This window comes from Lepidochelys olivacea (genome assembly GCF_965140295.1).
Source record: "Lepidochelys olivacea isolate rLepOli2 genome assembly, chromosome: 2".
In the NCBI taxonomy this organism is placed as follows: Eukaryota; Metazoa; Chordata; order Testudines; family Cheloniidae; genus Lepidochelys; species Lepidochelys olivacea.
The window spans coordinates 217,892,833-217,964,921 of record NC_140412.1 but is presented as its reverse complement, the minus strand read 5'-3'; the positions used below and the strand labels follow the sequence as shown (position 1 = coordinate 217,964,921).

The window sequence follows — 72,089 nt, the reverse complement described above, 5'->3', positions numbered from 1 at the left end:
TAGGTTAGTTTATGCCAATTGTAACTGTCCAAGATCAGGACATGGGCAGTCATTCCTTGTGGTTTGAGCAGGAGCCAGGAATAGGAGCTCAGGGTCAGAACCACATGCCAGAGTCAGAAGTCAGGAATCAGAGCCAAAGGCCAGATGCCAGAGCTAAAGATCAGAGTTGTGTACCTGGGGTGAGGAAAGGCAGGCACAGGTGCTATCAGAGCTGTAGGCAGCCTAATACAGGCCAGCTGCATTTGTTAGGTTCCCCATAGACTGGCTCTACTGTAGGCCCTGACTCAGGCCAAGCTCTCTCTTATTGGCTTACATGCACATCCTATTGTTTAACCTACCTCCCTGACCGTCCCCCCTCACTGCCACACCCCCAGTAAAAGATTAGGAGAAATTAACTAATTTGTCAGGTATCCCTGTATCAATGGTCTATTCAAATTAAAGAAAGTTAAAAGAAATTTCACTTAGAAAAAGGAAACAAGGATGTATTCTTTGGCTTGCTTGGTCTATCGCACTTCAGAGTCAGTCAGGAACTGCATGTAAGGGAACCAGGATGTTGTCTGGCTCAGGTATTACCATGCTAGTAGGTGCTGTCCTCTGGTCAACTGGCTGGTCTGCAGTGCCCTTGTCTCCACTTTCCTTAGGACCAGCCCAGGGAAACAGGAGTATAAATCAACTAGTTGCTGTGTTGACCCAAGAAGGGCTCACTCCTCATTTACCTCGTCTTTTAAGGCAGCAGAGTTGTTAACACCCCCACAAAACCTCCCTGGAGATTTTCTAAGCAAACTGGTAGACCACAGGTTCACACCCCAATTGCATTGGCAAATCCTGGTTGAGTGTGGTCAGTCTCAGTCAACCCACTTTTGGCTCCTCCATCCAATGGAACATTTTCCCACCAAATTAGTTTTTAACCACAAGTCCATTTGTTTCTGTCAAAGAGCGGAATAACAGGAGATGACTGCAAAACTATTTCAGCCACCTCATGTAGGTTCATGGTCAGGGCTTACAGATGACTTCTCAGGGTCCATTGATTTGTACAGAATAATCACTGTCCCTTACTAATTCACATGTCTCAGGCTCACACATGCCCAAGGTCTCTTAAGGCTCCTTGACCAAGTCAGAAATTGCAGAGCTGTCACGTTGTGTCTTGCTCAGACACTGTGTAAGAGACCATTTTGCTGCAACAAAGACCAAAGACAAAGCTTTTAAGCTCCCATTAATATAAATGTATTGAAAATATTAAACTGGGCAGATTAAATTTTACACTTAACATCTACATTACTATAGGCCTAAATGCCTGACAGTTAGAATCTAGCCCACCATCATAATAATGGGCTCCTGGTTCTTTGGTATGCAGATGTTGAATTTGCAAGAGGATGTCAATTTAGCTTGTGAGGTTTTTTTTATCCCTATTATAATACTTAGCCTAGTGACTTTTTTCCCCCCTCACTTTTTTCAGCATCCTGGTTAGAGCTTGGCAAATATTCACCATAATCATAAGAAATCCCAAAAAGGATGTGGCCTCCTTGCAAATCAAGCACCACCCAGATTGATCTCTTGAAGTTGTCTGATTTGTCAGTGATGGACATAAGCTGAATATACAATCTTATATCCCCAAAACTTTAGATGACTAGAGTAAAAAATGTCAACCCAGTGTTCTTCCAGCTTCTTCAGAACCCCCATATCGTTTCCATATCATAGAACTGGTAAAACTGCAGTTCAGATCTTCAGCTTCATAGCAAGCTGGATGTTGTGACATCACCACAGAGGCCACTGAAGGGCTCAGATCATGGAAGAAGCTGCTGCTATATGATCATCCACCTCTTTCAAGCATCCTCCAGCACGGTCTGTGACACTACCCAAAGATTGGACAGCTGCCATCTGCTCAATATCCTGTCCAGACAGGTTAATACTGAACTGGTTGTAATCTGGAGCTGGAGGCTGTTTGATGGTAATGTTCAGGGACTTCGTTTTATCCAGATTATAACCAGGACAATGCCCCTTGTGTCTTTCCCGACAGATTGGCCATCAGCCGCAGTGATTCACCAAACAGAGCCAACAAGACAACGTTATTAGTGTATTTGAGCTCTCAAAGCAGAATGGTGTTTAGTTCAATGCCACTGGCAGCTGCCTCCAACATTATCCAACAACCAATTAATACTGATCTTGAACAACAATGAGCAGTTACTGCAACTAAACAAAAACGTTAACAAAAAGTCATAAATTCACTTGATGGTCCAAACCCCTTTCCATGTCTAGAGAACATTTGTTGGCAAAAAAAGTTGTTTGAAAGAGAGTGTTCTGAATAGTCATGAAAATGTATTTAAACCTGAATTTTGTGTGACCATCTAGCACTGATGAATTTCTAACTCATCCAATCAGAAAGCAGAAGCAGAAACAGTAGCATCTCCCTCAGGTGACCAGTCACACAACACAAATGAATTGCAAATAGCCTGTACATAAAACAATTGCTATGGTGATCAGTTTTCCAACAATCCATGTACTGAAACAGATTTGCTAAAACTATGGATAATAGCTTTGTTCAACTGTTTTCAATTCATAGATACTAAGGTCAGAAGGGACCATTATGATCATCTAGTCGGACCTCCTGCACAACGCAGGCCACAGAATCTCACCCACCCACTCCTGCGAAAAACCTCTCACCTATGTCTGAGCTATTGAAGTCCTCAAATCATGGTTTAAAGACTTCAAGGAGCAGAGAATCCTCCAGCAAGTGACCCGTGACCCATGCTACAGAGGAAGGCGAAAAAACTCCAGGGCCTCTTCCAATCTGCCCTGGAGGAAAATTCCTTCCTGTCCCCAAATATGGCGATCAGCTAAACCCTGAGCATATGGGCAAGATTCACCAGCCAGATATGACAGAAAATTCTTTCCTGGGTAACTCAGATCCCACCCCATCTAATAACCCATCACAGGCCATTGGGCCTATTTACCATGAATATTTAATTACTAAAACCATGTTATCCCATCATACCATCTCCTCCATAAACTTATCAAGTTTAATCTTAAAGCCAGATAGGTCTTTTGCCCCCACTGCTTCCCTTGAAAGGCTATTCCAGAACTTCACTCCTCTGATGGTTAGAAACCCTCGTCTAATTTCAAGTCTAAACTTCCCGATGGCCAGTTTATATCCATTTGTCCTTGTGTCCACATTAGTACTGAGCTTAAATAATTCCTCTCCCTCTCCAGTATTTATCCCTCTGATATATTTATAGAGAGCAATCATATCTCCCCTCAACCTCCTTTTAGTTAGGCTGAACAAGCCAAGCTCCTTGAGACTTTTTTCATAAGACAAGTTTTCTATTCCTCGGATCATCCTAGTAGCCCTTCTCTGTACCTGTTCCAGTTTGAATTCATACTTCTGAAACATGGGAGACCAGAACTGCACACAGTATTCCAGATGAGATCTCACCAGTGCCTTGTATAATGGTACTAAAACCTCCTTATCCCTACTGGAAATACCTCTCCTGATGCATCCCAAGACCGCATTAGCTTTTTTTACAGCCAAATCACATTGGCAGCTCATCATCCGATAATCAACCAATATTCCAAGGTCCTTCTCCTCCTCCGTTACTTCTAATTGATGCGTCCCCAGCTTATAACTAAAATTCTTGTTATTAATCTCTAAATGCATGACCTTACACTTCTCACTATTAAATTTCATCCTATTACTATTACTCCAGTTTACAAGGTCATCCAGATCCTCCTGTAGGATATCCCTGTCCTTCTCTAAATTGGCAATATCTCCCAGCTTTGTATCATCCACAAACTTTATTAGCACACTCCCACTTTTTGTGCAGAGGTCAGTAATAAAAAGATTAAATAAGATTGGTCCCAAAACCAGTCCTTGAGGAACTCCACTGGTAACCTCCCTCCAGCCTGACAGTTCACCTTTCAGTAGGACCCGTTGTAGTCTCCCCTTTAACCAGTTCCTTATCCACCTTTCAATTTTCATATTGATCCCCATCTTATCCAATTTAACTAATACTTCCCCATGTGGCACGGTATCAAACACCTTACTGAAATCGAGGTAAATTAGATCCACTGCGTTTCCTTTGTCTAAAAAATCTGTTACTTTCTCAAAGAAGGAGATCAGGTTGGTTTGGCACGATTTACCTTTTGTAAAACAATGTTGTATTTTGTCCCATTTACCATTGACCTCAATGTCCTTAACTACCTTCTCCTTCAAAACTTTTTCCAAGACCTTGCATACTACAGATGTCAAACTAACAGGCCTGTAGTTACCCGGATCACTTTTTTTCCCTTTCTTAAAAATAGGAACTATGTTGGCAATTCTCCAGTCATACAGTACAACCCCTGAGTTTACAGATTCATTAAAAATTCTTGCTAATGGGCTTGCAATTTCGTGTGCCAATTCCTTTAATATTCTTGGATGAAGATTATCTGGGCCCCCCGATTTAGTCCCATTAAGCTGTTCAAGTTTCGCTTCTACCTCAGATATGGTAATATCTACCTCCATATCCTCATTCCCATTTGTCACGCTACCATTCTCCCTAATATCCTCTTTAGTCTTATTAAAGACTGAGGCAAAGTATTTGTTTAGATATTGGGCCATGCCTAGAGTATCCTTAATCTCCACTCCATCCTCAGTGTTTAGCGGTCCCACTTCTTCTTTCTTTGTTTTCTTCTTATTTACATGGCTATAGAACCTTTTACTATTGGTTTTAATTCCCTTTGCAAGGTCCAGCTGGACTTGACTTTTAGCCTGTCTCACTTTATCCCTACATGTTCTGACCTCAAAAAGGTAGCCTTCCTTGCTGATCTCTCCCATCTTCCACTCCCTGTATGCTTTCTGCTTTTTCTTAATCACCTCTCTGAGATGCTTGCTCATCCAGCTTGGTCTACAACTCCTGCCTATGAATTTTTTCCCTTTTCTTGGGATGCAAGCTTCCAATAGCTTCTGCAGCTTTGACTTGAGGTAATCCCAGGCCTCCTCTGCCTTTAGATCCATAAATTCTTCAGTCCAATCCACTTCCCTAACTAATTTCCTTAATTTTTGAAAGTCAGCCCTTTTGAAATCAAAAACCCTAGTTGCAGATGTATTTTTGTTAATCCTTCCATTCAGTTTGAACTGAATTAGCTCATGATCACTTGAACCAAGATTGTCCCCTACAACCATTTCTTCTATGAGGTCCTCACTACTCACCAAAACCAAATCTAAAACGGCATCCCCTCTAGTCAGTTCAGCAGTTGTTCTAGGAATAAGCACACTTCTGGCAAAGCATGAAAATAAATCAAGTCATAACTTTTTGCAGCAACCCTTTTAACATGTTAATTACTTATTTACCTTAGGGGGTCTCTTGTGTTACAAGGAAATACAGTTTTGACTTAGTTTTAATGCAGAATACCCATTTTTAAAAAGATACCTCATCCATACGAATACAGAAGATATTTAAAATTACAGTTGGATAGGATAATTATTTCATATAATAGCTAGACAAATGTCAAAGATCTTCCTACAAAGTAACTAAATAACTTCTCAAAATCACAATACGGAAAAAGGAGAACCTAAACAAAATATTTCAAATAGTACACATTACGTGGCTGGCTGTCTTATATATCCCCCTGCCCTAACTTTTCTTTATATCCTCTATCCCTGTTTCTTTTTCTTCCTACCAGAAATCTCACTTGCCTTCTTCTTTGTGCCTTTGCATGCACTCCTGCATTAAAAGACAAAGCAGTATCTTTGAAAACCAGAATTACTGGCTCCACTTAGAATGGAAAAAAAAGGGGCTTTTAAACCTTAAGCTAGATTTGTCTACATGGAGCACCAGTATGCATTAGAGGAGTATGATATCTAAAGCACACCAACATGTCACATACTAAGGGCCCATGTAGACCCTGCTGGTGCAGACTAAAAGTTCCCTTTCAGTTTGCACTTGCAGGGTCTACATGGGCCAGTTAGTATGTGACACATTGGTGTGCTTTAGAAATCACATCCCTGTAGCATGGATTGCTGTTCAGTGTAGACAAGCCAATCTAAACTGTTTTACACCTTTTAGAATAGCGTTCGCTTGTTGTGTTGTATCCTAGACTTCCCTGCAATTTTGCTACTCTAGATAGACCTACTGTCATGACGTTTTGATTTTATTAACTTAACAACTTCTGGAGAGTACCCTGTATTCAGTAGCATACACTTCTATATCCTTGATGCTAGTCTGGACCATGGGACACCTGGAGTGGTTCTCTAACTCTATCTCCATTCTCATAGCTTCGCCTTTTATTTGCATTACTCTATCCATTCTGTTAGAGAGCTTATTCCTTCACTCTCCCACTTCCCTGGTCCTTCTCGCATGAACAGAGAGCAACAATACCCGAAGTCCGAAGGTGCAAACAATTTGATGTTTATTGGGGTGAACTTCCAGCAAGCTTAAATCCAAGTTCCTTTTTCCTTATTTTCGAATCCCAACTTACTTCCTGTTTGCCCCTAATTTATATAGTAATATTCTTAGCTATACCTTAACCAATCATTCTACTGAAATTTAACTAACCAATCCTAACATATTGTAACATGTTTAGCTAACCAATTATATCCCACCACCTTAATTAGTTTACACCCAGCAAAATTAATTATACAGCAGACAGAAACAATCACAGAACCAGACAGAGACCATGCCAATAAACAATAGCAAAGTGGGAACTATAATGACAAAACAATACAGAAGTGAGGATTTCACAACTACATCTATAAAGACATAAGGGTTTCCCAGCTGTGTCTATTGATAAGTGAGTTCTTACCAGACAGAAAACTATCAACCTAAATTCCTTTTTACATCTTCTAGGCTCTTCCCTTTCTCTGGAGGTGATAGATCGGATCACCTTCCTAACAGCCCCATATTGACTAGTTTGGAATGTGAGGATGTGACCATACTCTTCCCAGCTTATGGCTGCCTCTGCTGCTTAGCCAAAGGCATTGGACTAAGAACAGGGCCTCAGACTGTCACAGTGAGAGAAGGCCCTTACACAGATTCTTTCTTGTATACCTCTATTACTAGCTAAATAATAAACATATACCTACATTCTTAGAGTATAGGCCTTTACAGACAGGCCTGAATATCTATACCCTAACACATTCTACTTATAAAATAGGTCAGGGATGGCCAAGCCATGGCTTGCGAGCCACATGCGGCTCTTTTACAGTTAAAGTCCAGCTCAAAGAGTCCCCCATGTTCCCGCCCATTCTCCACCTATCAGACTGGGGGGGGAAGCTTGGGACCTCTGCCTTGCAGCAAGGTGGTGGTATAGGGGCTTCAGCCACACAGGTTATGCCTGCCAGCAGGAGTGGGGCTGAAGCCCCGAACCCCGGCAGGTGCCACTCACAAGGTTGAAACCCCGAGCCCCAGCAGGTGTGCCTCGCCTCTTGAACTTCTGAAGATTGTTATATGTGGCTCAGAGGGTCAGAGTAAGCTTGGCCATCCCTGGCAGGGCTGGCTCCAGGCACCAGCTTTCCAAGCAGGTGCTTGGGGCAGCATTTAGAATGGGGCAGCAGTCTGTGTCCCGCAGTGGCAATTCGGCGGCAGCTCCGCCGCTCTTCTCGCCGTGGAGGCTGTTGCGGCGGCAGCAATTCAGCGGTGACTGCTTGGGGTGGCAAAATTGGTACAGCTGCCCCTAACCCCTGGTATAGGTGACTGAAGAAGAAAGAGATAAAAGTCATTGCTACAGCAGCAACATTTCCGGGTAAGTAAGGGGATACACTAGGCATAAGGTAACTCTACATATTTGTGTTTAAAAGCCAGTTTTACTTGAGGGAAGCAGCAAGGCCCAGTTCTGTGAAACAAATGAATTTTGGAAATTAGCCCCATTTCTTCTGTGTCCTACCTTGCTGCCTGAAAAATCTAACATTGTCCATTTTATTTACAACTTTACTTACTTGGTACTCACTTTAGTGTGTCCATTTGCTGCAATGGTCATGAATTGAGAGGAAAGTCTAATGCTGTGAGTGAAAGAATACACTTGCTTCTGTATTTTGAGTTTAAACTGTTTGCTGTTGATTCTCTCTCTTAGTCCCCCACAAATTTGTTAGATAAACATAAATTATCTGTGAAACTGCCAATTTCTGTATGCCTAAATTGCTCCAATTAAAAGAAAGTATCCACTTTGATAGAACCAAGTAGATCTAACAAACCGCCCTTTATTCTCATGCATCTGCTGCACTGTCATATGACTCTCCACACAGAATCCATCACAACCTGAACTTGAGAGCTGGCAATCCATCAGCATTTAAAGATGGAATAACCAATCTAAGAAGGGAAGGTTGGGGGGAGACATAAATCACGCAAACTCCTACACCTGTGATCTAAACGCTGCTCGGGAAGCAGGGCTATACCCAAGGGGGGCAGAACATAATTAGTCTCAGTGCTCAATTAGTCTGGGAGTCTGGTGAAACAAAATCTGCTATTTTTTCTAAATTATACTTTTACAATATTATATATTCTCCAAGGAACAGAATGGAGACAAAAACTCATTTACTGGGCCATCAGGAATGAGCGGCTCAAAAATATGCCCTGTGTCTTCACTTACAAGCTAGCTCAGTCTAACACACAAGGATTTGAAAACATCTTGGGTAACAGATGATAATAAATAGAAGATATCAGTTCATACAAGGAAGGAAGCTCTTTGAGTTAGGCTAAGGCACGCATTTCTTGAGACAAAATAAAATTATTATTTTAAGACCTTTAATAGTAAAAATATAATAAACTAATACCTATATCACTTTTTCATCCACAGACCTCAAAGCACTTTACAAAGGAGTATTATCATCTCCATTTTACAGATAGAAAAACTGGGGTGTGGAGAGTTCAAATGAAATTTTGCCATTTGAAATCCTGCTCAGGCCATTAGTGACCCACAGTTAATAACTGATGATTGATTATTGGCCTAACTGGGGTGAATTATTGGTCTCAGTCCAGTTCCTAGCTGACCAATATCTGCATGAAAAAAACCATAGTCATTGCTCTTCTGGGTTTCAATCCTGCAAACACTTACACATGCACTTAACTTTTTGCACATGAGTAGTGCCATTGACTAAAAGACTTATTTTTTAGCTTCTCATTCATTGACTTCAATGGGACTAGTCATGTGTGTGAAGTTAAGGAAGTGCATAAGTGTTTGCAGGATCCGAATACTGGCTGGCAATCTCAGCAGGAAGACCAAATATGGAATGAACATGAAGACTGAACTATGGTCTCATCCATTGATGTATATCCTCTGGGTCAGAAATAAGAAACCCTGGCAGGGTGCATGTGGGGGAAGCATGCGCTGCCACTGCATATGCGGTACCTGCTCTGTGGTTAACTCCAGAACTTACTTTCCAGGGCTGTCAATCACAAGACCCAAATTTGCCTTTCTTTTCAAGAAAGAATGTTTTCAAAATATAAATAAACTTACCATTAGGATGGCTACATTATAAAAATTGAGCATTCAGACTCTTTGGATTTAAACACATTCACACACCACACTGCTTTTATTTCTAAGGCAAATGAAATCAGTATTTGACATTGCAAGAACTCAGACTGTAATAAATACCTATTTGATCAAAGTCAGATTGACCAATAAATGGAATCCTCCCACTCAGCTATGAATAGTAATTGCAGTCTGTCCTGCCAATGCCTGAATAGTTTGCATTACTGTTAACATTAGTTATAGGAAAATAGACCCTATAGTTTCAATTCCCACACTCTATATCTGTATAGATGTAATAGTACTAGATAAAGTGCAGGCAAATGGTACTCAGGAGTAAGTAGCATAGTTCCTGAACTTTGCTGGCTCAATTGTTGAGCGTGGCCAATGTCTTCCTCTGGTAATTCTTTATATCAGCTCTTAACAGTTTCTATAGCCTTTTTGGTTTAGTCTGAGACTTTGTAGATCAGATGGCACCTCGCTAAATACAAAAGAGTGGAACAGCCACACCTTTATTTTCTCCATCCTCGGGGTACCCATCTGTGGGAAGGGAGGTGCTGGTAGTGTGTGCGCCTTTTGCGGGAGTTTCTGTTGCCGATGGAAGCTTTTCTGGGAGCTCTACCAAAAGAAGATGCCTAAGATGATGTGACAAGTCAGTGTTCCAGCTGCTCTAGCCAGGCCCCCTTTTTGCCCAGTGCCACCCACTTTTGGCGTAGGAGAGGTTGTGGGAACCTTGCGTTGCAGCAATCCTTGCTGCTGGCAGACTCTAGAATTAATCTATGCCCTAGTTAAATCGAGTCCTCGCCCTACCGTCCCACCCCCCCCCCCCAATTTAGCATGTCTGGTGAAGACACGCTAAGTTGATGGGATAGCGCTCTCCTATTTACATTTGTACTCCACCTCCCTGAGGCCATGTCTACACTTACCAGGGATCGACGCTGCTGTGATGGATGCAGTGGGGGTCGATTTAGTGAGTCTAGTGAAGACCTGCTAAATCGACCACTGAGCACTCTCCGTGTTGACTCCAGTACTCCACTGGAACGAGAGGAGTAAGGTAAGTCGACAGGAGCTGCTCTCCCATTGATGCAGCACAGTGTAGACACCATAGTAAGTCAACCAAAGCTACGTCGACTTCAGCTACGTTATTCACATAGCTGGAGTAGTGTAACTTAGGTCGATTTACCCTAGTAGTGTAAACAAGGCCTGAGAGGCAGAAGCTATGTCGAGAGGTGACTGTCTCCCACTGACATAGCGCAGTATAGACACTGCTGTAAATCTCAACCTAAGTTACGGCAACTTCAGTTACGTAACTTACATAACTGAACTAGCATAACTTAGATCAACTTACAGCGTTAGTGTAGACCAGACCTAAGTCTCCGTTTTAGGCATCGCTGTGATCCACAGAACTTCACTAAGCTGCAGCCCTCCTCCTTCATTTTTGGCAGGCTTCCCCATCCCAGCAGGGTTCTGTTCTACCCCCACACCATGCATCCCTGCAACTCTGGCTTGGCTCAGTTCTCTTCTGATTGAGCTCAGAGCAGGGTTTTATCATGCTCAGAATGTAGCCACCTGACTGGTCCCAGCCTCACTCCAATTCTTAGCTTGCTTCTGCTAGTCCATCCTGAACATCCATTCTTGAAGGGGCCATGCCTTGGAACAGGGTTGGCCGGCCCCAGACCCTAATGCCTTTAAAAGGAACAGATCATCTTGTTACAATAATTATTAAAAACTAGTAAAGCTTGTGCTGTCGCATAAGGTGTCATTCATGAGGTCATGTGTAAAAAAAGCTGAAAATGGCTGAGAATTTAAAAATCAAACAGTGACAACAAAATTGGAATCCCAGTGATTATTGAATCTAGTGATATTCTAAACAAAAAGAACCCTCAATCATGCTTGCAGCTGTTTCCATAACTTCACAGACTCAGATATTTTAGGCTACAGAGTGATCATAGAATATCAGGGTTGGAAGGGACCCCTGAAGGTCATCTAGTCCAACCCCCAAAGTGATGTTTGGGGTTATTGTACAGGCTAGTTGTGTGGGTGGTTGTGTTGATTTGTTTCGGGGGCAGGGACTGTGCTGGGAGATTTGTGTTGATTTATGCAGATGGCAGTTGGGCACATAGATGTGGCAGATGGGCCAAGTAATCCACCATATATAGAGTCTCTCTCATACAACCAATGAAACTGTTAATGCAAGTTAGCTGCAAATTAAGGGTAGCAATTGGTTAAGTTACCTCAGATATCACAATGGTCTAGGACTCTTCACATGACATAGATATATGGCACATTGTAGCTGCAAAGTTATAATCTGTAAAGTAAAAATGACTGAGAATTTTAAAATTGCATGGTTACTGACAGCAAAACCCAGTGATGACTGAACCTGGTGATATTCTGAACAAAAAAGCTCTCTCAATCAGGTTTGTAGCTGCTTCCATCGCTTTACAATCTGACTCAGCCATTTTAGGCTTCAGAGTGACACACAGAATGACATTCCTGGAATCTTATTGTATAGATTAATATAAAATACACTAAATAATATTTCTGTGGACTTTCTTAGAAATAAAACACTATTTCTTTTTGTCTGCTGATATTTAAGTTGCTTCTTTCTCAACAGATGCAGAAAATTTAAATATACTTCTTCAGGATGCTGGATACCCCTGATGATACTAATATAGAAGTACAGAGATAATGTATTTGAAAAAGACATTTTAGAAATGCAGGGCCGGGGTGAGGGAATGTTAGCTTTGTTAACAGAAGAGTGGCAATATTGGTAGGAGAAGAAACGTGATTTTGTAGTTTCTATTAAAGAATACAAACAATCGGTGAAATTCTAGCCCCTTTCAAGTCTATGGGAGTTTTACCATTGATTTTGGTGGGGTCAGGATTTCACCCTCCACCCAAGAAAAGACATAATAAGTAACAGCTGAAGCACTGTATATACCACAAGTTTCAATTGACATGAATTTTGGCATTTTCACTTCACATTATTTGATGGTGCCCTAATTTTAGACCCTATCTATATAGGGTTGTTTTGCACCAGTGATATAACACCCTCCCCCCCTCCCCCCGTGTACTTGTGCTGCACTGATGTAAGATGGAGCTTGCATCAAAAAGACTTACTTTAGTAAGCTATATTGATGTAGGTACATTGGTGCAAATTTCCCTAGGCTAGACAAGCCCTTAGTTTGAATTTCAGGTTCATCTGAACTGCAAAACTCAAAGTTAAGTGAGCTTTGTCAATCAATGATGCAACAGAAATGGTTTCTGAACAAAACTCATTAAGTTTTGTCAATTGTATAGCAAAACTCTTGTCGGAAATTTACCACATCTCATCTTTCTCCTGTTTCTGGATCCTGGAGATCGTATAAAGATTCAGTGACTTTCAGTCACTGTTCATTTGGCTTCAGGTTTCATTATAATCGCTCCTCACAGTTTTATTGTGTCCCTAGCTGCATACAAACATTTATCTATCATCGTTAACAAAAGGATAGAGTCCTATCATGTAAACAGGATCTCATTACTTGCTAACTTGGTATCAGCTATATTGAACTATCCTGTACCAACACCTTTATTAATTGCAGTAATTATGCCTGGTAGTGTGTTATGTTGTCTCTTCCCCGGATACCAACCAGTAATAAGTCTTCTGGTGGCATTTCCCTCAGGTCCTTGGTTATATCTTGCTGTTCTCCGCCTGTTAAAATGTTTTCTCACCCACTATTCAGCAGATGGTAGCTGCCAGCAAAATAGCATAATCAGCGTACAAATAAATATTTGATGCCAAATATTAACTTGGGAGATCATTACCAAAAATTGCAAATAGGAATGGGAACCAGCTAGTCACAGGATGTTCTGCTGAACCAACTAATAACAAAAATGAATACACATCATGAAGAGGATTTAAACAGTTATACCCAGTTGTTTCCCGGTCAGAGCCAGTTTATTCAATAAATTATTATGATAAAAAATGTTACAGGAACACCATGAATGCTTCAAAAATTGAATGTTCATCTGAAAAATGTGTACCTACTCTTTCTACAGGTAACCCTTAATATTATTTTAACTACACGATTAGGAAAACCACCAAATATTTTCTCTTTTGTTGCAGCCTGTTTACTTTGTGCATTTCATGGCACTCACTGAAACTGCCGATATGCAGTGTTGTTGACAGTCAGTTGCTTTTCCTGTCTCATGCATTCCCATGATGACATCGCCCTCCTACGCTGCTTTATGACTAGTATTGTGTATCATTCGTACTGTCAACAGAGGCTGCAGCCAGGGATGGTTCCCATTGTGCTAGGCATCGTAGTCACACTATGCTCATGTGCATGCTCTTCCCCATGCCTTGCAGGAGGGGGATTACCAGTAGCAGAGCAAAACAAAAAACTAGATCTGAACAGGCAGCAGCAAGCATATGCACAGAGAAGAGGCCCTTAATTTCAGGTGAAGTTACACAGGAATCAATCTAGCACTTGAAGCAGGCAAGAAAGAGCATTTTAAAAAAAATCCACTTATTTACAGGCTGCACATAGGGGAATAGGGATTGTAGCAGATTCAGGTAGATTGTGACATGGTGCCCAGACTGAATAATGACAGAAAGGGGAAGTTGTGTGAGCCGGGAGCTTTGAGCTTCCCACTTCCCCCTTATAGAGTCATATACTGGAGCCAGGCTTCCCCACTTCCCCCTTATGGAGTCAAGCTTCTGCCTGGCATAAAGCACTTCTCCTTTTATTCACCTTAAATAACAACTCGCCCACTTCACTGGGGGCAATTTCCCTGGAGCATGATAACTTGAATGGACACGTATAGGACGCTAAACCAGAGAACTGAAACTCATTTCTCATTTTATTGGTGACCAAGGCTTAAATGTGGATGAGTTATTTAGAAGTCAAATACTTGTTCCTCAGGTACCACTCAGGTACCCTTTCTTTCATTTAGTTATTTACTTCTATTTATATGCTTTCATCCTGGCTTCCAGGCACATATGCCAACAATTAAAAATAAAGGAGGGAGCTGCTCCTCACTCCCCCTGCCCCCATGACAACTATCCTCAGTAAAATCAAGCCCAGACAATAACACGTCCCTCCCCACACACAGCCTTAGTATACTCTTCCTTCTCCCAAAACCAGGATAAAGAAATGAGACCTCAAAACATTCACACAAGATCAGCAAATTTGTGAGGCTGGGGGAAGAAGATTAGCTTCCAAATTTGAGCGTGCCTCACAGAGAACACCTTACTGCAGTTCTCTTTTTTTATAATAGAGGGGCTTCTGCTCAAGCATATACCCTGATCTCAGCTGTGGTGTATCGCTAAGGTTAAGATTCTGTCACGGGTATATTTAGTAAAAGTCAAGGATAGGTCGTGGGCAATAGATAAAAATTCATGGAAGCCCACAATCTGTCCTGGACTTTTACTAAAAATACCTTGGGGGAAGGGAGAAAAAGAGTACAGCTGGGGGCTTGCAGCTGCTCCAGCAGCAGTGGCTGACCACTTTTGTCCCAGCCCCAGGGAGGCTGTCCCAGCCTCAACTGCTGCTTCCGCGCTGGGGCCACTGTTCTGGCAGTCTTGGGGCTGACAACTGCTCCAGCCCTACCCCAGAAGGAGTCACAGAGGTTCTGTAAAGTCACGGAACCTGTGACCTCCGTGACAGAATTGTATCCTTATATATCATCCAGGAAGAGTGGCTAGTAAAATACCATAAATATCCTTAAAAGGGTTGCTTCAGGATATTATGTTTACAGCTGGTTGCCTTACCATTGGCAGGAGCTCTTTCTTGGAAAGAAAATGTCACACATTTCTGGCTAGTATATAAACACCCTTCTGTCTCCAGAAGTGCATTCTGAAATAAAAAAGGCTCCCTTGACAGCTCGGGGCACGGCCCAGAAGAAGCTTCCTCAAAATGTTTTTGATTCACTACAGGAGATACCTCTGAACTATTTTTTATCACAGGCATGAGATCGTAACTTTAATTTCCGTTGTTACTCAGGAAAGACTCTGTGGTGAGTGATTCAAAAGAATACACAGGCACTATAAAATACAGATGACTGAGAACAGTCTCATCTGAATGAATTAACAGGAACAGCAGCTGGACCATGGATACCTACAGCAGAAGACAAAAAGAAGGGATCACTAGAGGGTTAGAGTAACGGTTTTAGATGGAAGGATATCACTGAGCTAGACCTGTTATCTTGCAGGAATTGGATGAGTATGGGAAATAGATGAAAAGGGAGATAGATAGGGCCATTTTACAGGCTTTTGTGGAATTCTGAGATTGGACCATCCCTAGTTTCAAGCCATTGTCATGATTTTGCTTTTAAGATTCTGACCTTGCGTTTTCTATCTCTGTGTGTAGCTGGTAACCTACTGGATTTAATCCTGTTTTCAAAGGTTCAGGATATCTTCTTACTGACATGCTGCTCATAGACAGAATGTTTCCCCTGAGTTTGAGCTATAAATTCAAGTGGAGTTTTTGCAGCATTGTTCATTATGAGGAATATGCTACTTAACCACTTAACTGCTGTTAGGGCATGAAAGTGACATGGTATGTTTGCGGCAGAATGTCCAATAAAATCAAAGGTATGTCATGAGATGCCAGGAGTGATTCAGTCCTTGCCAAGTGAAAGTATCATATGAATAGCTTGTGATCAGATTTCACATGATGCTAATGAAAAATACACATGCACTACATTAAAAATGAGGCCCAAAACGTGGTAATAAAAATGGGTGCTTAAGATGGTGGAGTGGATCAGTTTATTCAGCAATGGAAAAAGGAATCCAGCCTTTTAGACAGGATGTTTTACATTCCAAGGTGAGGTTTTAAGGTGCCTTAGCCACAAGAAAAAAATTTATGTACTGAGAAACACAAATAGAAAGACTCCCATTTTAGCCCTATAACAAGCCCCTTCTAACTAATGGCAACCCCCCTAGTCATGTGGGTAGAACCCTCCAAGGCCTAATGGGTGATCTCTACTATTCCTTCAGACCAGAATTAAAAAAAATAAATAAAACAAAAACCCTGAAGTCGCATAGGAAGGTGAGGGTGAGTTCCTTACTTATTAAGTCCCTTGTGCAGGGAAACACAGGCAGAAGTAATCTGCTACTAATAGTAAATTGCTTACTCTCCCACCCTCTCCAAACTCTGTGGTGCTGCTAAGGCATTGGGTGGGGGGCAGTGGAGCCCAGGCTCCACCCATTCCTCACAACTCTGTCCTCCCGCACTAGAGGATGTGTGGGGGAGAAAAGTGTACCTGCTGCATCCTCTGTGCCTCCATTCAAGATGCAGGGAATCAGGAGGAGGAGGGGATTTAATCTTTCTTATGCTCCTGTAAGGCCAGGGCACAATCTGGCCCTAAACAGTTTTCAGCGTTTTGAAGTAGAACAAACCTTGTGCCTTAGCAGTTGTCTTTTTTCAACTGTTTTGATACTTAGGATGTCTCTAATGTATTATGCATTTTATTGTTCTGTGGAGCAGATTTTTGGTACCAGTTCTGTGTCTTTCACAGTCATTTATGGAGAGCTGCATATGCTCAAGAGATTTATATAATGTGATCTCCATTCTTCAGTCCATACTGAGAACTTCAGTCCACACTTAACTTATCTGAGTCCATTACCTACCTTCCTTCTTTTTCCATAAGTGCATTTAACCTCTCTCTCTCTCAAGGAGAAAATTCCTCAGTTCAGTCAATAGGATCATTGAATTTGCATCATTCTTCATTGTTAGCCTCATACTGCTGGTAGTTGATAAAAGGTGAAATAAATGGTAGCAGTCAGACCTAAATAAATACAAAGCAAATTTAAGCTGGCAGCCACATGCACATTGAATTGACATATATTGATTTTCAATTGCCACTAGGCTCCAAAATCATGTCCCAAGCTGCAGCCTGGCAGCTAAGTATCATCTTTACATAGGTAACACAGGCAACTTTGATGGCTGGAACTCTTTAACAAGAGAGAACAAACACAGATGGGGCACTAACGTGGAAGGGACATTCACAGGTGCAAACTCTGACCCCATATAAGGCACTCTAACCCAGCGTCCCTTGAGGCTTCTAGAGCAGTTAAACTGGTCCTAGCATCAGACAACACTAGGGTATTATAGAAACATTTTGCACGTATATATGTAGAGTAAGTGGCACAGCCAAGGCGTGGTGAGAGGGAAATTCAGAATTTACATAAAGAAAAATCCATAAGAGTCTTCCATTTGAAAAGCTTACACAAAAGCTTGGAGCCCTAAGAGATGACCTGGCATATAGCATCACCAGCACAGACTTAAAACTTTTTAAATTAAGTTTTGGGTTGCCACCTGAATTGTTTGCAGCCTGCTTAGCCATCCTTCTCTCTTTTTTAATGCAAATGCATTTTTAATTTAAAGGAAAAAGTCATAAGATAGGCTACATATTATAAATCTTAGTGAAATAAGATTAAGGGGAATCCAGGTCAAGTGCAAAATGAAAAAAGTAGTAAAATACATATGTAGTTGACTGTGTCAAATTCCCCACCAGCCACTGCAGAGATTAGGTACTTCTTATCTCAGGTTATGATATAGATATGAGGTGCTACAGAGAGGCACTTTAACAAGGTCTTACAGATTCTGGAATCAGACCCTATTACTGCCACAGTTCCCCCTTCTTGGGGTTCTCCAAACCGCATCCCGGCTGTTATAAATCAATAACACCCCTTCTTGGGATCTGCTTTATTAAAAATATCACAATTAAAATATCAACTTACATCAAAACTAGCCTTTCCACAACTCTACAGTTTCTTCAGCCCCTTGCTGGGCTCAAAGTTATTTTGCAAAACAGACAAACAAAAAGCCTCTTTTTCCTAACAGAGCTGTTTGTTTGCCTTTGATCCACAGACCAGTGATCTATAGGCTCTCTCACCTGATCCCTAGCCTGAAACACATCACCTGGGAGACAGCTAATTAATCAAAGGCAGAGCTAAACCCAGCTCCCTTAAAAGGACATCTCATCCTGTGGTAGGCACAATTATTTCAGTAGATGAAAACCTCTTCAACAAATGGTTGACAAATTCCCTAATTAATGGGGGATGAAATATTCTCTTCCATATATTAAAAACCCTTCTTCCAGCTCACCAATCTGATTGCCATTAAGATGTACACCTTTAGTGACATTTACCACAGTGGTATATGAGGTTCAGTATTTGCCTCCTGTTCTAAATCTCAGATACCACTATACAGTTATTAGTAGAACATGATGACATTTTAACTAAGATCACTGTAGCATCTCTTGTTTTGCTTGGATAAACATTCAACCAATTCACTCTCATCCAAGTCTCAATTTGGCAAAACACCAGAAATGCAAAGATGCACCATCTGGGTCTGCTGAAAACAAAAAAACAGAGCTGCATGTCATCTACACAATGGTAGCACTGCAGTCCTAACCATTTCACTATCTACCCCCATGGCCTCACATGCACATTGAAAAGGAGTGACAGAACAGAACCTTGTGGCACACCACATGACAGCATTCTGGGGCCAAATGAATAGCTATAAATGCTACCTTCTGGGATCTTTCAGAGACAAAAGACATCACTCCTTCAGCTAACTTAAACACTGCAAACCTGGTCTAAATATGACTGACCCTGTTTGGCTACATGAGGACTTAAAGCAAGAGTGTGGCCAATGTAGTAACTCAGGATACTAATCTTCTATTCCAAAGGTCATGGTAAATTCAACCCTTGTTTCAAGTACCGTTTTAAAAAGGAGATTAGGAAACAAATCCTAGGAAGCAAACATTGTAAGTAGGACAATTGCTTCTTTTCCCCATTGCAGTATCTGACTTCTTTTCTTTCTTATGTGTAATTTGACATCCACAGAAAATTGCAAATGAGTAAATGTGTCTTCTTCTTCACCTTATCAGTTGGGGTTGGTCACTCTTGTTCTTCATCTCAAGTGCATCTTCCAACCCTCTTCATGTCCTCCTTTGGTATTTTTACACTGCAATTAAAAATCCGTGGCTGGCTCGTTCCAGCTGACTCAGGCTAAGAGGCTTGGGCTAAGGGACTGTTTAATTGTGATGTAGAAGTTCAGGCTTGGGCTGGGTCCTGGAAGGTGGGCCCAAACATCTACATCACAATTAAACATCCCATTACCTCAAGTCCAACAAGCCTGAGTCAGCTGGCACAGACCAGCTGTGGCAGTGTCTAACTGCAGCGTAGACATACCCCTTCAGGGTCTCAAATTACCTTTTTCTAGGTCTTCTTTGTAGTCTTTGTCCCATGACTACTAGCTCTTGTACTTCCTGGATAACATATCCCACATCTAATCATTGCACATGACCCAGTGTGCAATTGGGTCACATTGTTGATACTTTTTCATCTTTGTTGATACTTTCTCATCTTTTCCATGATGGGGGCTACCTGCATCATAGTTCCTACTGTTCCATTACGTAGCCCAATGCTATTCAAAGTGGTGGACCGAGCCATCGGCTGTCAGACTGCGTGCACATTGGAAAAAAAAAATTGCCGGTCCCCCACATCAGATAGCTTGAGAAGCACTGGCATAGCTTATCGCATCTTACCCAGCATCCTCCTGAGCATTCCATTTTGGCAGTGTGAAATAGTTGTTCTTCTCTCTTCCTCATTGACCAGCATTCCAATCCATATGTCATCGCAGGCCCAATCATGATCTTATACACTTTGCTCTTTAGTTTATTTGGCATATTCTTATCATGGAGAATTCCTATTAACTCCCTCTATTTACTCCAAGCGTTCTGCATGCGACTCCTAACATTGCATCCACATTCCCATCATGGCTCAATGCTGAACCAAGGTATTTAAACTGTTGCACAGATGTAAATTCCATACCATCTAGTTTTATTGACTTCTCTTTGTTCATCACTGTGAAGCATCACATGTATTCCATCTTTTGTTCGCTAATTCGTAAGCCATTTTTTTCAAATGCAGCCCTCCATAGTTTGAGGTCCCTTTCCAGTTCACATTTATCTTCATGGCACAACATAATGTCAATGAAAAGCATGCTCCATGGAGTGTCTCCCCATATACCCTGTGTTGAGGTGTCCATTACAATCACAAATTGGAATGGGCTTAAGTCAGATCTTTCAGGTAGGCCTAACCTCACAGTGAATGACTCACTGCAGCCACAGCTGTTTCTATTGTTGTGCTACCATCGTACCTCTCCATGATAGTCTGACCATATGTCTCTGGCAGGTTGCGCGACTGCAAGCACTACCATAACAATTCTCTAGGAACTTTGTCATAAGCCTTCTCTAAATCCACAAACACTAAGTGCAGTTCCTAGCATTTCTCCCTATACTTTTTCTGAGATATTCGGGTGGCAAACACTGTATCCATTGTTGACCTTCCTAGCATAAACTCTAATTGGTTGTCACTTAGTTAATGCTCCTCTCCTCCCAAAGTTGTTTCTCAATAATTATTTCCAGCCATTTCATTATGTGACTCATTAACTTAATGGATCAGTAATTACTACATTCTTGCACATCTCTTTTATGATTGAAACTAGGGTCCAATGTGCTCCTCCTCGACTCATCAGGCTGCTCCATTCCCCATTACTACTGAGCCTTGATAAATTATAATCCTTCCCGATGTTCATGGATTTTGACCACTTCCATTTTGTCTCTTGTACACAGGCTGCATGCACTCTCCTACTTTTCAACGCCTCAGCAACTTATACAAATTTCCCAGTCATTGTTCCCAAGTTCAGGGAAATCAAACATAGTTCTTGGGCTTGCTTCTTTAGCCACATGCACCCAGAATACAGTAGCCTTTTCCCAATTTCCACAAGTGTCAGGCAAAGGGGTCACACATTGCTTCTGTGGGATGCCATAGCATTGTATGGTTATGCTGCCTGAAGACAAAGACCCATACAGTATGTGTCAATGGCATAACTTTTACAAACCAGCTGGCTGGTCCTGACATTCTTGATCTGAAATCAGCGTCCCTTCTAGGTGGACTGCTCACCATGGCTAAAAAGGCCCATTTGCCCAGAGCAATCTAGTTATAAGGCACCAGACACCTGCCTTTCACACCACCTCTTTCTCTCTGCCACGAGAGGGCAAGTGGTCGGAGTTTAGCTGTCAGAGGTTATATATTATGCTGGCTGCATGAGACATTTTCTAGGGTATGTGTGAGAGCTCGTCCTCATACCCCCCTTGATCATGACAGCTCTTTAGGAGAAGTTAATGTGTAAGAAAAGAAAATAAGTCTGGTTTCTATAATCCTGAGGAGTCAAGGGAAATTGATGCAAAATGTATAAGCAAACATTTTTGAAAGCCTAATCCATTCTGAATCAAAACTCACACAATTTTCCACTTTATTTACTTTAGTATTTTCTCTGTATGACACTATTTACACTCAGGTAATTTTCACATTTTGACGACAGAAGAGCATAGAATCATAGGACTGGAAGGGACTTCGAGAGGTCATCTAGTCCAGTCCCCTGCACTCATGGCAGGACTAAGTATTATATTGTACATTAGCATATTGTACGTCTGAGGGATTACAGCTAACTCCTTCTGTCTGGTCCCATGCTTCTTAACTCTGAGTCATACATCAGCTTTTTGGTGTCAGGTGTCACAAATCAAGTGCCAGGAATGTACATTTTAGGAATAAAAATGAATATAGAGACAGCACCTTTCAGCCTGCTCAAATTAATGACAAAAGCGATGTCATTCCATGAGATCCAGCCGGTGGATCTGAAATAAGCAGAAACTAAATAAACATGCATCTGACACAGTGCATAAACGGGTCTCCTCTGAATGCATCTGTGCTCTAAACAGAGATTTCTGAAGTCGCTACTGCACATCCACATTAATCCCAGTCATTCTCCAGAAAGGAAATTTGCCTAGCCCTTAAGGGGTGTTTTTAATTCATCAGATCTATTTTTTAAAAATGTGTTAAAAATCAAATATGTGTCTTGCAGGAAAGAACCTCTGTCCAATAGGTGGCCAATAGTCTTTGCAGTTGCCAGTAGTTGTGTGTTCACATGTTTTTACACAAAATATTCAAATATAGAGCTTTGCCAATGTTAGGGTTAAAAAGTACACAATAGAAAAAGAGAACATGAGGCTGACTGTGGGCACTCCCTAGAGAATATGTTCTCTAAGACCCCATGAAATCAGATTGGCAGCTTGTGAAAAATATAATTCAGGTCCCATATGTCTCATTCCAAGCTATGAGATAAAATAACCTTGTTCTTCACACCAGCACTCAGAAATGTCCAAATACTCAGCTTTCAGCATAAACATATTTAGAAACACAGGAGAAAATTACTATGCATTATCAAAAAAATATTTATACTCTTAGAAGGTAATCTAACTACTAATCTAATACTGTTTTAAATGTGCTTATCTGTATATTTTATTTACTGAGAGCCTAATTCTTCTTTTGGTTTCATCCAAGCAATCTTGTTGACTTGACTGGGGCTGCATGAGTGTTTTACCTGTGATTTGTATGGTGAGATAAGAAAAAAGGTTAATGAGTTTTATTTTTATATATATATAAAGATGAGCTAAATATATATATATATATATATATAAACATGAGCTAAATTGGAATGCATGCAAATTCCTGTTAGATAGAATTGTCTATGAAACAGCAAAGGTGACCCACTGTTTTAGCCAGTCATTTTGTTTAATTACTGTGGAGACAGAGCTGGGGTGAATGGCGTCCTGAAACCTATCTTATAAACTGGTCACACTACTACTCTGGTGTCTGCACTCCTTAAAAATTCCCTTTCCCTTTTGAAAGTTCAGCATTTTTGTGGTACTTTGTATTTCTTCAGTTCACAAAGATGTTTCTGTATTTCTTTGCTTATTTGTCCCTCTGAGCTGCATTATCTTCCTTCCTACTTCCTTTCACACAAAATTGACCAGATTCTGATCTCAATTACATGGGAGTAATTGTATTGACTTTAATGAAGTTATTTCAGATTTACACCAGGATAACTGAGATCAGAATCTTGCTTTGTGTTTCTTCTCTCTAGTTTCTTTTAATTAATTACTTTGGGACAAATTTTGAAGTCTTTGTTGAGTTTTTACTCAGTCCTTATTTGAGTAATTTCCCATTGACTTCAACTGGAGTTGTCACTGAGAAGGAATTGGCATAAATTGTGTAAGAATCTCCAAATTTGGCCCTTTGTTTTCTCTCCAACCCAGCTTCTATTAATTGCCCATATGCTAGCAGGGTGTTTTCTTCTGATTGGAGCACCCACCTCCCAATCATACTGATTTAAGGGGCAAGACTCCCTTGCATTTATTATCTGGTCTCTAAAAGGCCAGAAATTCTTTTTCTGGTAGAGCAGGTAAACCTGATGGGGTATTACACTATGCTCACATATTTTGCTTTTAACATTAATAGACGTCCACACTACAACTATGACTTTATAATCAGTTAGAGGAACAGTCATCCGATGAAGTGAGCTGTAGCTCATGAAAGCTTATGCTCAAATAAATTGGTTAGTCTCTAAGGTGCCACAAGTCCTCCTTTTCTTTTTGCGAATACAGACTAATACGGCTGCTACTCTGAAACCAGTCATCTTAAATAGTTACTTGTGACTTGTAACCTGAAGAAGAGCTCTGTGTAGCTTGAAAACCTTTTTTCTTTCATCAGCAGAAGTTGGCCCACAAAAGATATTACCTCACCCACCTTGTCTCATGTGTAACTAGAGACAGTGTTATGTCTGCACAGTATTTCTTCTGACATTACAACTATGTTTTTGGATCCACACCTACCACCCTCCCTCATTATCTTTAATGAGCACATTCTGAATCATTCTGGCTTGCTCAGAAGCAATTGCCTGTGCCAAGAATGATAGTTATGTTTAAGGCTCCTTTCTCTCCACACCCTTTCCCTCCCATCTAGATAGTAGGTGCAGTTGCTTTGCAGCTTGCTATATTCAGATTTGTGAACAATGGTGTGAATGCTACGTTCAGCAAAGGAAGATGCTGAGAATTTTAAACTGCCTTGCATATTCCATGTGCAATAACTAGAAATGCCCTCCGAAATAGCTTATTCATGGAGGAGAGAGAACCCAGCTGTCAGGCACCCACATCATGAGGGAAGTGCACTGTGGGAGATCATAATTACACAGAATTATGTGAAAACTGGCTGGCACAGAGGCACAGTTAAGTGTGCTCCTACACATAAAATAACTGTATGTAACAGGTTACAGAAACTGACCTGTTGACCAGGCCATACTAAGCAGCCGGAAAGACCACCATATGTTTAAGATTCACTAGTTATTAATTAGTAATTAATTACTAATTGTTATTTAGTTTTTATCTATATACCATATTGACAAAACCCATGTTTTAGCCTGTGTCCCTGACCAGCTAAAGGCATGGTCAGAAGTTGTTGTGTGAATGGGACATCCGTCCTTTGGCTGGAGGACAGTGAACCTGATCCTGCATTTCCTACTTAGGCAAAATTCCAAGTTAAGTCAACAGAGTTTTGCCTAGGAAAAGAAGATAAGATTGGGGCTAGTCTTTGCAGGTCACAAGAATAGTTTAAAAAAAATTCTGTAAAAGATTCTGTTCAGCAGCTGATGCTCTGGTTCTGGTATCCACCATCCAAGAAACTGAGGGATCTGTGGGTGTTAGGAACCTAGATATCTCTCAGGATCTGGACCTGAGTGAAAATCCTGAGGTCAATCTTGAAGCCATTAGCTCACATAGCAACACAAGCCAAAGATCACTGAACGTGATGCATCTTTGATATCAATAATTGCAAGAACTATACATTGCGTAGTTCACCATGGAACCAATAAGAAGTTAGTTCAATTTTCAAGCCATTAAGCCTGTATTCGTTCAGCCTTTGTTCGCCCAAAATGTGTCCAAAAAATTTAAAAAAACACCTCATGATATTCAAAGCATAAAGTGACTATACTTATTGGTCAGAGATGTTATTGCTGTTCATTGTAATAGATTTCTTCACTGTCCATCAATATGACTAACAATGATGTTGCATACTGTAACAGCGTACAAACTGTCTTTGCGCATTGACAACACATGAAGTTTTACAGTATGCTAATTGTGAAAAATACCCTCAGAAAAGCTGGTCAGGAAACAGTTTTTTCATGCCATGAAAAGTTGAGATATCAAAAAGTGCTCCGATCCTGAAGTGTGATAAAAGAAAAAATCTCAAAAATTTTCATGAACTGAAAACCTGAAAAGAAAATAAATCAATTTGGGTTCATCAAAATGTTTTGTTTTAGAAAACTTCAATATTTCATTTTGATTTTAACTATTTAAAAATGCTTTAACTGTAATTAGCTTAAATTACCAAACAAAAATCATTTTGAAGTGGAAAACTGGAATTTTTCAAAATGATGAAGTGTTCAAAACTTTAAAAAAAATATTTTTCAGGTCAAAACAATTTTCTTCAGGAGTAGTAACTAATCAGTCTGGCAGACTCCATCCTTAAGCATTCATTTTAAAAATAGATCCCCAGAAATTCATCAATAGACTATATTAGGCCACTGAAAATGTCTTGACATGAAGTAGTAAATATCATGTACATTAATGAGTGTAATACTGAACCCTCCCCATAGCATGAGAGCCAGGGACAACCTGGCTTCATGCCATATGACAGAACTGCTTCAATGCATTCTGTTCATGCTGGTCCTCCTGATGCTGCATCTTCTGTTAGCTCTTAATTGTCGGTTGTGGGTGCCATTTCACATGCTTCAATAATGGCTCAAAATGGCACTCCCTCTGGATCCGTTGCATTGATGCCAAGATGAAGTAAACCAATTTCAATGAACAAACAGAATAAGTTGTGCAGAAGGATATTAAACACTACAGATTGCTGTTTGGCACCTGAGTCTTAAAAGCAGATGGGAGAATCCTAGAACAAAGACATTAAACATCAAGTTTAAACAAGATTCTTTACACCAGATATACACTAAGATGTTATAATAAAAACATGTGGGAAATCAAAAGTACCGGAGGGTTTTCTTCATATTAGCCAAACAAGATTTTAGGAAAGAAAACAATAGTTGGAGATATTTGACATGCATTGACGTTCTCTTGTGAAATAGCTGTGTTAGGCTGACAAAGTGAGAAAGGGAGACTTTTAAAGCACAGAAGCACAGGTCATAGGCCAGACCTTCCCAAGGTCTTATCTAATTCTTACATCCCCCAAATTATTTTAAATTTTTGTGGGTTTCCTTAGATTGAAGCAAATCCCATTGCATAAATGCCAAAGTTTTCCGCTATCTCCTACCTCTCCCTACAAAACTTTATGGTAAAAACATTAGTTTGATAAAACATGATGAAGGAGGATATGGAAGCAAAAGAGCGCTTACAAGAAGATTAAACATTAAAAATTCCCACATAACCCACTTGTGTATTGGTATCAGTTCCATGAACATTAATAGTACTAGAATCTTACATTTTATATTCCTATTTGGCAGCATATAATTCTGCCTTTGTAACAAAGACTGTGTGTAAACTGGGCAAGGCTGAAATCAATGGGACTACTCAGAGGATTGAGTACTACTATATATAAGCAAGGATGGCAGAATCTGGCCAGCTCTGCAATCAGCTGCTGCTCTTCTGAGGTAAAGGCTCTGATCACAGTTTTTGGACTGCTTCTGAGTAACAGGTGTTATATAAATATATCAGATCACTCATTCAATTAGAAAAGAAATATGCTACTGTTCTGTATCAAGGGTATTTTGCTCATCAGTATTCAACCATATGGTTTTACATATGAAAGATGGACATATGCAAGCATGGAGAAATATGGGCTGTTCATGAAGCACTGATAATATGTATTGCTGCATGAGTCATAGTTCATACACAACATTAAAATTGCATAGTAACTGGGATAAGTTATGTTCTTTCTGCATCCCCCTCCTCATAACACAGAATTTAATCATCTCACTCATGTCAATTAAGTAACTACTGTACTGTGTATAAATAATAAACAAAATAAACTAGAAAGGTATGCATTCATAAGACCAAAGTGCAACAACAATGACAGTTGCTAGTAGGAATGTAGTATATCAAAAAAACATCAGATATGAAATATGTTTATTCTTTACTTATCCAGATAGCTCAATGCACAGACACCAGAATAGTGATGAGACTCTCCGTAGAGAACTGTATCCAAGTATTATATTGGTGCATTCCTCATAGATAGCTGCAATTCTGGAATACAGCGAATGCTACATGAGAAGACTTTGAGTGGTTATTTATACTTCTTATTAGGCATACCCCTCAGAAAGGATGGGCCAAGTTAGCATTATGGCAGCCTTTTAACAAAATTCCTGTTTAATGCAGACATTGTTGAAATAAGCATTTGGAAATGTGACCACACAACTTTTAAAAAATTGCTGCTGCCCAGAACCATATTACCGAACAAATTATAGGCTACACTGTGAGTTTGTATTGTTGTGCTGCCACTGGAGCAGCCCTGGAGAGAGATTGTGATTCTGGGAGTCACAATGTCCTTCCCAATCTCCTTGATTCACTGGAGTGAGAGGTCTGTAATGCACTGGAATGAGAGGACACAGCATATGCTCCTCCACATGCCAGTGTAACTACTCTTTTTAAGCCATTTAGGGGGGAAGTCAAGACTCAACCCACAACCTGTATGCAGATGGGCACAGCAGCTCTGTGGAGACTGCTTTCCCCTGAGTGTGGGTACACTAGCACAAGGGGGCATCTTATTCCCTCTTTACTCCTGACTACAACACAAAGAATGGGTCACAAAATTGTTCCTGAGAGAGAGGAGGATTCCTGAGCCTAAATGTCTACACTGGAATTTTTAGCCCAGCAGCCCAAGACCTGCAAGCCTGAGTCAGCTGACCTGGGCCAGCTGTGGCTGCGTTGTGGGTCTTGTAATTGAAGTATAGGTGTACCCCCAGAGTCACTACTCCTTGTAGGACTGCCAATTTTGGTTGGACATATTCCTGGAGTTTCATCATGACTTAATTTTAATTAAAGATTAATCTTTAATTCCTGGAGACTACAGGACAGTCATGTAGGGTTGGCAGCCCTATTCCTCCTCTGTTCCCATTTTGCTCTTGGAAGAGTGTTAGGCCTTGTCTACACTACAGAGTTAAGTCGATTTAATTTATGTCAACAACCATATGCCACTTTAATTACATCAGTTGTGCATGTCCATATAACACTCCTTGTGTCAGCAGAACGTGTCCACAGTCCGTGCTCTTGCATTGACAGAGAGAGCATTGCATCAATGGGTAGCTATCCCACTGTGCAACTCACCCTCTGCCACTGGAAGATCTGGGAATGGATCACAGTGCATCATAGGGGTGTGCTCACTGTCCCATGATGCAGTTCTTTCAATCCCATCATTTCATGGGCTTCTGACTTCCTTTGGCATAACTTTTTAACAGCTCCTTGTAAACTGTGCACCTACCATCTCTGCCTGATAGCATGGTTCCTGAACTGCTGGCCAGTATGGTGATGAGCCTTATGGACACAATGTGGCTGGTCCTGCTGTACTTCATGAGCTGGGAAACAGAAAGTGAATCTGTGGTGCCTGCCCTGCTGTGTGCAATGGAAAGAAACAATTCACGATTGCTGCTGGCATTCATGGAGCAGCTGCATATTGTGGACCATCAGTAGTGGGCTCGGGAAACAAGCACTGAATGGTGGGATCACATCATGATGTACATATGGGATGATGAGCAATGGCTACAGAACTTTTGGATGAGGAAAGTCACCTTCCTGGAACTGTGTGCATAGTTCACCCCTGCCCTGCGGTGCAAGGACATCAGAATGAAAGCTACCCTCACAGTGGAAAAGCGAGTGGCAATCGCTGGGTGGAAGCTGGCAAATCCAGAATGCTACCAGTCAATTGCAAATCAGTTTGGAGTTGAAAATTCCACCACAGGGGTTGCGGTGATGCAAATGTGCAGGGTTATTAATCACCTCCTGCTGCGAACGACTGTGACTCTGGGTAATGAGCAGGAAATAATTGATGGGTTTACAGCAATGGGATTCCCTAACTGTGGCAGGGCAACGGATGACATGCATATCACAATTTTGGGCCCAGACCATCTTGTGACAGAGTACATCAACCGAAAGGGCTACTTCTTCATGGTCTTGCAGGCACTGGTGGATCTCTGGGGCCATTTCACTGACATCAATGCAGGTTGGTCACGGAAAGTTCATGATGCATGCATCTTTAGGAACACTGGACTGTATTGAAAGCTGCATGCTGGGACTTTCTTTACATAGCAGAAGATTCCAGCGGGGGATGTGCAAATGCCCATAGTGATCCTGGGAGACCCAGCCTACCCCTTGTACCCAAGACTCTTGAAGCCTTACACCAGGAGCCTAGACAGAAAAAGGAGCGCTTCAACAACAGGCTCAACAGGTCCTGAATGACCGCTGAATCTGCCATTGGCAGATTAAGAAGTCACTGGTGCCACCTTTTCGGCAGGTTAGACCTCAATGAGGAAAATATTCTGATGGTCATAGCAGCATGCTGTGCGCTGCATAACATTTACGAACCATCCGGGGAAAAAGTTTCCCCAGGGGTGAAGAACTGAGGTGGATCATCTGGCTATTGATTTTGAGCAACCAGATACCAGAGCAATCACAGGGGAACAATGGGTTGGGGGCACTATTAAAATGAGAGGTTTCAGAGTAGCAGCCGTGTTAGTCTGTATCCACAAAAAGAAAAGGAGGACTTGTGGCGCCTTAGAGACTAACAAATTTATTTGAGCATAAGCTTTCGTGAGCTACAGCTGTAGCTCACGAAAGCTTATGCTCAAATAAATGTTAGTCTCTAAGGTGCCACAAGTCCTCCTTATTAAATTTAGAGAGGCTCTGAAGGAGCATTTTGACAACAGTCTTTATGTGATGTATTCGGTCAGGCAATGTTTACTTGCTGCCTTAAATGACCCCGGTAATGCTTGCTTCTTGAGGTTTAATTGTAGTGAGCCAATGTTCCTGCCTATAGTCACTGTATTTGAATTTTAGCAGCAACTACCATGTGCATGACACAAAGACTCATTTTGTTTCAAATATTAGGCTTTACTTAAAAGATTAAAACATATATTTTTGCAAACAGGGGACGTGGCAATGAGGAGCAGTCTCTCGGTTCAGGTTCTCACAGCTGTGTGTAACTCCAGCTTTCATCATAAAACCAGGCCCTAGGGGTGGACTGCAAGGGGTGCTGTGACGGAATGGGAACATGTGAGGAATGTATGGGGGGGAGTTTGGGGAGAGCATGGAAGGGCATTCTGTATTGGCTGCAGGGGGAGTCGTGCACAGATGTGCTCAGACTGCACTACAAGGGACTTGAGCACCTATGTCCCTCCAGTCGCTTAATCATCCATTCCTGTCCATCTATCATCTGATCCAGTCCATGTCTCCTTTCCAGGCTATCCAACCTGACTTTTTCGTTAATTGTCTCTCTCCATGCTCTTGTTTCGCTATGTGCTGCATCTATTGACAGGAGCACTTTTCTAAACATAGCCTCCTCCTTACTCCTCCTGGTTCGCTTCCTTTTCTGACAGAGGTGTTCCACCAGTGTGTAGGGCTTGGTCCTCAAGGGCACATCTGCAGAAGCTAAAGAAACAATGAACAGAGACGGTACTGAGAGTGCACTCAAAGCCGTGAATCACAAAAGTCACACACACCTCTTTCTCACTGTCCCTTTGCTAGCACACCGCTTGACGAGAGTCCCAAATATGATGAGTTTGGCAGGCAGCGTGGAGGGTCAGGAAGGGGGAATGAGCAAGAAGGGACAAAGGATATGGGTGGTTTGCGAAGAGGATATTCTGAATATTGGTACCCTCTTCCAAAGGCTGGGGTACTCAAACCCAATACCTCACTCCTGCGGGTAACCCAAGATGCCAGGGTGCATCTCCTGCATGTGTGCAGCTTCAGACTAAGTCTGTATGCTGCTCACCTGTATGCTGCTTTGGTCTCTGAAGAAATAATTGCCAGTTGGCATGGCAACGTTTCCTACAGTGGGGACAGAAACAAGGCAGCTCTGCCAAGGAATCTTTGGCAGAGGGTTGCTGAGTACCTACACAAACGTTTCCTAGGGATCTCTATGGAGGATTCCTGGGACATTCTGGTATACATTACCAAACTTTTCCACTGGGCCCTCACTGCGTAGCTGCATAGGCTCTATTAATTTCTATCCCTTATCCCTCCTCTACCTTATAACAAAGAAAATGAGACCTCAGTCTCCTATGACTGTGAAGTATCAAAGCAAAATGCGTGCTTAACAGAGCTTGCCTCTCCTGCTTCATAAGTGCCAGAGTCAGAGTGCTGGGACTGGCTAGACCCTTCTGGAGTCGAAAATAGGCCTTGGCTTGCCACACCACTGGATGACCTTGTCACATGTCCCACATCCTCCTCCAACTCCACTTACTCATCCACCACTTCATCCTCAGGGTTGACTCCACTGGCTGCTGCCTCCAGTCCCCCCGAAGTATCCATGGGGCTCTTGGTGATGGGGTCACCACCCAGGATGGCGTGCAGCTCCTTGTAGAAGTGACATGTCATCGGCACTGCACCAGAGTAACTGTTGCCCTAACTTGCCTTCTGGTATGCCACCTCAGCTCCTTGATCTTAGCACAGCACTGCTGCATGTCCCTTTCATTGCTCTTCTCCTGCATGCCATGACCACTCTGCCAGTAGATATCAAAGTTCCTACAGTTTGAGTGAAGCTGCAACTGCACAGCCTCCTCTCCCCACAGACCCAGCAAATCCAACAGCTTTGGTGTACTCCATGTGGGAGCACATCTGTTGCAGAAAGCAAGCATGGTCAGCTGGAACAGTCCATTCACAGCAAACAGGAAGAGGAAGTTCTACAATTCATGGATCTTTAAATAGGTGGCTGAGTGCAGGGCAGCAGAATTCAAACTGCTGACCAGAAGGTTCATGATGGCCATTGTGGGACACCTCCTGGAGCCCAATTATGGCAACACACGGAAGTGCACTGTCTACCCTGGCATTGTATCACTCTAACTACCTTGCAAAAAGCTCTATGCCGCTCTTTGAGGGGGTTTTATTTTGTGGGCGTAGCAGGGGAATTAAATCGGTGGGAGGAGCACTGTTGAGTGTACTCCAGTGTGTGTTGACAGAAGCTGCATTTTGTTGACAAAACTGTGTAGTATAGACAAGGCCTAAGTTATTTCCTCTGTTTTTGGGAGGCAGCTTACTCTTTCCCTTGTGCATGGTCAGCTCTGCTGACTGGTGCGGGGGTCTCTCTCTCACACACATCTCTGCTCTGCTCCCTCCCCACTTGCCCAAGGTAGGTACAATGGGAAAGTCGCCACTGAAACTGTTAAGGGGGTGATGTGGAGAAGGAAAGGAAGCCCTTCCCCCACATCAATATTCCTGTGCTAGAGACAGGAACCATCTAGCCAGCAGTATTGCCCATCGACAAAACAATCTTTCGCAAGACTCCAGGAGGCTGGGGCGTTAAGAAACAAAATCACTGAACGTTACAAAACCTGGCTGGGATGAAATCGTGAGAGTTGGCGATGCCGTAAAGGCCAGCAGCGGCGCCCGCACAGCTCCAGGAGAAGTCGGGGTCCAAGGGGCTCAGGCGGGGGCGCTGAAGAAAAGAGGCCCCGTTGAGCGGTGTAGCTGTGGGCCCCGCTGAGGGAAGGGCTGCGCCGTGCCTGTGCTCTGGCAAAGCCCAGCCCGCTGCTGGCTCCCGGGGGAACAAGTCAGACCATCGTCAGCGGACTCGACGGTGACTCCCGGGGCTCTCCAGCCCGGCGGGCGCTGCTCCCCGCGGGTCACGGCGCCCAGCAGCACCCGGAGAAGGGGGATTTCTAGCGGGGCTTCCGCTAGAGCAAACCTGCGAACTGCTCGAGGCGGACAGGGATTGCAACGCGGACCTTCGCACCACAGCAGAGCGGCCCCAGCTTGAGGCCCCCGCCAGGCCTGAGGGGCGGCTGAGAGGTTCCCCCTCCCCCGCCCGGGCGCTCGCCGCTGGGCCTCAGCCCCGCCCCTACGGACCGTCGGCCCTTAGCCAGGTGCCCCCTGCCCCCTCCTTGCCGCGCCTGCGTGCTGCGCTCGCTGAGGAAGGATCCGGGCTCCGAGCTCGGCGTCGTCGTTTCGCCCACCGCCGGGAGCCGGGCCCTGCCGCGCACGCAGCCCAGTTGCCTCGAGCGAGCCGCCGAGCCCGGCCGCGGAGGTGAGAGGGCGGCGGCCATCGTCGGTGCTGCCGAGGGGGCGCCGGGCATCCCGGCGGGGCGGCCTAGCGGGGCGGAGCGGCGCGGCCGTGCCATCCTGTTGTGGCCTGGGCGGTGGGAGCGGGGCCTGGTGGGCCGGGGTCACTGAGTGCTGCTGGCCGGGGCGGGGGGCGCTGCTGGGGTTGTGCGCCGAGGTGGGATCTGCGGCCCAGGAGCGGTGTTGTCGTGCGGGGGGTTGTGCGCCGGGGTGGGACCGGCCCAGGAGCGGTGTGTGTGTGTGTGTGTGTGTGCGCGTGTGAGGGGGGGTTGTGGGCCGAGGTGGGACCAACCTCCCAGGAGCGGGGGGTGTGTGGGGGGTTGTGGGCCGAGGTGGGATGTGTGGTCCAATATCAGTATTTCCTTGGGGGTGGGGGTAGGAGTTGTATGGTGAGGTAGGATGGGTGGCGCAGGACCTGGGTGTCGGCGTGTGTGTGCTGAGGTGGGACCTGCGGCCCAGGAGCGGTGTTATGGGGGGGGGGGGGCGACTTGTGTGCTGAGGTGGGATGGATAGCTAAGGCATGGTGTTGTCATGCTGTGGTTTTGATGTGTGTGTTTTGTGGGGAGGTCTCCACCAGCTGGTTATTTAGGTCTCTGGTGAAATTAAACCTCCTGCTTCCTGCTATGACTGTTGAGGGTTGTGGGATTCAAATGTAAACACGCTATAGGCCCTGTCTGCGTTGAGGGCTATCTCTCTGTTTTGTCCACACGCCACATAAGTTTCAAGGTCCCAAGTTTCAAGTGTTTTCTTGCAACACTTTTTGCTGTGTACTTAGTGGATAGCTGAAGGCGGGGATTTGACAAGGAGTTTGTTAAAGCTTGTATATTGCACGTCATTAGAGGTGCCTACCCAGGCTGAACAGACTTGTGAATACCAAGTCATGTCTCTTTTCCTCTTCTACCTTTTATATCTTGGGAGAGTTTGTAATAGTAATTAGTAATCCTCAGCTGATAGAGCAGGCAACTGCAATAAAATGGCTTTTAAAACTGGGTGTATTATCATTTTGTTTGCTTTTTTAGAGTGGCATTTTAATTTTGTGTATAGTAGAGTGAAATAAGAACTCCACCTTTAATTTGTCTTTTAAAAGAAAAGTTGCATCCATTTAGGCCATGTCTATATGTACAGTGGTGCTGCTGGTAAAGACATTAAAAAATGAGCGGCATAAGCTGTGTTGGCGGGAGAAGCTCTTCCACCGACATAGTGCTGTGCATATGAACACCTATGTCAGTGTAACTTGTGTCACTCAGGGGCATGAATAAACCACTTGCTGAGTGACATAAGTTATGCTGATATAGGCTGTAGTGTAGTACTAAGAAGTATTATGTCTAAGGAATTGACTACAAATTAGAAGCCAGGAATTCATGTGTTTAATCTTGGTTCTGACACTGGTTTGCTGTGTAGTTTTGAGATCAGGCAGCTCCCCTAATTGCTTTTTTTCTGTATTCTCATCTACAAAATGTTACGGTTTTTTAAATCCCATTGTATTGGGGTATTCAGAATTGATGTTTATAGATTTGAGGTGTAAATATTTAAGTTATAGATGGAATGGTAGTTTTCAGTTACAGTTGGCATTTGAATCTTCTAATTAGTTGCAGTTGTAGAATAACAGTTGCAGGGATTAATCCAGGTCCTCTGGATCTAAAAGTATGGTCCCCTGGGTATGTCTACCTAGAGACTGTGCCTTTCAGCATAGGCAGAGAGACTCACACTTGCTCTGACTGAGCTAGCATTAAAAATAAGTGTGGACCTTGTGGCACAGGTCTGAGGCAGGTGACTGGCCCCATCCACTGCACATGGTGCAATGTCCATGCTGCTATTTTTAGTACAGTACCTCCAGCAGTGCTAGTGTGAGCCTGTCTACCTGCTCTGAGTGGGGGCATGTTTCCAGCTGCAGTGTAGGCAATAACCTCTATTGCCTGACCTAAAGAACTCAGGCTCCAAGGCTCTGGCAGAATCATAAAACTCTCTAAGTGGACTGATGACAACAGAGGGGCAGAGCCATCTTGTGTAATCAGTGAATAATTTAGTGAATTAGAAACTCTTTCTGTGTTTGCTGTCAAATTATTGTAAATTTGTTATTTAAATGGTTTGTGTGAACATATTTCAGTCTATAAATTGTTCACAAACTACTTGCTGCAGCTTGTGCTGTGGATGCTTTCTGTTTACAATATGCTTTGTGTTTTTAGTCATTTGAGTTGTGTGGTATTTCAGCTCCATTATTGGATCATGCCCAGATCCTCAAAGCACATTCAAAATGGTTGAAAGAATACCCATATGAGTAGGTTTCGTTATCATGAATTTTCTTGTGACTAAAACTAGGCGTGTATGAATAACTTGCTAAAACCAACAAAATGGGTCATGAATATTGACACACGTTCATGATTTTTAATTCAAGCAAATGTCTGTGTACACCCAACTGTAATGATGTAGTAATGCTGCTGGGACCATCAGTAAGATATCAGTGTAAGTAATGTATGACCTTTTTCTGTCCTTTCCAGTAGGTTTTACCACCTATTGAAATAATATGAAAAGTCCATACAAAAGGAACGCATGCAAGGTCTCAAAATACTACTTATTCTATATGGGACACCTTATTGTACAATTGCAGGAATGGAGTTCTTTTATATTTTAGATATTTTTTTCTCTAGTACCATAGTGGAAATTAATGGCATGATCCTGCATTTCCTGCTAAAGCAAAATTCCCTTTCGGTTCAATGGGAGCTTTATCTAAATAATTTGTGCAGGATCAAGCTGCACATTAGTGAGTTTTTCAAACTCTGTGGAAGACTGTAATCTAAGTCATGGTAGTAGATGTGCTACCTTGCATTAAAGATTGATAGTGGTCAGGGTGGATTTGATTTAAATCACTAGTCAGGAAGACTCAATTTAATCATGGTTTTCTACATAAAAGTGCATTTTTGTTGATTGTTATAACCTTAATACATATTCTTCACAACTCTGATAGATGTAGGTTTCATTTTTAGAAGGTACACACTATACATTTTTAAACAGTGATTTATTTTGAAAACTTTTCACATTAGTTTTACAGCTATATCAGAAAATGAAATGGTTGGTTATTTCATTCACCAAAGGTAATTGAAGCAGATATTTATGAAGTCATTGGGAGGTGAACTATCTCCAGTTCAACAGGTTAATCATTAATATTTGGAGGATTTTCTTGCCATGCTGTATTAGGAGGAGAACATCACTGGACAGACATTTAAATTGTTTTATTTAACTAAAACAACGTTGCATATTCTGGACTTTTTTCTTCAATGGCAAACTTATAATATTTTAACACAACAAGCGTATGTCCCTCACTTCTCACATTTATCTCAAGACTTCTTTTTCTTGTGTAGATCTATTCCACCCCCAACAATCTTCTATTCACTGAACTTTTTGAAACTTTGCACTTTTAGAGAGAGGTAAGGGATTGACTCTGTGTATGCAAATTTGCAGAGGGACAATAGAGTTGAGGTCTGGTATTTCTCACCTCTATATATTTATTTATTTAAAACATTTTTTTTTTTTTGTTAACAAGCATGTTACCTCCGGGGAGACAAATCCTCAGTTTGAGAACTGCAAAACTAAGCATCTCTGATGGTATCTTCTAGACTGAGCACTGAGTCCCATTGATTAGATAGAAAGATTAACCTAAATAATCTATACATAAACTTGTGGAACCCCATAAGACTGGGTCCCTAATGCATGAACTATTGGAACTCATTTACAAAACTTTTCTTAAACATTACATGAATATATTGTCTCATACTATAGAATTAGGATTTATAATCCCTATTCCATGATGAGATATCTTTGAGCTATACTGTATCTTAAAACAATTTTTAGATAGCTTTTTCCCTCAAAGCTTTTTATCAAAAAAAATCCGATTTAAATTAAAAAAAAATCAGATTTTTTTTAAACATTAATTTTTATCCACACTGATAGTGGTAGATTATATAATCTTATTACTAGAAAGGTACAGACACTTGCAAATTATTTCACCTTGGAGTCATTTTTTTGCAGTCATAATACTCCTACTGTTTAGCCTGGAGCATAGCCATACACCCACTATTTAGAGAAGGGGTGGGCAAACTATGGCCCGGGGGCCGCATCCGGCCCTTCAGATGTTTTAATCTAGCCCTCGAGCTCCAGCCAGAGAGCAGGGTCTGGGGTTTGCCCCGCTCCACGCAGCAGCATTTCCCTCTCCCCCTGTCCCCCGGCTCCTATGATTAGGGGCAGCCAGGGGGCTCCACATGCTGCCTCTGACCCAAGCGCCACCCCCACATCTCCCATTGGCCAGCAGTCATGGCCAATGGGAGCTGCAGGGGCGGCACCTGTGGACAGGACAGCACACAGAGCTGCCTGGCCATGCCTCCACGTAGGAGCCAGAGTGGGGACATGCCGCTGCTTCCGGGAGATGCTTGAAGTAAGCACCACCCGGAGCTTGCACCCCTGACCCCCTCCAGCTCCCCAGCCCTGATCCCGCTCCTGCACCCAGAACTCCTCATTTCTGGCCTCACCTCAGAGCCCACATCCCCAGCCGGAGCCCTCACCCCCTCCCACACCCCAACCCCCAATTTTGTGAGCATTCATGGCCTGCCATACAATTTCCATACCCAGATGTGGCCCTTGGGCCAAAAAGTTTGCCCACCCCTGATTTAGAGGATTATTCCAGTTAGAGGTTGGTACAGAAAGTAGGGACCACCAGCAAGGGCTGAGACTAATGTACTGGCGAGAAGTCCATGCCCTTTTACTCCTCTCCTTGCTCATTAGCTATCTTCCTGTACCGTGCTTGGTGGGGTGTGAGGTAGAGGGATAATATATATCTGCCTCTGTTTTCTAAGTGTGTGAAACTTGAAAACTCCTCTATCCCTAGACTGCAAGAAATTTGAAGTTAATATGCTTTTCCTTTCCATCTAATTTTCAGCCTCCTGATGGATGCAACAGGGAAGTGGAGGGCCTTCACTACTCTACCCCTTTCACTGTTTCCTGGTATTTGCAATGTTTGAGGGTCCCGTAGCACTCTACCAATCTCCTAACCTCTGTTTTTGTATCCTCCACCCCCTTGAATATCTCCCCTGTCTGTCTCAGCTGTTTATAGGGTTCCTGACCAGTATAAGAGTGAAAATGATGCAATTCTTGTCAGTTTCACTCATGCCTATAGGATTCCAGGGATAGCTTTCCATTTCAATCTTCTTCATTAGAAAGCTAGGAGCACCAGTTGGGGGCATTAACACAGTCTGTAGATACAGGAAGATAGCCTTATATATGGAAAGTTTCAGAGTAACAGCCGTGTTAGTCTGTATTCGCAAAAAGAAAAGGAGTACTTGTGGCACCTTAGAGACTAACCAATTTATTTGAGCATGAGCTTTCGTGAGCTACAGCTCACTTCATCAGATGCATGCCGTGGAAACATGGGAGGAGGTATTTTTTCATATTCTCTGTGTATATATAAAGTCTGCTGCAGTTTCCACGGCATGCATCTGATGAAGTGAGCTGTAGCTCACGAAAGCTCATGCTCAAATAAATTGGTTAGTCTCTAAGGTGCCACAAGTACTCCTTTTCTTTATATATGGAAAATGATTTAGAGCCATTTTTGTAATAATAATGGCTAAACATTTAGGTAATAATTAAATGTTAAATTCTGTAGAAAGTGATGTCTTTGGCTCCTGTCTCTTCAAGCAAAGTTCCCTAGTTGCCCCTGGTGAGTGAATTTTCAGGCTTGGAATACAGATTTGTTATGCATTGCTGCAGATAGAGGGCTCAACATTTTTTTTTAAAGTTTTTTCCAAAAGCTGTTTTTTAAAAAAGATTAATTAGAAGTATTTTTAAAGTAAGTAATTATAATCTGGATGACATGGTCCACCCAGTCATACAAATGTTAAAGTTGGTCAAAATTGGGGTTTCAACTCTTGTAGTGTTGATTTGAAAAGCAGGCTGAGTAAAAGGCTGTAGATTAAGGGTGCCAAACTGATTTGTTGTAAAGGGCCAAATTCCACATTTGGTTTTCTGTTGGTTGGGGTATAAATTTAGGACTCCATTTTCCCCCTTAATCTACACCATCCCCCACTGATGTCAGTGGGATATTTGGATAGAGATCCTTTTCAGAATCTGGCCTATATGTGAAAACTAAACTTTTAGGTATTTATGTAGTACTTTATTATTCAGCAATGCTGAACAGGAAGCTCTTCTCCCCTTTGTCATGATTTCTGTCTCTGCCATTGTTTTCTCATCTTTCCTTGCCTATATTCTTCTCTTCTGTCTCCTGGGTTATTCCCCTTTACATTTCTTTCCGTGCAGCAGCTCCTAAATCCCACTTTCCTTGGCGTTTGGCTTCACTTCCTTCCTTGTTCTTTTTGCTAAAATGATCAGCACTGAAGTAATTAATGTTGTTGCTGAAATGTTATAATTGAATTTTAGAGTTGATGTCCAGTTAGGATAATAGGGTCTAGGGGCATTCACACTTCTTAGTTGTTGTTACAGGCTATTTGCATACTCAGGCAGATATGACTGCAACAGTTATGCTCAGTTATATTTGGAAACTTTTCCTTTTAGTGCTCCTAGTTGCAAATATTACTTTAAAAAAAAAAAGTTGCCATTCTGGACGATCTGAACGTTGTGTGCCATATAAATACAAGTGTAGGGCTGGGTGGATCCTGCAAGTTATATGTTTGACTTCTCTGCTGTAGAGCTTCAAAGTGACCTCTGTTAATTGTCAGCTGTTTAATTTCGGATTTCATCTTGTTTTATTCTGACTTCATTTTATTATGAATTCCAAATGAATTGGGTTCTTTTAATTCCTAAGCAATGCAGTATTAATAGTGCCTCTTAGGTTTAGCAGAAGACAGTAAACCATTTTTGATTGTTTTTCCTAAAACATACTTCTAACTTTCTCTACCATTAGACATGGGGAAATCCTTTTCTCACCTGCCTTTACATACGTGTAAGGAAGATGGCTATGATGGAGGTACGGCATCTGAAAACATGAGGAATGGATTAGTTCACTCTGAATCCCATAGTGAAGATGGAAGAAATGGGGATGTGTCACAGTTCCCATATGTGGAATTTACAGGAAGAGACAGTGTCACTTGTCCCACTTGCCAGGGAACAGGGAGAATTCCACGTGGTAGGTGTTATAGATAAAATTAAGCATATTTCCTTGTAAATGAAACTAATACCCTGCATCCAATAGCTACAATTCTGTAATTGAAATTTGTTTTTCTCTTCTATTTCTGCACCACCAAGACAGTCAGATTGAGTGCGATGAATCAACATTTTATAAATTACCTTTTTAATATTTGTATCAGAGAAAATCAGTGCAAGATTTTAACCTTGATTTGCTCGTGCTTATGGGCTCTTAACTTTCCTTGTGTCTAGGTGTTTTATCCCTTAACTATTTTGAAATGACTAGGCAGAGTTATACAGAGAGACATTGTATGAGGTCTCTCACTGGAATATACACTGTGATAATTGGAGCCTGCACCCTTAAGAATATTATTTTAATAATGTTCTCACTAACCTTTATTTTTAAAACATGTGATTCAATTCAGAATTCTAACTGTCCATCAAGTATACGATCTTCTGATTGTTTTTTCTGTTAAATGTTTTCAGCATACATTTCTATTTAACAAAAATGGTCAGATTAGTTTTGTGAAGTAACAATTTTGATGATTGATGTGTAAACTTGTACTTCATCATACATATTGGTCCCAAACATTTAACAATTCTAACTTTGCAGTTTTATACAATAACTTTTTGTCAACAATTATATCAAAGCTCTTTATAACTGGTAAATAGTGTGTAGTTCCCATTTTATAGATGGAGAAATTTAGGCAAGGGTAGGTATAATATGGTCTTTTGACTATGGTAAGGAACTGTCGTACAGAGAGTCTGGCGTAATTCTTGCTTAGACAATCTGTACCTTAAATGATTACACCTCTTAAAATGACCTACAAATACTTGTGAAAAATGGCCTTTACGGAAACTACATTAGCAGATAGAGCATTTTCCTTTTAGATGTCTTTTGCATGTTGTGTTAAAAGCTTTACTTCTCTTTCTCTTTTAAAAAGCAGCCTTTTGTGCCTTTGAGAAGGCTGTTGGACCTCTTTAAATAGTACCATCAATAATTCTCAACATACATTGTATTCTGTTTTTTAAAATCATAATTGAGGGATTCAGCTCTCTGCAGGCTGTTATGCTTTTGTGTATTGTACATACCACAAGAAGAGGTTTTTTTGAAAGCCATGCATTTTGCATGCATTGAATAGTAAACATCAGTTGTGGCTTGGGAAAATCTGTTTAAATAGGTAGTCTGTGTTTCTGGACATAGAATGATTTTCTCCTGTGACTGCATTGTTGGATGCCCCTTGTTACTTCTACTTTCCTTAAAAGAGGATGCCCTTGTCTGTGCATGCTGGAGCTCCTGACAGTATTGCTGCAAAGGTCCTCAAAGGTATATTTGATCAGGAGAGTGAAATAGTTAATGGGACTTCATCATATGGTGGTATTATCCTTTCTACCTGACATTCCTTGGAGATTTTCTTGCTAGCTAGTAGATAATGTGAGAATATGGGCAAAGTCCAATATCTAGTGCTATTGAAATTCAGCATTCTGGTTTAAAAAAATATTCATGCACCTTCAAGTACCCTGGTGTACACTGCTTTGAAAATATAAACACTTTTAAAGTGCTAAGTATTCTCTATCTAGAGCTGTCACAAACTGGTTTTAAGCTGTACCCTTTATTATGCAAAAAGAAAAGGAGTACTTGTGGCACCTTAGAGACTAACCAATTTATTAGAGCATAAGCTTTCGTGAGCTACAGCTCACTTCATCAGATGCATATCGTGGAAACTGCAGCAGACTTTATATATACAGAGAGAATATGAACCAATACCTCCTCCCACCCCACTGTCCTGCTGGTAATAGCTTATCTAAAGTGATCATCAGGTGGGCCATTTCCAGCACAAATCCAGGTTTTCTCACCCTCCACCCCCCCACACAAATTCACTCTCCTGCTGGTGATAGCCCATCCAAAGTGACAACTCTTTACACAATGTGCATGACAATCAAGTTGGGCTATTTCCTGCACAAATCCAGGTTTTCTCACATCCCCCCCACCCCCATACACACACAAACTCACTCTCCTGCTGGTAATAGCTCATCCAAACTGACCACTCTTCAAGTTTAAATCCAAGTTAAACCAGAACATCGGGGGGGGGGGGGGTAGGAAAAAACAAGAGGAAACAGGCTACCCTGCATAATGACTTAGCCACTCCAAGTCTCTATTTATTGACAGTCTCTATTTATTGACATTGGTCAAACTGGACAGTCTCTACGTAAAAGAATAAATGGACACAAATCAGATGTCAAGAATTATAACATTCATAAACCAGTCGGAGAACACTTCAATCTCTCTGGTCACGCGATCACAGACATGAAGGTCGCTATCTTAAAACAAAAAAACTTCAAATCCAGACTCCAGCGAGAAACTGCTGAATTGGAATTCATTTGCAAATTGGATACTATTAATTTAGGCTTAAATAGAGACTTGGAGTGGCTAAGTCATTATGCAGGGTAGCCTGTTTCCTCTTGTTTTTTCCTACCCCCCCCCCCCCCGATGTTCTGGTTTAACTTGGATTTAAACTTGAAGAGTGGTCAGTTTGGATGAGCTATTACCAGCAGGAGAGTGAGTTTGTGTGTGTATGGGGGTGGGGGGGATGTGAGAAAACCTGGATTTGTGCAGGAAATAGCCCAACTTGATTGTCATGCACATTGTGTAAAGAGTTGTCACTTTGGATGGGCTATCACCAGCAGGAGAGTGAATTTGTGTGGGGGGGTGGAGGGTGAGAAAACCTGGATTTGTGCTGGAAATGGCCCACCTGATGATCACTTTAGATAAGCTATTACCAGCAGGACAGTGGGGTGGGAGGAGGTATTGGTTCATATTCTCTCTGTATATATAAAGTCTGCTGCAGTTTCCACGATATGCATCTGATGAAGTGAGCTGTAGCTCACGAAAGCTTATGCTCTAATAAATTGGTTAGTCTCTAAGGTGCCACAAGTACTCCTTTTCTTTTTGCGAATACAGACTAACACGGCTGTTACTCTGAACCCTTTATTATGGTGTATTTTACAGAAATGTTCAGCCTCAATCCTAAAACCAATTCTAGTTAGCCTGGTCAAATGATTAGTAGATGCTCATGTCAAAGCAAAATCCATCTCTTCAGTAGAAGACTTTTTTGATGACACTAGAGTTCTTACTGTGTGTTAGGTAACAGGAGGTACAATCTTAGTGAAGACCAGAAAGTTGTAGTTTTAGATGTTCCCTTTAGGATTTACCCTGACCTTCTAATATGCATGAAAATTATAACTTGTCGTCACTAGCATATTACCATGTGTTAGCTCATCTTTTTTTCCTATAGAAGACACAGCGTTAGGTGTACTAGCCCCATTTTGATCAAATTCTATTTTTGCAAAGTATAATCTTCCTAAAATTACTCTTGCATCTTTAATTTGACAAATTAGTCTTCATTTCCCCTCATAAAAATGTTACTCCTGGGGGAATTCAGCACCACGGTGGACGCACAGAATTCATGTGTCCCACAGAACTTTTTTTTCCACAGAAAATACATTCTGCCCCAGAGGTACTGCAGTTCTGCCTTTCGCCCACCAGAGGACACTGTGGTGCCAGAACAGCCAGCAGCATGAACACAGCCTACTGTTCTGGCACCACAACATCCGCTAGTGGGCAAAAGGCAGAACTGCAACACTTGTGGGTCATAATGTAATTTGGGGGTGGGAGGGGGGAGGAGAAATTCTGTGAGTGCTCAGTGGGGCAGAATTCCCCCAGGAGTAGAAGTTCATCACAGAACCCTGCCTGCAGAGCCAAGTTAGGACAGACAGAGTGGGACACATGGGGCTGCTGGGGCAGGTCACAGACTGTTGTTCAGAATGGCTTGGGGGGGGGGGGGGAGACTGGGGCTTGGGCTCAGAGCTAGTGGGGTGACAACGTTGAGCCAGGGGCTGAATGTGAGTGGAAGTGCAAGGCCACATGGGGACTGAAGAGGGGAGGCTGCAGGGATATATGGGGATGGTGGAGGAGACTGCAGAAACCCGTGGGGCTGGGGGGTGTGGGGCCGGAGCAGATATGTGTCTGAATGGGAGAGACTTGGGGTCAGCCAGGGTCTGCATGGGGGAGGCTCCCCAACTCCCTAACAGTTTCCCCCACCCCCCAAAAAACCCCTGTTCCATACTTCTCCCACCCATACCCAGCAACCCTCCAGGTTCACTCCAGGCTCCTTCCTCCTCCCTCAGCTCCTCCATTACCCCTGACTCCCCCAAGCCTTTGTAGTGCTTCTGACGGGTGCAAGAAATACAGTTCTGCATTGTAATTTAAATGAATTATTCAAAATTCTGTATTAATATGCCTAGTAAGGAAACTATTTGTCAAAAAAAAATTACCAGATTCTTTTTTTTTTGGTTTGTATTGATATACTTGCTGACAGATATTTAGAAATAAATTACCATAATAATTGAAATGGGCATGATTATATTTTGTCAAAACACCACAATATGCAGAATTTTGAGAATTTTAAAATACTGTGCACAGAATTCTTAATTTTTTGGTGCAGAATTCCCCCAGGAGTAAAATGTTGTTTTGGCATAGAACGGCTGCCACATTCTACTCCAGAGAGAGCTGTATTTCAGTACTGGTTAGAAGTCCTTGTTCAAGTACAGTTTGTGAAGCATTTCAGAATCTTCTGGGAGGAAAGGCTCCAAAACCATTGAAAAAAAAAATCATTTTTTAAAAAATAGCAACAAATTTGAAGACAATGTAATTTCCAACTAATATCAGTATCAGTGTAGTGGCTTACATAAACCTAAAAGATTTAATATCATTAGGCATCACATCTGGCCTGTGTCCTTCTGTTTTTGTAGTTTTACAACCATATATTTTTTCTCTCCTGTTGCCATGTGAAAGACCCATACAAAGGGCTGTCAAATATTTCAAGTAAACAAATTAAATAGAAATGTTTTTAATCATCCTGTTATGGTAATACTAGGTGTTATGTTAATAGATAACACTTAAGTTGAAGATGTTTCTAATATATAATGTTTGTTTAGTAAATCAAAATAGAAAATTGTTAAACATACCTTTATTCAATTTTTGCATTAGGGTGACTTATTAAACCATTTATTTGGTTTGCATGTCTCATACTAAATATTAAAATGTGAACTAATTAACGAAAGTCTGCAATAAAATATTTTCATTAGAACTGGCTAATAGAGTGAACTGGTATTTTAAAATTCAGTATGCTAGAAAATAAGATTTCAATATAGGTAACAAAATTTTGAATATAGGAGACTATATTTCACAATTGGAATTACGAGCACAATCTACTTGGATTCATGCTTTTGTTAAACTGTAGCAATCATATGGAATTTGTTTCTTGTCTTTTGGCGAAATGCAGCTGTTCAACACAACGCAGAGTAAAAATAAAAGTAGCACTACAATACTTTTTTTCACAAAGTTTGAAGACTATATTTAAACAATCACATGACTATTTTTTTCGGTTTCTCTCAAACAAGAACAAATATTCCAGAATTTTTTCTCAAACCTTTTACCGTGTTTCTAGCTCTTCACACACAGATTTTTGTGCTCTGAGGAAACTTTGTGTGGCTTTGTTTTTGTTTACCCAGTCATGAGTCTATAACTGAAAACTGTGCAGAGAAGAGGCTGTGGGTTCATAAAAAAAAATGTAGAGGTCTGTTGGTGTGGACAGGAAACCAGTGTGCTTCAACTTATTTTAACCTCCCCTTGCAATACCTTATCGCAAAAGCTATGTTTGAGCTGAATGGTGCCGTTAATATTTAGATATCTGTGATTAGGCTCCACACTTTAACCAACTATTGTCACATGCTGTGTTGCTACATCTGCCTTATCTCCTCTCCTGCTGCTTGTACAACTTTCACATTAAATAACCTGCATACTTTCAACTTCTCTTCTATGCAAGTCCTGCTTGTACTTAGTATTCCCATGAGTTCATATAGCATCTAGTGTAATGAGCCCCTAGTTCTGTTTGGTGCTTTTGGTGACTAATGCAATACAAATAATTGTCTTCCAGAGAAACCAGTATTTCGTTTCGCTGCCCTGTCAAAAAATTGCTTCTTAACTTTTTTCTTCTGAGATAAAAGCACATGTCCCTTAATACACCCACAGATTGTTCTGTTACGGGAAATTAAAAGGATTTTTGTGTAGTCTATGAAGAGATGTTCCATACCTAAGGACACTTTCCAAAATGTTGTTTTAATTACTGTCTTTTTTTATTAAAAACAAAAATCCATCATGAGGTGCCATTATATTCTGCTGGAAAATGCTGTTTGCACTGTTTTTGTTTAGAGATAACTAAGTCCACCTAAAGATATTTCTGAAAATTGTTCTTGTATATTTGTAGGGCAGGAAAACCAGCTTGTGGCTCTGATTCCATACAGTGATCAGAGGCTGAGGCCAAGAAGAACGTAAGTTACAGTAAGAATATGAATGTATGAAATGATGAACTTTTCTTTTGCTGATAAATTGCATCACATTTAGCATCAGAATATAGATTTTTTTTTTTTTTTTGTTTAAACCAACTCTCAAAACATTAACAGAGCTGCAGGGTAGCACAAAAACTTGTTTTTTAACAAGGTATTTTGTAGCACAGTGCATAATGCAGTACAATATCTTTTGGGCTATAGTTATATTGAATTATTAACATTTTAGACGACTGTGGCTGTATATTGCTTGAGAATCCAGTAGCCTTTACTGTAGACAAAGGGGTGGGCAAACTTATTTTTTGGCATGAGGGCCACATTGGGCTTCTAAAATTGTATGGCGGGCCGGGTAGGGAAGGCTGTGCCTCCCCAAACAGCCTGGTCCCCGCCCCCCTGATTTCCCCCCTCCAGAACCACCAACCCATCCAACACTCCCCTGCTCCTTGTCCCCTGACCGCCCCCTCCTGGGTACTCCTGCCCCTAACTGCCCCCCTGGGACCCCGTCCCCTATCCAACCCCTCTTGCTCCCTGTCCCCGACTGCCCCGACCCCTATCCATCCACTCCCCCTGGGACTCCCACGCCTATCTAGCCCCCCTCCATGTTCCTGGTCTGCCGACTGTGGGCGCCCCCCGCCCCTGGAACCTCTGCCCCATCCAACTGCCCCCTGGGACTCCTTGCCCCTTATCCAACCCCCTCGCTCCCCGCCCCCTTACCATGCTGCTCCGAGCAGCAGGACTGGCAGCTGCACCTCCTGGCTGGAGCCAGCCACACTGCCGCGCTGCCCAGCAGGAGCTCGCAGCCCCACCGCCCAGAGCGCTGGTGGCACGGTGAACTGAATGAGGCTGCGGGGGAGGGGCTGGGCGCTAGCCTCCCTAGCTGGGAGCTCAAGGGCCAGGCAGGACTGTCCTGCGGGCCGTAGTTTGCCCACCTCTGCTCTAGACAAAGGGCAAAGTAGCTTTTAACCTGAAGGCAAAAGGCCAGATTCGTTGCCGCCATAAGGAGACAGTACTTCACTGTCGCATCTAACTCAGCAGTGAATTTGGCCCACTGTTGTCAAATAAGTCAATTGCTGTTATATATTTCTTTAGATAGATTCTTGGTCATCCAGTGTCAAGGATCAGTAAACTCATCATTCTGGTCTAGCCTTTTTTGTTGCTGCTTTCTCTATTAAATTTATTAGATCTGCCTATGTGTTAAATCAGTTGAACCTTAGTGATTTTTGATGTATTTTATGATAGTGACCAAAATGTTTTGGATTTTTCTGTAATAGACTTTTATTTTCATGTATAGCAGACATTAGAAATCCTACAATACTTAATTTGGCAACAGTGTAATGTTAGCAATAATAACAATTATTAACAAGTACATGGAAATATTAGTGAATAGAGAGATATTTATAATTCTTTTAGGTTTGTCATCTCTCTGCTAAACCAGTCCCAAGTTCTGATTTCCAACACTAATGTGTTTTACTGAAGCTGTAGCTTTTTTTAAAAATGTACTCATTTATTTGCAAGTATACCACTCATTTTATAATACTGAAAAATGGCGATACCATTTTTATAGGGATGTGAAAATTGTCACATTCTACAACTTTAATTGTGAGGACTTGAAGATTATACTGTGAGGTTAAGAATCATCTAGATATGGTACAATGGTAGGTCAGTTCTGAAGAATTGTTTATTGTCCAAAACTTGGAACAAATTTGCAGTTTTATAAAGCCGTATTACAAGGCTTTATTTCATAGGGTTTGCTTTTTTTCCCCAAGAAACCAAAAGTCACAGTTCTTAGTTAAACAGACATTTAAGCAAACTAGTAGCATTACTATTTAGCTTTAGTATAAAATATTTTTTCCTGTAAGATAAGGTGCCTTGAAAGGCATATGGGAGCCTCATTCTCATATATGACAATATTTCAGAATTTGATTTCCTTGCTCTCTCAGTTCTGAGGGTTCTATTTCAAATTAAGAGTATTTTTTGATTGAGGTCTTTTTCTTAAATTGGGCTCCAGAATAAGGTTAAAAATTTTAGACCAGAGCATCCATATCTGTTGAAGTTTGAGTCACTAATTACATCAATTACTTCCATAATTGAACTCTACTTGAAAGCAAAATTAACCTATACGCCAATATTTTTCTTAAATATAATATGCAGTTTAATTGCTCTCAGCTTAAATGGAATTTAAGGAGTTAGAGTGAAAGATTGAGACAGACTGGATTAAATATCTTGATTTTACAGAGGAATGCTTATATACTTAAAAAGAAAATAAACTATAGGAAAAGAGCGGTTTGAATTTTATAACAAATCACTTTTGTTGGTAATATCACTAGATTAACAGGTTTTTTTCGTTTTTTTTGTTTTTGTTTTTCCAGAAAACTTTATGTGACTGCTTCTGTAATTGTATGCTTACTCCTTTCTGGGCTGGCTGTGTTCTTCTTATTTCCTCGTTCCATCGATGTCGAATACATTGGAGTGAAGTCCGTATATGTCAGTTATGAAACAAGTAGGCGCATAATATATCTAAATATTACGGTAAGACAATCTGAACATTGTGGTAAAGTGAACAGTAAACTTGTGTAAATAGTTTCCCCTTAAAACACAATGTATGGATCCAGTCAAAAATGCTTTATTATATAGAATTTTACTAGGCACATAATGTATATCATTTATTTGTAAGCATTATGACAATGTTTACCCCAACGGGATTTTATGTGGATTATAAAGATAGTGACAACTGTTCAGGTGGTCAAATTCTCTCTCCAGTTTGCATACTCATGGGCTGCTACCCTCAAGTTTACTGTGAGACTTTCATCTGGTCTGGATCTTTGGGGAACAGTAGAGGTCTTACAGTGTGACTTAGAGGTAGAAGCTGGGATTTTTCCTGATCTGCTTTGGGAGGGTGTGCCAGGATTCTAGGTCTACTATTCAGAAAGATACGCCTTCCTTAAGTCTATACCTGTACTTCACTAAAAATAATATACAAGGTGATTGCAACTGTTGAGGTGGATACCTCTTAAAATGTGGCCACCTAAAATGTAAGTATCGTAAGTGTTTAGAACCAGCATGCTGAATTGGATAGAGTAGTGAACAGGGATGGCTCTAAATAATTTGGTGCAAAGGTGGCAGCATGCTGGAAGGAGGCTAAGAAAAGGGGCTACTCTGTGGATACAATAGCTAAATGCTCCCCATGTAGTGTATGCATTACAGATCCACGTTCTCCTGTGAACTGGGAAAGTAGATTCAGTTTTCCTTTCTCTCACAAATTTTCATGGAGTTGGAATCTTTGCTGAAAACCCAGTTGTTCATTTTATGTGAACAGAAGTGAATTTCCTGTTACGGCCTGCATAAATTAATGAGCTGACAGATATTGCAAGGGAGAAAATTGGGTATACTTCTACCACACTCACATTCTTGCCATTTAAGACCTTGTTTATCCTATAAGAAATGAGATTTAGTAAAAATATTAATTAACATTTGTGAAAACACCACTGTCTCTGCCTTCACCAGATGCTACCTAGTGTTTTAAAACATGTTTTAACATGTTGGTTCTCAGTACAAATTTTTTGGTGGACTCGGAGTGTGGCCACCAACTTTGGCTGGTAGCCGCTCTCATATTTTTTTCCCCTAAAGTACTTGATTAGCTTTAGGAAAAACAAATAAATATGCACATATACATGTCCAAATCCTTGTAATTTATTTAAAAATATCACTTTTCACAGCAGCCTTACTCAGCCCTGGCAAGTCTGGGGACAAATTAAACCTGGGTTGGGGTGATGGGATGGGTGAGTGGCTGGGGGAGGCAGGCAGGGGCTGGAACCTGAAGCCCTGTGGCCGGCTCCCAAAGCCCCACGGCCAGGGGACAGAGCCCGGGGTTGGAGCCTGAAGCAATGAGGCTGGAGCAACAGGCCTGCTGCTGCCCTGTCCAAAGTCTAGCTGAAGCCCAAAGTCTAGCCCCATCACCCCGGGAAAGCGGGGAACTCACCAATTGCCTGCTCCTCCTCCAGTGTTGTGCCCCAGGTGTCTCCAGAGCGGGGCAAGGCCCAACCCCTGCTGGCAGCCCCAGTAACCAACAACAGTGCAGTCCATCCAGGAGCAACAGGGAAGGGCCGCTATTTTGCCACTTCCTCTCGCTCCCACCCCTCCATCACAGCTGAGGAGGTTGTGGCCGCAAGAAAAGCCCCTGATGGCTGCATTTGAGAAACACTGTAACTGTTTAGATAATATGTTTAGAAAAGTATGCAGAGTTAGATAAAGCAAAAGATAATTTATACAACTATTTCACTTTGATATGAGACACTTTAATGTCTTCTACTCAACAATTTTCAAAATGGTTATTTTTCAAGAAACTCATGATGGGCAATTCTAAAGTTCTCTTTTTATTTTATTTTATTTTATGGCAGAACACCCTAAATATAACAAACAACAATTATTATTCTGTTGAAGTGGCAAACGTTACAGCCCAAGTTCAGTTTTCAAAAACGGTTATCGGGAAGGCCCGGCTAAACAATATCACCAACATTGGTCCACTGGATATGAAGCAGGTAAATGTGGATATGTTTTTGAAATGAGCCATATTTGATCTTGTGTTTTCTGATCATTTCATTGAATTATTGTTGGGGTCTTTTTCCAGATTGATTATATGGTGCCCACAGTCATACAGGATGAAATGAGCTACATGTTGTAAGTGTTTGACTTTTAAAATACGTGTGTGTGTGTATACAACATTGTACTAATGATGCTATATATGGTGCCCACTAAAAACTAACATTTACCACATTGCTGTACTTGTGCTATATTTGGATTAGGAATTACTAAATATACAGTAGTAAAGCAAATACTGCTTTTTTATGAATGGTAGACAGGAACATGGGCATTGCTGTAGTCAATCAGACCACTGGTTCATCTACTTTAGTTTCCTGTCTCTAGCATTAGCCAGCACCCAGTGCTTCAGAGAAGGGTGCCAGAATTCTTGTAATGGACTAATTTACAGTAATCTGCTCCAAGAAAAGGTTTTTTTCCTAACTAACTGTCTGGCTGGGAGTTGATTTATGATGCAAACATGAGGGATTATATCCCTTATATTTATCCTCTTTGGACTATGGATGTCACTACGGATGTACAATGGTGTAATTCCTGTGGTTGCAATTGAGGAGACAATTTATAAGCATTTGTTCATTTATAACTTCAAAAAAGAAATGTATTTGGGTTGAAATTTCAGTTGAATTTTGTAGTTTGGTAAAACTTAACTCTGCCCTTTTTGTTACCATAATATGAAGAATCTTTTGTCCATGAACATCTTTCAGATGAGCTTTTTGTATTTAATTCATACACAGTCAAAAAAAGTTTCAATTTGATACAACTGTAGACACCAATTGCAGGGTCTAAGCCATAGTACTCAATGAGAACTAGTGTCTTGGTATGTTTGGAGAAAATTTAAAAAAAATATTGCTAATAAACATTAGAATAAATGTGAAATTAGCTTACAAATGCTTAAACACTTGTATTTTCTGAACTTTTTAAAAGAATACATACAAGTCTAATGATTCAAATACATAACTTAGCTCGGAATCTTACTGCCATAATTATTGTTCATGTTTCTTAATGTCCAAATTTAAAATGGGTGGGCACAAAGAGTTAATCAAAAAAGCCTGCCAACCTTGTTGACTCTTTCCCTTGCAACTTTGCACCAGGAGTCCGGCAGAAATCTTAGGCTAGCTACACTACAGAGCTTACAGTGGTACAGCAGCATCGCTGCTAGTGGAGGTACTCTAAGCTGAAAGGAGAGAGCTCTCCCTTTGACTTAAGGCCTGGCTACACTGGAAACTTCAAAGCGTTGTGGTGGGAGCGCTCCCGCAGCAGCGCTTTGAAGTGCGAGTGTGGTCGCGCGTGAGCGCTGGGAGAGAGGTCTCCCAGCGCTCCTGGTAGTCCACCTCCACGAGGGGATAAGCTCCGAGCGCTGGGAGCCCGGCTCCCAGCGCTGGGAGCCCATCTACACTAGCTCTTTAAAGCACTCAGACTTGCTGCGCTCAGGGTGGTGATTTTTTTCACACCCCTGAGCCAGCAAGTTAGAGTGCTATAAAATGTAAGTGTAGACAAGCCCTTAGTTACTTTAGCCCCCACAAGCAGTGGTAGCTATCAGCAGGAGAAGCCCTCCCACCGACATAGCTCTGTCCACACCAGAGCTTAGGTCGGTGTAACTTGTGTAGCTCAGGCGAGCAGTTTATTCGCACCCCTAAGTGACATAACTTATACTGACTTAAGCTGTAGTGTGAACGTAGCCTTAGTGATGTGTTGAGGCTTTTCTGTTGTGCTTTCTTTGCCCATATCTTGAGATTTAAATTGAACTATTGGTTACAGAGCCCAGCTATCCCCTGCTTGAAATTTAAATTTAAATTGCAAGCCTATGACTAAACATTTGTTGTTAAAATACAGTCTTTCCCTTTCCTCACTTTAAAAAGCAGTTAACAGGAAAAAAAAAATCTACAATTATATAGAATGACTTTTTGCATGTAAACTTAAAAAAGGGATTTGTGTGTAGAGAAGATGACAATATGCTCTATTTGTAGCAACTTTTTACTAAAAATATTTTATAGTTAATTTACATTAATAGCAGCTCTTCATACTTAGTTTTCTTTAAAGACCAAGGAGCACATAAATATCCTCTCTATTAGAATTTTAGTTATTTAAAAAGTATTTTAGCTTGTTAAATCTTACCACTTGATTAGTCTAATTCTGGTTTTGTTATTTCAGTGATTACTGTACCTTGCCATCTATTAAAGTGCATAACATAGTAGTCATGATGCAGTAAGTATGGATCACTTGTATTTGTGCATAAAAGTAATTAGTGAAGCCATTCAGTGTATTTGAAAAAAATTTCATCTACAATGTTCTTAAATATGGGGGTAAATATATTCTATGTAAAATGAATAAACATTCTAATTTATAATGTGTTAAAATTACTAAATGGGTCATCGTTCCTTTGTATGATTCAGCTTCTAAGAAATTGTTATTTGCTGTGTAAATGTGATCTTGCCTTAACATGGAGCCTGGAAGGGTGATGAAACTTGCACAGCCAGTGCTCTGTCTGCTCTGTGACCGGAGACCTTTTGTCTCCAGGACCATTGGTCTGATAAGTCATATTTGCTAAATTAGTTTTTAAGAAAGCCTTTAAAATAAGTTATGCTCACTTGCAGGCAGGGTTATAGTATTTTTTTTTTTTAATTTTAAAAATTACGAAAGTCTCACTGGGTTTTATAGTTTAAACCTGAAACTGTCCCTTACCCATCTCTTCTCCACCTGTATACATTGTCTCTGTTTTCAAGCTTGCTGCCAGTTTCTTGTGTTGGTGTGAAGACCAGAGGTGTTGAATATTTGGATGGTTTGGATGTAAATATTTACCTTTCCTTTGCACCCAGATAATAAAAAAATAGATCAAAGTTTGGGCTTTTACACTTTGTCTTAATAACATTGAATACAGTCCATCATGACTATTTTTAAAACACAAAACTCAACAGGATATGCTAGGAGTGTGTTTTATGGATCAGATCTTCAGCTAGGGTAAATTGATACCGCTTCATTGGTTTCACCATCCTCTCCAAGTATAGTGTAGTCACGTATAATAGTAGCTCTGGTCATGTAGTACAATATTAACTTTTAATTAAAATTTAGCTAGCCACTAATGTGAAATAAAAATTGCTTATATTTATATAAACTGTTTTAAAATTTTTTTGAAGAAAATGTATATCTGATTTAAAATACTGATCATCTCACAAATTCCTTTTCTGTAGCCTTTACAAACCAATCGTCTCTTCTCTTTTTGTCTGTATTTAAGAGTGACAGTGACGACCTCTTACTTTGGCCACTCTGAACAAATATCCCAGGAGAGATACCAGTATGTAGACTGTGGTGGAAACACGACTTATCAAATGGGCCAGTCAGAATATCTAAACGTACTTCGACCTCCACAGTAAAAGTGGCAGAGTGGATGATGCAGGAAGAAAAAGATGGCTGTTGTTGCTGCCAGACTTCGTCTTAGTAGAAACGTTGATCAGGTTTGCTACTATTTAAAAGGGGTGTGTGTGTGTGTAAAGTTTAGCAACCCTGAAGGGTCTGTTCGCTTACAATACAATCTGCGGGAGGAGGAAAAGTGCAAAATGTATATAGCCACAATTGTTGAACAGTGTATTTCCCCTTCTGTTTACTTTTATGATATGTAGATATTTCTGTCGGATTGTTTCATTACAAAAAATGCATCTTAAATTTTTAGACAGAGAGCTTGGATTATTGCCTACAGCACAATGTGGCTATAAGATTTTTAAAGTAAATGTGCATATATTTAGCTGTATAGATGAAACAATGTCACTAAGGAACATTTGTGAGAGAGGAATAAATATATAAGCTAAAAGTTATTTACTGAGAAATGAAACTATAACACAGTAGTACAGATCAAGGCTTCTATTTAAGTCACCGGTTTCCTTTAGAGTGTCTGGATATGTCTTGCATATGTGGTAACTTGAGAATGCATTAGTAAACTTACGACAATACAGCTTTCTTTGTATAGGAATTCTGTTTTAGATATGCTTCCGTTACAGGTTAACTGCTTGATTTATCCCCCCCCGCCCACACACACACTCCTTAAGCACAAACAAAACTGTTATTGACTTGAATGAAAGTTTTTGTTTTCCTTGAATGTGGAATTTTGGATCTGGTGTTAAGTTGGCTACTGTTCATTTGTTTTTGTTTCTACCTCCTCTCTGCCCGTGTCCCAGGATGGGAAGTTATGGAAAATGTTCATTACATTCATATTTTTAAAAATGAATCATGCATATGACACAAATTCATGACTGCTTTGCAAAATTCATCACTTAGTTAAAGAATGTTGAAGTCTCTATTGGATAATGAAAAATATAAAATGCATAAAGTTACCATTCCCCTCCCCCCCCTTTTTTTTTTGTAGTAGTAGTTTGGTGTACAAGTGTATCACTTTCAAATTTACATGGAATCACTTAAACAGTATACATAGGAAATCTAGATTTGGCTTTTGGGCAGCTAAGTGTAAACTGAAAATATAACTAATCATAATTGCTTTGAAATATAAAGAATGTGTACCTAAACTACTTGTCAGTGTTAACATCTCTCTCGACTGAATAAGCAGTAGTTGCCCAAATCCTCTTGAGCTGTCACACTTCACATTATGAGATTGGAGAGTGACTTTTTTATTTATTTATTTATTTTAAAGTGCAAGTACCTATGCAAACACTAAACTACAAGAACTCAGATGTGGCTACTTTCTGATAACAAACCAAAATAGTCCTGAGTAAATGTTTTCAGTGTCACTGAATGCCAGGTATAATTGGCCGCAGAACTGTGTGCTTGTGCATTTCACCTTATGAGGAGCATAATTTAATTTATGTTTAATCTTAACATTTCTTTGATTTTTGGAGACTACTTTTAATGTCTTTAAAACACTTTTTTGTTCTTTTACTTCAATCCAAATAATGTCTTCAGTTTAGTTAAAAGAATCCTGATTTAGTTAGTTCTAAATTGGATAACGACAGGTTAATGTATACTGTGCTATTGAGTGGTTAGATTGTTAAATTAAAATGAACAGTATTTTTAAACAACAGGTACTGCCGCTTTAATGCTTCCATATCTTTCTAACATAGGATATTAGAAATACGAATCCAGTTCATTGGCAGTAGTGTTATATTCTAAAGGTAACTTTTCAGTTAAGAAATAGTCTGAAAGTTTAAAAATGTAATTTTGTTTTTTGTTCACATTTTTTGTTATATGGAGCTAAACTTCACAATTTAATTTAAAAAAAAAAAAGAAAAAGAAAAAGTTACTCTGCTATAAGTGACGGTCCTGCTAAGGGTTCTGCATGGGTGCGAAGGTGTGCCTGCCTATATCTCTTTGCGTTATTGGACTCTAAATCATCACAATTCTGTAAAATAGTGCTGGTCAGTTCACACTGAACCAGAAGACACAATGCTGGCATTTCAACACCAAGTTACTTTTGCTGCCTTAAAAATATTTTTGGTTGTGGGTTGTAAACTCGAAAAATGGTGTAAAATCCGAATCAAAAAAGTTTTACTGAACTTAATATAACCTAGTGCTCTTATATACATAAACATTTAGTTGCAAATGCCCAGTCTTTGACCATGGCTGGCAGTAACAAAGCATGCCTGGGGTGGAGGTTGGTGATTGGTGATACTAAGATGGCTGTGTGCGGAGCTTGTACCAGTATTTGTGTGGAGCAGCTAACTGCTGACAGTTAAAAAGGGCTGATTTCTCAGCCAGTGACTGGGATATAGAGAGGCTCTGGCCAGGCCCCTGTGCCAGCAGCAGAGAGTAGTGTGTGGTAAGAGTTACCACCTCTAGAGCACTTTGCCACTGCAGGATCTCCCTAAATCATGGTTTATTTCTTTCTGGATCTGGCCATGCCAGATTTAAGGCTACAACCTGCCAATGATACAGTGCAAAACATTCCGTGAGCAAAACTGTGGGTTCAGAAATAGACTGAAACTCTTAATCAATTTTACTTCTACATAAGCTTCTTGGTATTGGCTATTTTGAGAAAATGATCCATTAATAAAATCTGTCTTTCTGTGAACAGTGCTGTCAGTGGTAATACATCTGTGTAAAAGCTAGTTACTTTCCTTAGGCTAGTCCAGCTAAGAAACTTTTGGTTCAAGATGACAAAAATGTAGAGTTCTTCATGGACTTGATTCTGAAAAAGGATCTACCTGAGTGTATGATAGGGGCTAATGAGCGAGTTATTATGCAGAATCAGGGCCTGAAATAGTACAAGAAACGTAGGTTGGAAAGCATTCTCTTTTCATAGAAGCCCCAAAAGCTACTAATTAGGTCCATAGTGAAGCATATCCTTGTATAATTTGGTTTGTAAAATGCTGATTTATTTGGCCACAAAGTCTCTGAGGAGATGATATGCAATTTAAATTAAGGTGCTTACTTTGTATCCATTGGAATGTGTTAGCTTGGAAATGACTCTGGAACTGCGATGTGGGGGTGAAGGGAGAGGCTAATATAAATGTATACTAGAACAGCTGATACCAGATGTATTTGGTTAAAAATGACCCATACACTTACTCTTAACTGGATTGATCTCTTCTTCTTAAGGCTCATTTATGTTGTTACATGTATTTAACTTTTTAAAGAGAAATTCAGATTATACTGAAAATCCACTCTTTTAATCCCAACTGTTTGGTTGCACTTGAGGAAACCTAGAAATTAGTCCTAATCCTCTTGAGCTGAGGAAGATGAATATCCTAACTGCAACTTGGACTCCCCACTCTCCCAAAATGTTTGTGTAATTTTCTTGTAACTTATTTGTAACTTGGTGCTATAATGTAAGACGTTTTCTTTTTAAAGTTGCACTGTTGTAATGCAAACAATATCTCTGGTATAGTTTGTCACTTGCATTTTCTTAGTTTTTATTCTGTAGCAGATCTGTTGCACTCTAAAATAGAAACTCTATTGAAATATGACTGGGATGATGTAAGCTTCCTAGGGCAGTGATCACCTCTTTATTCTGTGATTGTACAGCACCTAGCACAGAGCAGTCCTGGTCAAATACCAGGATCCCGGGCACTATGGTAATACAAATAATAAATTATGTGCAGTTATGACATTAAACAGAAAATGTGCTTTTAAAACATAACTGTCAAATATATTCATTGTTAGAAAACTAAAAGCTTAATTTATGCTGTGGTAAACTGCATGGCATGTTAGGTCAATAAGCTACTAGACACTTTGATCTGTTTCTAACTAGAAAAATTGAACCTGTTTAATTTAAAATGTTTAAAAAAAGAAAAAAGTATTCTACAAACACTGGAGATCTGCTGCTTGAATACACACTAGAGGAATTCCAAAGGCAACTTTTGTTCTGAAAGACAGAGCCCATGATACATTGTTACTCATGAATTGTGGGAAAAAAATGCCTTCCAGATGTTCCACCACATTTGTAACTTGTTTCTTCATCTGGAGACTCTTTGGTAGAAGATTGCATAATTTTTAAAAATTGTAATGTGGAGGTCAGTGTGCTTTAATAATTTGCTATGCAGTATAGTTTGACAGTTTTAATGCACTTCTGATGTGTGTATTACCTTAATATTAACATTGCTGTTATATTTAGCAACTTTATTTTAACACACACACTGATCAACTTTGATACAAACTGTCCTTGAAATTCTCCAAGTGAGTAATCTGCTAAATAGTAGTATAATTCAAAACATTGTTTTTGTTTTTTACTGTACAGTGACTAGAGCAGACTACTTACCAGCGAGGCTTTACATTTTCATCATGGACTTAGTGCTACCAGCTGATTACTGAAATATGTCCTTGGAAAGGGTGAAATGATTGAGATGTTTGGAGGTGGTGTGTTACAGGCAAAATGTTTTTAGTTGCCGTTGTTAAAAGCTGAAAAATATAACATGAAGTTCTCTTAAATGTGTGTAACAAGTCTATAACCAGAAAACATTTTGTAAGTTTTGTCTGCCAATAACCTGGCACCTGACTCCACAACCCATTTATTATGTGTATATTCCTGTTAACTTCAGTGGGACTAGTTAATGTGCAAGAGTTAATTACATAGTAAGGTTTTCAGGATCAGGCCCTTGGTTGACACTTGTAGTAGTTTGGATTATTTTTTACTTAAATTATGACATGTCTGGCAACACTTTAAGATATATTCCTTTTCTAGAAGGGGAAACCTACCTTCTTTAAACTGTATTAATCAGAAATGTGTTGGGATAATAAGTAACTAATAGACTTTTTATTCAGCATGTTAAAAACATGAATTTAGTGTGATAAGAGGTCTAAAGGTAATAGTATTCATTATTTAGAATGATTTTTAGGTCAGTCTTGAACTGTCTTGCTCACTGGAATGGTAACAACTAGATGCATTACAAAAACATCATACACTGTTTCATTTGGGAAACCCTTAAACCCTAATTTAGTTAATTGGTTATACTGACAGGGTAAGAAATAGTAGTTTTTTTTCTGCTGGCCATGGAATTCTATTCTTGTATGGGCCTGCTTGGGACATGGATGTACTTAAGATTATCAAGAACCCATCATTATCTGTCAGAAACAGTTCTTAATTGGTAAGAAATGTGGAGAGCAGAGAACAAGCCCCAGTGTGTGGGATCTGTGAATACCAGAAAGTATTCCCTAGCCTGGATTAAAATGCTGGGTCACTGCTTTAGGTATTGGTAGTGCACCGGTAACTATACTGCCATTTGTCATGGTTGATGATGGGGAACAAGTCTGCAGTTTTGGTGTAGTTGTCTATTGGACATTAAAGATTTTACATTATCTATTAATTAAGCCACTTAATTACTGAGTCCTTTAATTTTGTTTTAATAAGTAATTTTCCACCAATTTAACCACTATTAGTGTTCATTGTACAGAAAATGCATATTGCTAAATATATGTATAGAGATGCTAATAGGTGATAACTATTTTTGTAATATAGAAGCTGTAACTGTTGCTTTTGTAATTGTGTGGCAAATATAATCTGTTTGCATTCAGTTGATCAAGCATGGTAAATCTTTCATATGTCAGTGTATTTGGACATGCATCAGTTGTCTTAAAATGTTAGTAAACTGAGGGGAATATTAAGTTATATCACTATTTGTGTTTAAAGTTCTGAAAGGGACTTCATAATGGGAATTTTAAAAGGAATTGTGCACTCGTGGAAAGAATGCTATTAAAAGTTAATTTTTGAAAGTAAACTTGGATCCTGTAGCTTTTTAATAACTTCAATCCAGTGTTTTCTAATAAAATTGATTTTCTCATGTCTTGAGTTTTCATACATTAATGGATTAAGTTTCATAGTGTTGTATGTACATCTGAGGTTCTCTAGCAGCAAGCCTGTATGAGCCTGAGGATCTACTTTTTTACCTGTTAGTTTATTTTAAAAGAAACATAATTGCTAAATTGGATTACTTTAAAGCTAAACAATACACATTGTCCATTATGCTTTAGTTTACCAAGTTGATAAAGAAAAATTCTATAACACCAGTGTATGAACAATAACTTAAAGGAAATGAAAAATAAAACTTATTCAAAATAAGTCTTGTACATGGTTTATTAAAATATACTGAAAACCCTTTCTCATTCTTAACACTTTCCACTCCCTTCCCCCCCCCAACATATAAACAGATTAATTTGTCACTAATGCCATTAGTCTGGTTTCTAAATGCACTTCCACTAACATCAGTCCAAGAGTTATTGTCTTAATGGGCCAGAAAGTGGATGCTAGAATAACTTGTGGTGTGAGAGTTTTGAGTTTACAGTTTTAAATTTATAAGGATAGGAGGCAAAGGTGGGCGTAGTTAGGAGTCAGCTGGGATACCTTGGGGGCTGAGGGGAAGAGAGAAGTTTGTTTTGATCTCTGCCCAATGTGGAATTACTGATAACCCCCCCCCCCCAAAAAAAAACAAACAAAAAAACAGCAGATGTTTCTCTGTGATTCTGGAAGATAGGGCCAGGACACCAAGATTTTGGGGGTGAGGGGGGTCAGCTGTTAGGCAGTAAGTAACAAACCCTAGATGTAGGTGATATCTCATTAATGGGGGAAGAATGGTGTAGTTTGTGTCTGACTTGCAACTATAGTTTGGATCCAATGTTACAAAAGTCTAATAGCATTGTTCTCTTTTATGAATAAGATTAAGAATAGTTACATAGGCAGAATAAATAATTGTTGATGGAACATGTAAATGATTTGTAGCCTGTGAACAGAACGTGGCTAATGTTAGCCCTGTAACTTAGTGGGTAAGTGCAAATGAATTCATTTTGGTATGGTAAATTGAGGGGGCTAACAAAAGAAAAAATGAGGATGGAATTTTCAGAGGCAACTAATGCAGTTAGGTGCCTGACTCCCATGGACTTTAGTGGGAACTAGATGCCTAACGGCTCTCAGAGCCTTTGTAAATCCTCTCCTCTCCTCCCCTCCCCCTGCCCCCAGTTGTGAATCTGATATTTCATGCAAAAGAGAGGATGTTTTGAGTATATCCCTGCTATTTTCCTAGATATCTGTAGCTGTCTTGCTTTATTCTTTGAGTGACCATATACATTCCATTCTTGTTTTGTATGTGCACCTCACCGTTGGAAATTTTTCCCTCAGAGGTACTTGTTGGGGCAACTCGAGCACCTTCTGCTGCTGTGTGCCACTGCATGCCGGTATAAAAGGCCCCACCACCCCCAAGCTCCCTCTGCTCCTTCTTATTGCCTGTGATTGTTGTTGGAATCGCTTGACTTCCTTTAGCCAGTGCTCTGAGTATTCACTGTAAATTTACAATTGTAGATAGCTTTCTAGATTTAGATTAGTACTTAGTGGAAGTTTTCATTTTTGCCTTCAGTTGGATTTTTTTTTCATTACTCTGCATTGATGGATGCCTTGCTCATTGAGCTTCAAGCCCTGCATCTCTTGTACTAGGCTGATGCCTTAGCTCCTTGAAGTCTCTTGGTGAAGCTCCTATTCTGGATCATTGCCAGAGCTGCAAAAACTTTCAGCCTTGGACAAAGTCAGAGAAGCCAGGATAAAGATTTTGCTCATTGAAGCAGTTTTAAGGCCTCTGTCAGAGCCTGGTCAGACAGACTCTTGAAGGGCTATAGGACATGGTCAGACTCTGCACCAAATACCTTGGCATTGGCAACATAGGAGGCGCTCTCCTAACCAGAGTCTCAACAGTGTTCACCTTCCCCAGTGCCTAAGCGGCATAAGACTTCTACGTAGACTGCTGACAAGGGAAGCTTGCTACCACTGAAGTCATCTAGGCATGGGGATAAAAGTAGAGTGCAGCCAAAACCTAAGCCTTCCTCTTCTTTGGCATTGCAGAAGTCAGCACCATTGACTGACACCAAAACATGTGCTGTTGAGTCTGGTGCCTGAGGGAGCGCCTTCTGTGTGTAGCACCACACAGTCCTGAGACCATCTTGATACTGACATGCAAGAGGCATTTGGGGCCTTGAAAGATTTGCTGAGCCTTTTGGTGTCAGTTTCTCCAGAAGTGTGTAGTAGTAGGATTTTTGCTTGCATTTTGTATGATTTAGAATGAAGGATAAAGAGTATTGAGATGATGTAGCATGTATTAAATGTATTGGAGTATGATTTGATCATATCCTCCCAGCCACCCTTTTTGAAGAGCAGAAAGGAATGGCCTAATGGGCTATTTGGTAAAGATGCATCAGCCAGAATCTGTGTCTGGGCTGATTTCAAGGCAGTAACAGACATTTTAAGGTCACTATTTTGTTGTAGGTTTAGCATTTTAAAATAAGTAGCATGGAATGCCATGATTGTTTTCTTGTGCATTGCAATTTGATGTTCCTATTCAAAATGTTCTGTGTAAATTCTGTTTTGTGAGTGAATGAGGAATGTGTGAAGGCCATCACTGAGCCAGATGTAGGAGGGAGGAACCAGAAACAGATGCAAGGGTGCCAAGAGGCTGCAACACGCCCCTAATGAAATGTCAGAGGAGGGCAGATTGATGACTCTTAAGATGAGACAGGCCCTATCAATGGGGACAAGATTGCTGTGATAAAGAAGGACAATTCAAGAAGACAAGCACTCGTCAAACAACAATTGATTACAGCATGACAGTGCAAAACTCATTGGTCCCAATGAAGGAAAATCACTATGTAAACAGGGTGCCTTGCCATGAAACTTTGGGTTCATCCTGCCATGACTTTCCTGGTGCATTGTGTCGTGACTGACTGAACCCGGCTCCTCCCTACCGGTGGTCAACCTAGCTGGCCACTTGGTTTTCCAGACTTTGGACTGGTAACTATAACATTGACTGGTGGCACGGTGTGTGTGTGGTGTGATTGAATGTATATGCTAATTGTTGTATCTTCAATAAATGCGGTGTATTGCCTTTTCTGCAGAAAAAGATCCCATGTGCTTCTTATAAGCATAACAAATGCAGAAAACTGTGCTCTCCGTACCAGCAGCACACAGGCGCCAGCAGCATCAGTGCAGTGCTCAGTACTCTGTCAACCATTGCCTCAAACTGCACGTCTGTACTATTGAAGGGGAAGTCTGCAATGATGGCTGCTCTGCGTCATTCAACTTGGCACTGGTCTCCTGGAGCAGCTCCTCCGTGGTCAGCAGAGGGAGAGTGTCGTCCTCTGAATCGGACATTGGCTCCTATGTTTCCCAGCTTTGGAGCCACTTTTGCTACTCCGTACTAAGACACTACTACACTGTTAGGAGACATCTGGGAGTATCATCAAGAGGGTGGCCAGGCTGGTCCCTGAGGCCCTCCACCAGTTCAATGGCCTTCTTGGAATCCATGGGGTTTCCCCATTGTTTCTAGGTCATACATGATGTGTGTCTTTTTTTGGGGGGAGGGGGGTCCTTGGAGAGGCATGGGGCACCCACTCACTAGGCACTGCCTGTTCCTGAGCCCAGTACCAGGACCAGTAGTGAGCAGCAAGAGGTAGTGCAGGAGCACCCTGCTGGACAACTAGTGGAGAAAGAGCAGCCTCAGCCTGTGCTTCTCTCATCAGGAAAGGAGGAAGACTCCTCCGGGGTCATTTTGCCTCCCCCAATAACCGTGAGGCTCACCAAGAGCTGTTAGAGTGTGGCTTTAAGCCTAGGGATCAAGGTGGAGGTGGCTAAAGAATCCTTACACCACCTTGTTGACGTTTTGGCCACAGTAGGGCCTTTAAGAGTGGCCTTACCTATGAATGAGGCATTTATGAATCCTATTAAGGCTCTCTGGCATACCCCATCATGTCTTCCCCTTACCTCCAAAAAGGGCCAAACATAAATACTATGTGCCTTCCCAGGGGTTGATTTACCTGTATATTGTCTCACAACCTTCCCTGTTTCCATTCCTGGGCTCTGTGGTGGTGTCAGTGGACAATGAAATGGAACAAGGAGCAACCCCAAAATCAAAAGATGCAAAAAACCCTAGATTTGTTTGGTAGAAAGGTTTATTATACTGGGGGGTTGCAACTTAGGATTGCCAACCAGCAAGTACTTTTTGGGCTGGTGTGATTTGAATGTGTTGGACTCAATTTTAAAGCTTAGAGATATGCTTCCAAAGGATGCTAGGCATGAGTTCTTGTTAGTTGGTGAGGGGAAATCTGTAGTGAGATCTTTCCTGCAAGCTGTGCTGGATGCAGCAGACTTGGCAGCTAGGTCCATGGCTTCTGCAGTGGTCATGCACAGGAGCTCTTGGCTGTAGTCTTCAGAGCTTCCACAAGAAGTCTGACAGACTTTACAGGAGCTGCCTTTTGATGGGTCTACTCTGTTTTCAGAGCAAACTGTAAGCACCACAGCTTGAAGAACTGTAGGACAACTCTAAAGTCTTTGGGGTTGTCTACTCCAGTCCTGTCCAGAAAGCACTTTCACCCACAGCAGACCTCTTCTGCCCTTGCTCCTTGGGAGGAACTGCAGAAAAAGCAGAGTAGTGGTTGCTGGCATAGACCTATTCCTCATTTTGCCTTTGCATCAATGCCTGCACCATCTAGACACCCAGGGGATGCTCAACAGGCATGTTGATGGACACTTGAGGATGCCATGCCAGATTCCATTTTTCCCAGATTTGCAAACTGCCTTTCCTACTTTCTCAGTGATTTGGTCCCGAATTACCTCAGATCACTGGGTATTAAGCACTGTGGAAGTGAGAGATACCATCCAATTTATTTCTACTCCTGCCTCCCATTCTCCCTTCCCATCTCTGTCAGAGATCACTCTCACAAGGAGCTTCTAATCCAGGATGGTGTCTCTCTATAGAAGAGATTCCAGAGTGTGTCACAGGGAAGGAGTTCTATTTCTGTTGTTTCTTAATACTGAAACTAAAGAGAGGTCTCAGACCAATTTTAGACCTGTGCCAGCTCAAAAAATATCTGAAAAAGATTGTTTCCATGCTCACCCTGGCTTCCATTATTCCCTCCCTGGAGACTGGTACGCCACCCTCGATTTTGAGATGCCTACTTTCACGTGGGAATTTATCAGGTTCATAGTGAAGAACTCATTACCAGTTCACTGTGCTGCCTTTTGGCCTGTCAGCAGCAACTTGGGTTTTCACAAAATGTATGTCTATGGTAGCAACATTCCTGAGGAGACTAGGAGTACAGGTCTATCCTTATCTGGTCAAACAGCTAGTCAAGGGCTAGTCCAGGGCTCAGGTTCAACTCATCCAGACAACCTTCAAAGCTCTAGGTCTACTGGTCATCTTTTCTAAGTCTACCCTTTGTGCAGTGCAGAGGATAGAGTTTATTGGAGCGGTGCTGGACTCTTACTGACACAAGAGCTTTTCTTCCATACACAAGAGTCCAAACTTGTGACTGCATCGCCGGACTCTTAAGTTGTCTGGCCTCCGTTTATTTACCAATTTGCCACCATCTGGACACTGTACCCTTGCAAGTACTAACATTACTAAATTGGTGGGCGGACCCACACAATGTTTGGGCGGGCATTCCATTTGTCCACCCTTAGCCTTCGCTGAACTTATGATGGATGTGTTTGTCCTGGGATGGGGCGCTCATCTGGGCCCCCTCTGAACTAAGGGTTATGCACATGTCCATTCCATGACTTACCCTCCTACCCCTTGGTATTGGAGTTGTCTGCCAAGAAGGAACTGAGGTTGCTCGGGGGGCATCTGGATCCTTTATACTGGTGCGCAGTGGTGCATGGCAGCAAAGGGCACTCAAGCTGCCCTTATAGTTACCACTGAGAGAAATTTCGGGGTGTGCACACACCAAGGGTGGAATGGACAGGTGCACTGCATCTTGAAGAACAGCTACAAAAGGTTAGTACAGTAACTCTTCACTTAACGTTAGTCCCGATTAACATTGTTATGTTGCTGATCAGTTAGGGAACATGCTCGTTTAAAGTTGCGCACTGCTCCCTTATAACGTTGTTTGGCAACCATCTGCTTTGTCCACTGTTTGCAGAAAAAACAGCCCATTGCAACTAGCTGGTGGGGGCTTTGAACCAGGGTGGACCAGCAGCCCCCCATCAGCTCCCCTAAGTTCCCTGTGCGGCAGCCGCCCAGCAGGCTATCAATTGCCGGGCAGTTCAGTTGTCCCTCCCCCACTGCCGTGTGCTGCTCCTGCCCTCTTTGCCTTGCAGCTGCTCCCGGGAGCCTCCTGCTTGCTATGTGGGCAGGAGAGAGATGAGGGGTGCTAATGTCAGGGTGTCCCCCTCCCCCGTTCCTGCCCTCCCCACCCCTGCTCCTTTACCTCATCTCCATAGAGTAGGGGGACACATGACAGGGCTCCAGACCGACGGAGCTTGCTCTCAGAAGCTGCTGTCTCAACTTGCTGATCAACTTAAAAAGGCAGTGTACTTGGAGTGGGGTCAGCATACTTAAAAGGGCAATGTGTTTCTCTCTCTCTCTGTCTCTCACACACATGTGTCTCTCTGCCATGCTGTCTCCCCTCCCTCCATTTGTGCTGCCCTGTAGAGTGTGAGGCTACATTAACAACAATGTGTTAACCCTTGAGGGCTCAGCCGAGTGCTAGTTCATCATTTAGCAGCAAGGCATTCCCTGGGAAATATCCCACCCCCTTCCACCCTCTGACTTCGCCACCTCAACCAAGCTTCACAATCATCATTGCTGTGTACAGTATTAAATTGTTTGTTTAAAACTTATGCTCGTGTGTGTGTGTAATGTTGGTTAAGCCGGGCCCCCAAGCCCTGAATATTGCTGGAGCACGGGCACCATGGGCCCATATAACTCCCTGTTCCTGGCTACAGGAGCAAGGGATCACAGGTTGATGAATTGGTTGGCAGGGAAATCAGAAATGACCTTTGATAAAATATATGGGACTAAGAACTGCCTTATTGTTATGGAATTAGATACAGGAAACAGTCCAGCAAGTGGTGCTTAGGTCCAAGAGCTTCTTTGAGCTGATGTGATTTTTTTCACCAAAGATTGCATTCCTAGTGGTAAATGGTGCAGCCCTCGCCCCTGCCACCAATGAAACAAGTAGATTTATGTATGGAACCCCCTCCCTCCTTGGTTTAGAATAGTTTTGTTAGTTTTTACACACTGCAAGGCTCATCTTTTTATAAGGGCTTTAGCACCAGTAATTCGGGTGCATTATAGACATAATTAAGGGGCAAAAAAATAAAGTGAGCACCTAAGAAATGTTGCTTTAGTTAGGAGTACTGGTGACAATGAACAAGAAGAAAGAACCCAGACTCCCAGAGACCAGGTTTAGTTTGCAGGGCTAGCACTTGAGGGTGGGCGGGGGAGAGCGGGGGGAGGAGAAGCGAGAGACACCCTTGTGCCTATAAGCTGAGCAAATTTTATAGAGTTTCATTGAGACAGACAAACGTAGAACCCTGGAAGCCTTTTTGCACAGAATACAGGTGCTCTTTAAATATGCAGCCCTCACTAACTAGCAATTGAAACATAATCCTGTGTTTTTATAATTCCGAATAGATTGTTCTCTCAATGGGAATGTTTTCAGACCTTTATTCTGCAAAACAAGTGAATGCTCTTTGGAATACCTGTGGGGTAGAAAAAGAAAAATTAACTTGGCTGAACTATTGCACTAAGAAACATGGGTACTGTACCTTTGTAAAAAAAAAAATGAAATGTGTATTTCTTTTGAATGCATTTATTGAACTAAAACCCCATTTTTAAATTATTTTATGGTTAAACTGTAGTGGCACTGAAGCTACTGTGATTGTTTAAGAAAGTATTACATATCTAAAAATTAAAATGTGCATAAGTGGGAATGCATTCAACAGATCATTATGATTAGTTGTGTAAGTCATATGCAAACTGTTGATTAACTGGGGAAAGAGGAAAAAATGTATGGACTAGGGAGTAGTTTTAGCTTCTTGATTACATATGATGCATTTTATACCTTTTCCTAAAAGGGTATTTTTGCTTCTAGTTACTTTTAAACACAATAGTGACAAAAAATGACAAGAGCAAGGAAGTTTTATTATAATTTTAACACTGTCTTTTCATGCAGCCACTTTTGGTTTTCCTAGAAGTTAATGCAAATCACTCCCACTCTTTAATAACACACTTCATCAGTGCACAAAAGTATATGGCACCATCTATTGAAAGAAAGCAGCACAGCATCTTAGTGTGAGCATATTACTGCTCCACTTATAAAAATGTATGGCACTAAAAGCACTGAATTATGAGTAGAGCACAGGCTGTCTCAAATTCTGTTCTAAAACACGAAACATCAGGGGAAAAGCCATAGTTATTTGTAAATCAATCACAGCGAGGCAACACAGGAAATCTTATGACGGTGGGAAGTCTGTGCCACTGATATCCCAAAGCAAAATACACTTTCTAATCTTTAGAAGGCTCACCTACTACTGTTATAAAGGTAACATCTGGGAGGTAGATTTTGTGGCTTAACCAACTCTTTGTATTGTTTCTCTCTCTATAGCCATCTCCAGATGAAATATCCATTTTATTCTTCTTTCAAACACCACACATGCACCATCACTTTTTAGACCAGACCTCAAGAATGATACGCACATTTTTCATGCACCTCGAGCGAGAGAGTTATACCGATATAGGTCTGTAATGTAGTGTTTACACCAGAACATAGCACTGATGCAGCTGCACCGCTGTAGCGCTGCTAGTGCGGACGCTCTAAGCGGACAGGAGAGAGCTCTCAAATTGACTTAATTACTCCAGCCCTCACGAGCAGCAGTAGCTATGTCGGCGGGAGAAGCTCTCTTGCTGACCTAGTACTTAGGTCGGTGTAACTTACGTCGCTCAGGGGGTGGCTTATTCACACACCTGAGCGACATAACTTATACCGACGTAAGCTGTAGTGTGTACAAAGCCATAGTCACATACTTCCCTTGTGGGAGGCAGGGCAATGATTTCCTTTTAAAAACAAACAAACAAAAACAATATAGCACTGTCTAACCCTGGGTATATGTACCATCACACAAAATTAAAATCCTACAGAACCTACTAGTGCAAGATGTCACATTATTGGAACTACCTTTGTACTGAATCTTACATTTTGTGGGTGAAGTAGTCATCACAAATCAGCAGCCTAAAGCACTCAGATCAGTGGCTGTTACAATAAGTCATTTCCTTCTATGAAAGAAGTCTTGTAGCATGACAGTTCAATTGCAATTTCTCACTACCAAGCACTTAAGGTAGTGAATTTGTGTGGGGGGGTGGAGGGTGAGAAAACCTGGATTTGTGCTGGAAATCACTTTAGATAAGCTATTACCAGCAGGACAGTGGGGTGGGAATAGGTATTGTTTCATATTCTCTGTGTATATATAAAGCCTGCTGCAGTTTCCACGATATGCATCTGAGGAAGTGAGCTGTAGCTCACGAAAGCTTATGCTCTAATAAATTGGTTAGTCTCTAAGGTGCCACAAGTCCTCCTTTTCTTTTTTTAATAAAAGTCTTGTGTCACTTCCCTCGGTTCCCCCTACCATCAGATATTTTCACTAGTGAAACAGAAGGTAGTACAACTTGAAGGAAATCCAGGCTAATCTTCAGGAAAACTTTTCCAACAAGGAGATTGGTTAGATGATGGAATAGCAGAAGCAGTAGTAGCCTTAGTATATGGGCTCTTTAATGTTGGCCAAAACAAATCTGAGATATGATGTAGAAAGCAATTCTGCATTTACAAGGAATGGCGCTAGGGACTTCACAAGCTCTATCACAATCAAAACTGCATAGTCTAAGCAAGCTTTGTTCAGAGTCACTAAAAACTGAACTGTTCATATACACTATTCAAATCTAGAGTATACTTGTTGTTCAAACAGATTGTTACTGTATTGATAAGTTGATCATCTCATGTTATGTATGTTGTACTGCTCGTACAGGACATTTACAAAGATTGATACCTTAGGCTCCTGGTTTAAGGTTTTGCACAGTAAGGGAAAACAAACTACTTACGATGTAAACAATGGGAGAAGGAAAACCTAGGAGGGAGAGGGTGTGGGAAAGTCTGTGAGATAAAAGAACAAAAGTCAGGGGCAAGTTAAATGCTAACCTTTTCGCTGTGTAATGGACCTGAAATATGTTTTGCCTGCCAATCTCCACAGAACACACATACGTCTGTGTGTGGTTTGGCCTCAGAGGTTTTGGTTAGGCCTCATCTCAAGTGGACAATTCCGTGTGCTATAATTTCCTCATGAAATGGATCAGCATTTTCAGGTCCTGCTAAAGCTGAGATTCCCTATCCAGTCTAAGGGTATGTCTACACTACGAAATTAGGTCGAATTTATAGAAGTTGTTTTTTTAGAAATCGGTTTTATATATTCGAGTGTGTGTGTCCCCACAGAAAATGCTCTAAGTGCATTAACTCGGCGGAGCGCTTCCACAGTACTGAGGCTAGAGTCGACTTCCGGAGCGTTGCACTGTGGGTAGCTAACCCGCAGTTCCCGCAATCTCCACTGCCCATTGGAATTCTGGGTTGAGATCCCAATGCCTGATGGGGCTAAAACATTGTCGCGGGTGGTTCTGGGTACATATCGTCAGGCCCCCGTTCCCTCCCTCCCCCCGTGAAAGCAAGGGCAGACAATCATTTCGCGCCTTTTTTCCTGAGTTACCTGTGCAGACGCCATACCACGGCAAGCATGGAGCCCGCTCAGGTAACCGTCACCCTATGTCTCCTGGGTGCTGGCAGACGCGGTACGGCATTGCTACACAGTAGCAGCAACCCCTTGCCTTGTGGCAGCAGACGGTACAGTACGACTGGTAGCCATCATCGTCATGTCTGAGGTGCTCCTGGTCGCCTCTGTGAGGTCGATCAGGAGCGCCTGGGCAGACATGGGCGCAGGGACTAAATTTGGAGTGACTTGAGCAGGTCATTCTCTTTAGTCCTGCAGTCAGTCCTATTGAACCGTCTTATGGTGAGCGGGCAGGCGATACGGACTGCTAGCAGTCGTACTGTACCATCTTCTGCCGAGCAGCCATGAGATGTGGATGGCATGCAGTCCTTCTGCACCGTCT

General features: G+C 41.4%; 1 protein-coding gene and 1 long non-coding RNA gene across 3 annotated transcripts; one reads left to right on the top strand and one right to left on the bottom strand.

Moving 5' to 3' along the window:
• Window positions 1–30,439: 30,439 nt before the first annotated feature.
• LOC311516182 lies at window positions 30,440–33,386 on the bottom strand. The gene is made up of 3 exons (XR_014710358.1): window positions 32,886–33,386; window positions 31,799–32,057; window positions 30,440–30,984 (listed from the first exon to the last, which is right to left on the bottom strand). It is a non-coding gene; the product is annotated as an uncharacterized lncRNA (long non-coding RNA).
• Window positions 33,387–33,448: 62 nt separating this feature from the next.
• TMEM106B (transmembrane protein 106B) lies at window positions 33,449–60,899 on the top strand. Of its 2 annotated transcripts, none has more exons than XM_084619962.1 (8): window positions 33,449–33,577; window positions 40,520–40,741; window positions 47,070–47,133; window positions 49,518–49,677; window positions 51,546–51,686; window positions 51,776–51,825; window positions 53,896–53,949; window positions 54,977–60,899. In XM_084619962.1, the coding sequence occupies exons 2-8, from the start codon at window positions 40,522–40,524 to the stop codon at window positions 55,113–55,115; spliced, it is 828 nt and encodes a 275-aa protein (XP_084476088.1). In that variant the 5' UTR covers window positions 33,449–33,577; window positions 40,520–40,521; the 3' UTR covers window positions 55,116–60,899. The 2 variants fall into 2 exon arrangements, with proteins under 2 accessions (XP_084476088.1, XP_084476087.1); XM_084619961.1 differs by lacking the exon at window positions 33,449–33,577 and adding an exon at window positions 36,055–36,075.
• The last annotated feature ends 11,190 nt before the right edge of the window (window positions 60,900–72,089 follow it).

Bases quoted from the DNA above. Each gene is read 5' to 3' on its own strand.
- TMEM106B (XM_084619962.1), top strand. From the start codon at position 40,522: ATGGGGAAATCCTTTTCTCACCTGCCTTTACATACGTGTAAGGAAGAT. The intron at 40,742-47,069 runs GTAGGTGTTATA...GTATATTTGTAG, and splicing joins AACAGGGAGAATTCCACGTG to GGCAGGAAAACCAGCTTGTG. The intron at 47,134-49,517 runs GTAAGTTACAGT...TTGTTTTTCCAG, and splicing joins AGGCTGAGGCCAAGAAGAAC to AAAACTTTATGTGACTGCTT.